Consider the following 71,823-nt stretch of genomic DNA (forward strand, 5'->3'; position numbering starts at 1 on the left):
TTAAACATACACATAATATTCATCTCTTAATTGTGAGAGTGAACTATCTCATTACCCATTTATAACATAGAGCAATTTGGTCGCAAAGGAAAACAGGTTTTGGTTAGTATTATTTGTAGTAATATAACAACAAGGAAGCATTGCAATATGAAAATGTGACATCACCCAAGGACACGCACAAGGGAAAAGAAAGAGAAAGCACAAGGGTGTGAAGCTCTCACTGCCCATAGGCCTTTCACCAAGACTTGGTTGCTGAGCAACCTCAGTCAAAGTGGTGGTTGCAGAACTGATCTGTTGTATGCTGGGAGAAGTACCAAAAAACCGGTAGGGAAAAATCCCCAGGAAAATCTGCTGAACACAAAATCTATTTAGTTTATAGTCAGGTTCAGGTGGGATGTCCAGGTGCCCAGGTGCCTGCCTCTGGGGCAGGGAGCTTCATGTCATTTTGTGGATTACTGGACACTTTGGGTGGTGCCCTTGACACCTTCAGAGAAAACACAGTTGCCCAAGACAACATGTGTGTCTAAGACAGCACAGTAGCCCTGCCAGGGCAGTTGAGCCAATTATGGCCCATTGTGGCCCACCAGCCATATGACCCTTAGGCCAAATATGAATGTCCCTGGTAGTTGGGGAGGTGTAGGTGGGGGTGGTGAGAGAGGAAGGAGGGGAGAGAAAAGTAAGGGGAGAGGCAGGGGGCATGGGGGGGATGGTGGTTTATGCAAGGGAGGACAACTTGGCATGACAAGAGGCCCCATCCCTAACAGCATTATTTCCTATCTCACTCACAGCCTCTCAGTCACTCTCTGTTTTACCACATCAGAGGTTAGCTACTACACAGTCAAAAGATCAACTCTTCCATCTTCAAGCTGGGCTTCAACAAAGCTCCCTGCTTTCCACAAATGGGGAATGTTTTGAGTCATTACCCAACGGCCTCAATTCAGTTCTGTCACCCACAGAGAGGCAGTAGCAACCCTCAGAGCATATCCCTGCTGGGGATGGTCACAAGGACACAAAGGATGACCCAGCCACATCCAAGAGTTGAGCATTGCCCCGGCAAAGGCAGGCCTGGCCCAGCTGTCCCACAGAGCAGCATCCAGCTCAGGCCAGCAGCACCTTGCACCCCAACACTGGCCATACACCATATCTACCACTCCTTGGGCAGAGCCCTCAGTGCCATCCAGCCCCTCGGTGTTAAGGCCCTGCTGCCATGACAGCAGCAGCGCTCCCTGTTCAGGAGGGCACTCAGGACTGTGTGCAGGATGTTTGTTGGCACCTGAGGTCCATGAGAGCAGCAGTGCCTGGCTGCCAGCACTGTGCCAGAGCCTGGAGATGACTGTTCCGAGCACCAGAGGTGCCAGTCGGAGAGAGCACCACCGGGCAGCATGGCATGGATAAATGTTGTTCTTCTGGAGTCCCATACTGTTGTTATCAGATTTCTAAAGTCCATACCTCCTCAGTGTGTTATGGCTGCAGATCTTCATAGCACAGGCTCCTTCTTCTGCATGTTGTTCTCTCTCAGGTCAGGGCTCCTCCAAGGCTCTCCCTGACTGGCTAACCCACCCCCTTTTATCCCAGTTATCTTCATTGGTCACAGCTGCAGCCCAGTTAAGGACATCACAGCTGCAGCCCATCAAGGACAACTGGAACCTCTTGGGGCAGAGCCTCTATACAGATATTCTAGTACAATACATTTCCTCTACTACAGATAAATGCAGGGACAGCATCTCAGTCATCCAGCCATCCCAAGGGCATCCTCCTTGGGATACTCTTGGCCATGATTTATTGAGATCAACATATGATTAACCTCCAGACAATGTTGTTAATTTGGTACTTCATTCTTCTGCTTAGAAATACTTTGTTCAAACAGTGTTGCAGGTGTTTCACACTTCACAAAACCTCACTAAACTATGTGAAAAAAACCCATTAGGTCTGGTTCATATTTTTTCTTCAATAAACCAGGCAATTTAACTTCATTAACTCCAAAAAATAGATTAAAATACAAAAAACTTGCAGGTACCTAAGCTGAGATAAAGTATAGTTTTAAATTTCAGAGACTATTTTTTATTTTCTCTTAGCAAGTGACTAGCTACTGCCAGATATAAGAATTATCTCAGAAAACTATCTATGCAGTTTCTAGTATCTTTTTAAAGCAGAAGTAGACTTAGAAGTCTACAAACCCAATGACTACTCAGAATTCTTTTCCCCAGGATGACCTATCTTCACTTACCAACACTTTCAGCTGACATTTCAACAGTCACTCATGTTCATTGTATTTCTACAACACTTTATAGTTTTGATTAATCTGAATAGCATTCTCTAACAAACTCTATGTCTTTGTTATTAATGACACCTCCAGATAGCTTAAAAATATTGCTAAGAATACTCTAAAAAGCATAGAGCACAGAACTGGGAGGAACTGTACTAGTAACATCTCTTCATAAACTCAGTATTTATTCCTTTGTCGTGTTTCCACTTATTTGGACAACCAGCTCCTAGTAAGGATTATATATGTAGTTTAGCATGCTAACAAAACTGTTCTAACTTTAAATTCTGTATGCAATAAGGACATAAAGCAGTTGACGGGTCAGTTGAACCCAGATCAAAAGTCATTACAGCTGATAATTTAATAGTGGTTTGTATATAAAGTGGATTAAATACTTCACTTATATATGTAAATATTTTAATGGTGAAATTTTAAAAATACAATTATGAATTTAAGTAATACATTTTACATGAACCTTACATGGTAGACAGGTTTCTTGCTGATACATCAAGCTTAAAATTCATACATTTCTGACTGAGGAATCTGAATTTAAAAGGTTCTCATCCCTTGGAAGCCTCAATACAAAAACCAAAACAAACCAATGACAAAAACCAACACTGAAAACCGTACAGGGAAAAATCCCTTGCCTTTCAAGTCAGTAGAAAAATGGTTAAGTCTTGAAAAGAGCAAAAATATTGTTATATTTCATGGTGACTATTTTTGAAGAAATGAAAAGTTTTGTAAGAGCTTCTAGACTACTAAAACAAAACAAAAAAAAAAAAAGTGGAAAGCAAGCATCAAATTCTACACGCAGTTGGCTTGGGCTGGCAAGGAAATGTAAAGAAAATGAGTTGAAGCCCTTCCAGCCTCGCCGGCCCCGATTCCCGGAGGGAAGCTGGCCGCCGCGCGCGCCGCCGTTCGAATCCGCCTCAGGGCCGGGGGCGGTTCGGGGCGAGGGGGCGGGGGCGCGCGGTCACGTGAGCCCGGCGGAGGCGGCCGCTGCAGCCGCCGGCCCGGCCCGGCCCGGCTGCTGCGGGAGGGGCCATGGTGGGAGCGACATGAGCCCCGAGCCGGAGCCGGAGCCGGAGCCGCCGCCAGCCCAGGACCGGGCGGCAAAGGAGGAGGAGGAGGAGGAGCCGCCGCCACCACCACCACCGGCGTCGTCGTCGCCGCAGCCGCCGTCGTGGGAGGGCGGCGACGGCGCCAGGTGGGGCGGCTGCATCATGCTGGGCAAGAGGGTCGGCCTGACGGCGGGCGGCTGCGGCGCGGTGAGTGCACGGTGGGAGCGGGGGCTCCGCCGAGGTGGCGGCGGCTGCGTGCGGTTCCTGCCGGCCTGAGCGCGGCCGTGCGTTACGGGCTGGGCCGGGCGGCCCGTGGGTATCAGCGCCCGCCCGGCCGTGAGGGATAGCTCCCCTTCAGTGCCTGCCGAGGTGTTTCCTGGAGCGTCCTGCCCCTGGATGCCTTACGGAAGTTGAGGTGCGGCGGGTTCTTCTAGTCGGCCCTGCCCTACCTTGCCCTGCCCGACCCTGACAGCCCCGCTGCATTCTTTAGGAGTTTTATCCAGGGCGGAGTAACCTGCGTAACAGCACCTGTGAGCAGGTGGCTGTAAATAAGTTTTCTTTTAAAATGTATGAATCCGAGGTGTCAGGAAGGTAAAACTTAAGTTTTCCTTAAGAGCTCTTGGAAGTGCTCCGTATTGAACCTTACCCACGGGGTTACCGTATGCAGTTTCTGTAAGTGGCTGTGCTGTTTCGTCTCTTCACACTGAGCGCTCAGATCTTGTGCAAAAAGAGGAGCTGGAAGGGAGTTAGTGATCCGTGCCCTCGCTGCAAAGTTGCGTTTGTAAGTGTGGTAGCCGTGCCTAATTGCTTTCTGAAGAAAAAGGCTTAAGCCTTTCTCTAAGTACGTCAGTGTGCTCACAAGGTGCCTTAAAACCAGCTCAGAGGTCACATCCCTTGAGCTTTGGGCAGTAGATGACAGGTGACTTGTTTCAGGCAGGATGGTGCTGGCTGAGGCGATACAACTCATCTTATTTTTTGGGAGTTAACCCAGCGCTCCAGATGGAGTAGAAGAACCCAGGGGAAGGCACAAAGTAAATAAAACAGGTGATTCTGGAATGAACAGTTTTTGAAAGGGTACCGGTGCAAAACAAGGCAATGCCTTACCAGGCTGAATCTTTTTCAGCAAATTGAAATCGCATACATTTTTTTTTTGCATCTGAATTGCAAGCTGTTAATAACTTTTCTTGAGGTATATTTATGTTCATGTGTACCTGAATAATTTAGTATTAGTTTGCTCACAAAGTTGGGTATGCTGAAAGCTCTGCACGTGCCAAAAGTTATAAAACAGTGTTAGGTTTGTGTCAGGGAGTCAGCATCTCCTTTGTGTGTTACCTGTCCTCCCACAGATAAGCATCTGTGCTGTCAGAGAGAAGATAGTGCGGCTGTTTTATGTGAAGGTGAAGAAGTATTTTTAGCTGTTATATTTAGTACATTAATGATGTAGCATTAATGTGATATCGTAGTTAGAGCTGAAGAATATTAAAAAAAATCCTGAAATGTGTATCTGTTTGATACACATACATTCTTTCTGCCTTACTTGTATTTGATGAAGATCTTAAGGTACTTTTAGTAGATGATTAATGCAGAGAATATGTAGAAAAATGTTCTGTGGAATTCATTAGTAAAGTAATTTCTTTTATGTAAGTTAATTCCAAAATGACAGTTTCACACTTCTTATGGTGTATCTCTTCTGTATTTGAGTCTTTCAGTTGTCTTTTAGAAATGGTTATGCCCTTCAAAAAGCAGGTTGGACTCTTCAAGAAGTGCAGCTGGTATCTGCTGTATGGTAGAATTGCTGTTCAGATTTGTGTGCAGTATGTCTCATTAAAGAGTCTAGTGTATATGGAATCTGAAATCAGACTACACAAGTATCTCTGAAAGAGTTTTGAAAAGTTAATGTTTTAGTTAAGAAACAGAAAGTTTCAGTTTTATCAGTTCAGAAGATGTGGTGAAAGAAACAGAGGATTGATCTCCTAACTGTATAGAAGAAAAATAGTTGAATTTTTTGACGTATGAACAGGGGCTAGGAAATGGAAGGTACAGGCTGGGAAATTTAAAAAGAAATTAAAGAACTGATTTCTTTCTCTAATTTTGAAAAGTAAAACTCAAATGGAAATTAAATTTATAACTGACAAAGGCTCTAACCCATTTTTTTATTAATGGATGGATCTGATAAAGTTGGATTAAGTGTTAAAAAATGCTTTTGAGAACTTAATATATGCTCTTCTGTAAGTTTGAAAATTTAGCTTCAAAATGACATAAATTCTTAATTTTGTAAAATGATCTGAGGTTTGTTTTCTGAGTGTATTTTTTGTCCCTTCCCTCTTAGTTGTGCCCTTGGAGGACTTTGTGATCCTCTAAAGCATCTCATATGAGACAGACCGCATGGGGCTCTAGCCTTATCTCAGTAGTGCAGTTTTATCATGTTTGGGTCTGCATCTGTTCCTGACTGAACAGTCTGTTTTGTAATTGCAGTTCCTGCACCACCCTGTGATTCTCACATGATTGTCATATTGCTACAACTCTCTCTGCCTAGACTTTATTGAAGGAGCGTATTCACAGTAAAATATGAGGGACTGGATCATGGCTTTAGATGTAGTTGCAGAGATCTGCTTGATTTCAGTGGGAGTGCATCCCAGGCATTTGGAAGAGGAGTCTTGCTGCTTGGACTGCTGCTGAAGAAATAAATACAGAAACGAATTTTTTGTGAGCTGCTTCTTCTCTGAAGAATGTCTTAATTTTGCATTTTTATTTTTACTCTTTTTTTGTATCACATCAGTAAGACAAAGTGGAAGAGTATGACCAAGTCTGTCAGATTGTGCAAGGTTTTCTCCTTTTATCCCTCCAGCTTGGGTGTAAGAAGCTTCTGGTTTTGGATGTAGCTGTAACTAACCTCACCTTGCTGAACGCCCTGGGTTCACTGAATTGAAGAGCTGAAATACAAATGCTGAACAAATGACTTATGAATTGAGTTATTACCTCAAAATTAATAATAGTTAAACAATAGTATGTTTAACTAAATTCCAATGGAATTAAATAATTTTTCTTGGCTGTATTACCATGACTTCAGTGAGCCTCAGAAATTTAAGTAAATGATGCCATGGGACATTTTGTTAGCTCTTGTGCCATCTTGTTATATATGAATTATGAATGCTGGTAGTATAAAGCTTAGCATGGCATTCAGAATAGTTGCACTGTGCACTTCATTTCTGGGCAACTTATTGTCGGCAAAATGTCACACTAAGGAAACTTTTCAGCAAAATAGCGTCATGCTATCTAAATAAAGTGCTTTTGTGGGAGAAATTCTAAATAGAGTGTGAAATAAAAAGTCACACATCTGTACCTCTTTGAGAATTAATCAGATGTTAGTTTCATGTTCTTGGACACTGCAAAATGTCACAGCTATTATGAAGCCCAAGATCTTTATATATTTTGGAAAGATAATATAAACATTCTGAACTGTACATCTTGGAATTTTGCCAGCCTTTATTATTTAAATTTTATATTGGTTTACACAGCGAAGCACAACTATATGTGCCCAAAGAATTACATATTCTTGCCCTTCGTGTTAGCAGTTTTCTTTTTTATACTCCATAAAAAATACAGCGCAGTAAAACTAAGGCAGCATGATTTAATATTTTGAGACTTTACTGAAACAGGTCTGAACTCAGTAAGCTGGTTTCTTAAATTTCTTGCCTGTAGAATTTAAATTATATTGCTGGTGGTAAAAACATAGTTTTTGGTAGTTCATTTGTCAGTTTGGGTGTCAAGTTCTTTGTGGAGCACTGTTTTCTCCCACACAGGTTATTTTTACTGTTAAATCTGAATAATTAGAGATGAACAATATTACATTCTCAAGATTGCCAATGTAATTCTGAATCATCCCATCCTATTAGATTGACATTAAGCCTGAATTGTTACCAGGAATGTTTAACTGTTCTGTTTAAAAACAAATCATTCTGGTTTATATTTTTGCTGAGAGGGCACTTCTGCTGTTACAGGTCTACTGTTACTGATGCTCTGGGTTCTATCAGTGTGGATGTTGTTGCATTCCAAGAGAAGCACTGTAGGCTAGATCAGTAAAAACTTAAATTATCAAGTCCTAGTTATATAATTAGTCATGAAGATCCTAACCTCGCCTGCTGGACAAGGAGTTTGAGTAACTATCTGCACTGTGGAGAAGCATGTGTATTAACTAAGCAGCCAGGGCTTTTTAGAGGAATTTCTCAGTGTTGTACATATTTCTAAGTTTTACAAGGAAAACTTAAACAGATAAATTGGCTTCCAACTTGCTGTAGTGTGATATGCTGGTTATATGTTACTTCTGTATGAAGTATTTTAATTAAGCAATGAAGTATTGTCTAGAGTGGAGCTTTCAGAATGTGGCAGGATGTATGGCAGTTGTTTTCTTGGGTGGTCTTCTTACCTCAGTGGCTTCAGCAATGAAGACTGAACCAGAAATGATCTTCGTGCTTTATGTGCCTTAAAATATTCTTGCTTCTAAACTTGTCCAGTCTAAACTGAAACAGGAATGTGTTCCCAGCAGGAAATACAGTATGGCATGACATTTTAGACCTTAAGAATAGATTGTGTAAAGTGCCACTTATTTTCTTGTATTTTAGTGTAAGGAGGTGGTGGCAAATTTTTTAACACCCTTCGTGTCATGTCATTCCCAGTTCAATGAATCCCATTTGTACCTTTCTGCAAATATTTTTATTGCAGTTTGGAGGAAACTGCTTCAGTATTCCACCATATCTTTGGTAGTGTTCCTTTTCTTTCTGTGGGCCTCTTGTGCTTCTGTAAAATAGATTATTCAACAATGAATATTGCTTAAAGCTTCTGAACGAAACAGTCATAGGATAAGATGAGGATCTTTATGTAGAGCTATTAAAAATGGTCAGAACATCAGAAGAGGAGGATTAGCTAGGCAGGCACATCACATGTTAATGCAGTAATATAGTGATAATCTTTTTCCTAACAGGGGAAGTTCTTTTGAACATGTGTTAGTAAGCCACTGCTGAATACTAAACTCATTTCTTTCATTGTACTCTTTTTTTTCCAGGATCACATTCTGATGTTGTAATCATCTTATATGTGGAATTAAAATTGTTTCTTCTTGTTTGCATTGCTTAAATTAATATACATTAATTTCCATCTGCCATTTAATTTGTTCTATACATTCCACAAACTTCTGTTGTTCTTTGCCATTGCTCTCATTGCCCTATAACTCTTCTAAAGTGAATTGCTTTTTGTCATCAGTGAACTTCGTCACTTCACTTTCATCCTTTTTTACAGCTCACTTCTGAATGCGTTGAACAACATAGGCACTAGGACAGAGCAGGAGGAGTCATCCGGTAATGTCGCTGTGCTGTATGAACAGATTGCAGTCAGTTATTTCTTTTTTTTTAAATTGTCCTGGGTTTTTTTTGTGCGTGTTTTGGGGTTTTTTGTGGATTGTTTTTTTTTGTTTGTTTGTTTGTTTTCCCTACATGTGTGTGTTTGCTTTTCTCTTTTCTTTTCTTTTTCTTTTCTTTTTCTTTTCTTTTTCTTTTCTTTTTCTTTTCTTTTTCTTTTCTTTTTCTTTTCTTTTTCTTTTCTTTTTCTTTTCTTTTTCTTTTCTTTTTCTTTTCTTTTTCTTTTCTTTTTCTTTTCCTTTCTTTTCTTTTCTTTTCTTTTCTTTTCTTTTCTTTTCTTTTCTTTTCTTTTCTTTTCTTTTCTTTTCTTTTCTTTTCTTTTCTTTTCTTTTCTTTTCTTTTCTTTTCTTTTCTTTTCTTTTCTTTTCTTTTCTTTTCTTTTCTTTTCTTTTCTTTTCTTTTCTTTTCTTTTCGATTCCTGTGGAAAGTTTGCTTGCTTTAAGAGCCTTTAGTGAGTACCTTTGAGTGCGTTTGCTGAATTGTTGGAAAGCTTATTGATGTGATCTGCCTTAGCTATACATGTGCTTTTGAGAACTCCAGGAACTTTTTAAGGCACAGTTTCTCTTTGCAAAATCTTCACTGGCTTTTTCATTTTGAATGAATTGTTTTTCTGATACTCTAGACCTGTGCAATATGATTTAGCCTAGCTTTCTGTTAAGAAAGTCTGTTACGATCTTCCAGTCCAGATAAAGATCTGCTTAAGGTGTTTGTTTTGCAACTGAAATACAAGTTTGGACGGTGTATAATCTTAATTAGTTATGATTTATATTGCAGCTCACAAGACATACCTAAAATGCTATACTGGATTGGAAAGCACTTTCATTTGTATTCTATGTATTTTTGCATTGAATTTTTGCCAGCAAAAATTCCAGCAAGCAGAGCATTTCTGGTGAACAGTTGGAATTAAGGTGGATCCAAAATGCTTCTGTTTGAAAATTAAAGAAAATAGTCACTAGAAAGTTTTATGGGGATACTGCATGTTTGTCTCTATCTGGGTAAGGTGTGGAAGAAAGAGAATTCATCGTGAAGTTAGGTGGATTGGTGGCATAATACTTGTTCAAGAATAAGCTAAAATGATTAAATAGTCTTGTAGTGAGATGTAGCAGGAGAAGTTTGCATTTGAAATGGTTGTATTTTGGGGGAAACTAATGAAATAGTAATGAAGATAAGTGTGTAAAGGGAATGAATTTTATAATTTGTCATGAACTTCAGAATCTGAATGATTGATACATGAAAGCATGTTTCTTGGAGTGTTTTACTGATTCTGTTAATTCAGTTCTTTTCCTCTTGAAAATACCAGAATTGACATAGTGGACTGCAGTGCAGGTGGTAGTGTAAAAAATGACTATTTGAATCAGTTAATTTTTGTAGTGGAAAATGTTTCTGTAGGCGCTTAGAAAAAAAATAATTAAACTCATACTAATTAATTAGAATGTTGTTTTACATATTGCAGGACAGTGAGTGCTCTTTGCAAAGTTATGTCTGTACTGCAAGTAGAACAAGCAACTAGCAGACTCTCCTGAGGGACCCTAGTCTTGGTGGGAAGGAATTTCCCAGGGGATGGTGTAGGGGGACAAAAGCAAGTTCCTGTGGTTGTCAATTCAGAAGTTCAGTTTGAGTTTGGTTGTTATCTGCCTGAAAGAGAATAGGATTATGTTACTGGAAAGGTACTTTAGGGAGATACCTTCCTCTTCAGGACAGGATCAGCAGTGAGGCCTGAGCAGGTTGCCCAGGGCTTTTCCAGGTGTACGATGAAACAAACCTTTCATGTCCAGCTCTGCTGCTTCACCCTTATGGGAAAAAAACCCTATTTATCCAGTTGAAACTTTTGCTTAATTTGCCTAGCAGGACTGTGTGGCCCTCATCAAAACAGAAAAATTTGAAAAGGTGCTCTGGATGACTTCAGGATTTGAACAGTCACAAGTGATTTTATTCTGAAAAAAGCATATTTCTTCAGAAAAATAAACAGGCATTCTTGAAATTGATGTTAAGATGCTTTTGCAGGCATTCAAACAATTTTAATTATTACATTATAGATTTGAATTAACAGATAAGTAGTTATCTAAAAACTGTATGAATAATAAATACCGCCTGTTCTTAGTTCGCTCTGCAGATCTAGGACTGGCTATAAGCTTGCATTTTGCTGCAGAGTATTTTAGGGTGAATTGTATTAGCTGTTCTTCAGAATGTCTTAGGTAAGATCTTGTTACTAATACTAGAATGCATTTCCCTCCTCCTTTTCTATGAGCAATTATTACCAACTGGATTTATCATTTTGACATTCTTTCATGGATTTATGAATGTTCAACAGCTGTTTAGCTTTGCAAAAAGATTGTACTGCCTCCCACTAGTTATCCCAAATTAAGTTTCAGATTTACTCTGAGGCCAAGAAAGGCAGAAGAAAAAAATGATTTTTTAGAATTAGGCAGTGAAAAGAGGCATTGAAGGAGCAAAATGTAAAACTGGAGAAATAACAGATGTTTTGTTAGAACTTTTAAGGCTTCAGATTTTACAATGATGGCCTAAAACTTGTATTGTTAAGCATTTGAGATGAAGTAATGTTTTGCTCATTAATGATTGTGCAAGTATAAAACCTTGACAAACAGCTGCATTTGAAGGCTGTTATAATGTTCATACATAGTTTCGCAGCCCACACACAGTCCTGTCACGTTAAATAGAAAAGTAGTTTCTACTCATGTGAGTAGAAAATAAGCCCTTAACAATTTTAAGGCTTTTCTGAGGACACTTACAACACTTTCAATTTTGAGGGCAGTGAATGAGGCATGCAACTTCTATGTTGACCATATCTGCACTATTTCTCAAATCCTTTTTTATTTCTCAAATCCCTACAGGGTTCAGTAGGTTGTTCCAATACTGTTTATTCAAGAAGCCTAAAGGTCCTGTGCTTCAAGGTTTATAACCATTTTTTACATACTCAAAAGTTCTCTGTGTAAATTTCATGAAGTTTTGTTGCAGGGTATTTTCTCAATGCAGAAATGAACCTCACCCAATAGTTCTGGTACAGCTTTATGAAAAAGGCAAGTGTGAAATGTTTTTAGAAAACTCTTTGATTTTGAACTGAGTAAAGAGTTTTCATTGTTGGTTTTTTTTTTTTTTTTTAATTTGTGGACCAGGCTGTGTACATGATCAATCATAAACTATTTTGGTTTCTTAAAAAATAAGTTGATACTTGATTAAAAATTGGAAGCTTCTGTGATAGAGTTTTTGGGAGCTACAGTAAAGATGAACATTCAGAAGTAACTATCTTCATCAGTCCATTTGATACTGTCAGTAAACTTTCCTGGTTTCATGATCTTAATTTTCCAATGCAGCCCTTAGCACAAGATTTTTAATTAATCTAGGTATTTAGGACGCTGTAAAGAGAATGGAAAGTAAATAATCAACTGTAGTCAAAGTGGATAATATATTGGTAGTTCTAGTATGTTTGACATAGAATGCTTGTCTTATTTTTAACAGGTACATGTTCCTTTCAAGATCCTTTTAGTTTTTCAGGTCATGGCTTGAATCCAAAAGGCTTTGGTGTTTTCTGTTTTTTTAGTAGGTTGGTGCAGCTAACTGTAAGCTGTGTGATGTGGCCAGAAATGACTTGCAGACTGTTTTAATCTCCATGCTTGTCTTTGAGTGTGTATGTACATCATTTTTCTGCTAAACTGTATAAGTCTCAGATCAAATTTCCATGTAATAAAAATACTATTAAAAAACTCCAAACACTCCAAAACTTCATTTTTCATGGCATTAAAAATGTTTGCCAAATGCAGACCAGATATTAATGATGCAGCAGCATACTTAGCAGTATAAAGTTGTGAGGGAAGTAAAGTGGAGGCGGGGGTGTCCCTTACCTACTCTGCTGTAAAATTTGCTTTTTTCAGAGGAAACTGCTGTGGAAGGGGTCTTCAGACTTCAGTGTAATTAGTATTAAGTGCTAGTCTGACTGACAGACATCTTGGCAAAAATAATATTCATAAAATTGTTGTCCTATTACCTTATATAGAAGTACTTACAGACTTCATATATGAGGAGGATATTTTTTTACCCCCATAGCCTTTGGAATCTTTGCTATTTAGAAATTAAAAATTGCATGTTAATAACTCTAGAAAGCTTTCCAGAGATAATCTTTGATCTATGATATTGTTTCCAAGGAGAAAGAGAATTGTTTTCTTCAATTTGTCATGCTTGGAAGCAAGCTGCAATGTAGAAAATACATTGAACCTTACTAGCTAGAATACACTGCTCCTGCAGGTTTTGATAAACTGATGGATCTAAAAATTATTACAGATCTATGCATTTACTGTTTAAACACTTGGAATTTCTTCACAGTTTTTACTCTAGACAGTTAGGTTAAATGAATCTTGTAATGCAAGCATTTTCAACACATGTGATTTCTACCAATTTGATCAAAAGTTTTTGAGCAGGGGAAAAACACGGAAGGTGTCTGTACTCTACCTTCATCATAGGTTGTCTTGACTTTTTTTTTGTGTTCAGTGCGAGATCCTGAGTTTCAGGCTCGCCCTGGTGTCCACTGGCTGAAATGAGTCAGATATTTATCAGATTTTATTTGATATTTATGACTGGGTAGTGTCCCTTTAACTGAATTCTGCATTATTAAATTGTGCTCTTTTGTTGGAGTGAAATGGCCTTGGATTGGCTGGAAACACTGAAAAACAGTCTTCTGCAGGACAGTTGCTAGGAGAAAGGCAAAGATAATTTTGGAACACAAAAACTATGTAAAACAGTTACTATGCCAAGGGGTAGTCAGAAATTAAAACATCATGGAATGTTTTTGATTGGAAGGAACCTTGAAGATCATCTAATTCCTACCCCTCCACCAGTGGAGAAGATTCCATCCACTAGGGAAATTGCTCAGGGCCCCATCCAGCTAGCCTTTAACTCTTCCAAGAACTTGATGCAGTGCCTCACTGTTTGTTGAGTGAAGAATTTCTTCCTCATACCTAATCTAAAGCTGTCCTTTGTTCTTTTTAAACCACTCCCCTTCTCCTATCACATTCTCCCCAATAAAAAGTCATCGTTCTTTTTTAAAAGTCACTCTTTTTTAAAAGACGCCTTCAAGCAGTGAGAGGCCACAGAGGTCTCCCTGGAGCCTTCTCTTCTGTTCTCTTCTTGGAGGCTGAGCAACCCCAGCATTCCCAGCCTGTCTTCACAGGAGAGATGCTCCAGCCTTCTGGTAACTTTGTGGCCTCCTCTGGACCCACTGTAACAGATCCATGTCCTTCCTCTATTGATGGCTCTGGAGCTGGACACAGTGTTACAGGTGGGGTCTCATGACAGCAGAGTAGAAGATCAAAAATCCTCTCCCTTCACTTCCTGGCTACTCACTCAGGTTTTAATGCAGCCCAGGATGTGGTTGGCCTTCTAGGTTGTGAGTGCATATTGCTGGCTTATGTCCAACTTTTCATCCACAATAACCCCCAAGTCCTCCTCAGGGCTACTCTCATTCTTCTCCCAGTCTGTGTTCATGTCTGGGATTGCCCTGACCCAGGTGCAGCACCTGGCACCCAGACCTCTTTTACTTAATGAGATTCTTGTGGGCCCAATTCTGAAGTTCGTCCCTCTCTCTGTGGATGGCAGGCTGTCCTTCCATTGTGTCAGCTGTACTGCACAGCTTTGTGTCATCTGCAGTCTTGCTGGAGCTGTGCTCTATCCCACTGTCTGTGTCAGGAGTGAAGATATTGAAGATGACTTGTCCCACATTAGAGCCCTGAGGGACACCACTTGTCACCAGCCTCCACCTGAACACAGAGCCACAACTCTCTGGTTGCATCCATCCAGCCAGTTCCTTATCCACCAAATGGTTCACACTTCAAATCCATGTGTCTCCTATTTGGAGGTAAGGATGTCACATGGAGCTGTGTTGAAGGCTTTACAGAACTCTCGCTAAATGATGTCTGTCAGTCTCCTCTTGTCGACAATGGCTGTCACTGCAGGGAAGCCCACTCAATTGTTCAGCACCTCTGCTTAAATCTCTTTCAGGAAGAAAGCAAGCAAGCAGCAGTTCTGGTTAAATGCATCTTTCCCAAGGGTTCTGCCCATTTAATCTAAATAAAAAGATTTCATTAATCTCATCTGGGATCAAGTCCTTTGATCTTGAATGGCAGCAGTTTCACAAAATCATGAGTACTTTGATAGTTTGCTAATTCTTTCTGGAATTGCTTGTTGACCAGTAGAATAGTTCCACAGTCTGAAGTCTGTATTTGCAGACACAAGCACAGAATCAGTTGGTCAGCAATCAATAGAAAACAGTTGTCCAGATGACATAAACAACTCCTTATTGTCTCATACTTTGGCATTTTCAAATACAAAAATTGTTGCTCTTCTGATTATGTACATTGTCATGGTTTTGTTGAAGCAGTGCTGTGGTCTTAATGAAGTGGATGTGTCTTGTCACTTGTGGAGGAAGCAGGGAGAGGTATACCATTTGTCACCTTGTCGTGGAAGGGTTGTGAATGTGGGAGGAAGCCTAAAGACATGTTGGAGGTGAGAGCAGTACAGGACAATGTCAGGAATAATGCCAATAATTCTTTTCAGTCAGCAGGTGTTCAAGGGAGCAAACTTGAAGTTCCCTAGAGATCTTTTATTGTTTTGTAATACAAAACAATTTCTCCTCCCTTGTTTGGCTTATTGTTGTTCCCAAGGGCTTGGTTAGTAGGTCATGCTGAAAAGTGGTTATGCTCAAAACATGTTTGTAAGAGATATTTGCACATGTAATGAACTGGATGTGTACAACCACTGCATTTGTTTTTTTTTCTTAGCAACAAGGTATTGGTCGGCCGAGTGTATACCATGCAGTGGTGGTCATATTTCTGGAATTCTTTGCCTGGGGGCTCTTGACAACTCCAATGCTAACCGTAAGTATCGTTCATCAGCTGTTGTCTTGGTATTGACAAATGTTAATTTGCTAATTTCTAGGTGTTTTGGGTTTAATTTGCTTTATATTAATGCATATCTCATTACCTCAATTCCAGAAGTCTAAGCAGCTGAGATCTGGACTGCTGAAAGACTAGAAGAGAAAGAAAAATAAATTAATTCTGCTGTACTGCTCTTTAACTCTTATTTGCCTTTTAGACTGACACCTGTTTAGTCTATTGATTAAAGTATCTCTGGAAATTCTGGCTTTTTCAAGACTTCATAGTTCAGTTAATCTTCCATTGTAACAACTGAATAAACTATGCAACCCTTCATTAACTATGTATATTCACATGGGCTGACTGTTTTGTCATTATGTAACTTAAAGTGCAAAGGCATTCATGTAAGAAATGGATTTCATAAGTATTTATTTTGTTCTGGTTATTTTCTAGATGAACAGATAATTTGAGTGTTTGGTAATAGGATATGAAGCATTTAATTGGAGGGCATGGATCTCGTTCATTTTAGTGGGGCCTGCCTGTGGGCAATTGCAGGAGGTCTACTTCTACTAGTCCAGGTTTTCATTGCCTTATACTTGAGACCACTTTGAAAACATGGCAAGCAAATTTTGTATGATTGAAAGTTATTTTTTTTATTTCTCCAAACTCCAAGTAAGATAATGTACATAACTCTTGGAATGTGTTTGCATGTGTTTGCCTAACTTTTCTAAAGACAGTCACTGCACTTCTTAACATAATTTAGTAATAAAGAAGTTCACATAAACAGTTGACACATTTCCATAAAGCAGTTGTCTCACAAAATGACTGTCCTCTCATCCTGTCTTGCTGGTGTCAAAGTATAGGGAAGCTTACTGGGTGGTCTTTCTTGTATTTTCTTTTTCTTTGCTTTTTTTTCTTAACCGAAGTGCTCAATTTCAACTTGCCCAAGTTTGACACTACTCATTTAAAAGGATAAATATGCAAATTATAATTCTTACAGATCTGTAAACCCACACAAATTTTAAGAAAACTGTGTGTTATAGGTGGGTTGTTCAATAGTTGCCCATTAGTATACTCCAATTGGAATAGGTCCATAGTTGAGGGTAATCATCTTTATTCGTAATCAGCTTTGTAAACACTGAATGGCTGCTGTGGGGTTTATATAATTTCAAGTCTGGTTTGATACTTAGCACCTGTCTTGTGATGTAGTGGTAGCTTACATTGGCCTGCTTATGAGCTAGCAGTACTAGATGTCATGTAGAGAGTGATATCTTATCAGCAACGTTCAGCCTTTGATCTGCCAGCTGCCTACTTCTGCTCAAGCAGGTTTGTCGGGTAGGAAGGGCAGAAATAATAATGTCTGGCCTGTTGATCAAAGCTCATGGTTACTCAATTTTTTGTGGGTTTTTTTCATGATTCTGTAGGTCATTGTTCACTTTCAGTCTAATTAAAATGTTGCATACTATGAAAATAAATTGTTTGATGGCTGAGAATATTTAAAGTTAAATTTTTAAATTGCTTTTACACTTCTTTTGACATCTGTCAGCAAAACTGTACTGTGTGTTACATGACACTATACTTGGAGAAGAAAAGATTTCAAGTGTTCATAAAGCACACAAAGGCTATTCTAGTCAAAGACTGCCCAGATGTTATGGACATTTTTTTTTTTTATTTATGGACTTGTAACCAGTGCTAGTAGCAATATTAATTACTTAATGATATGTTCTCTCTTCAATATATATATATATATTTTGAATATGTATCTATTGGTAGAACTTGACTAAAGCAGTTCCCTCCTCTACCAGTTTGTCAACTTCTCTTGTCTATAAAGTAACAAATTAATATCCAAGACTTGAACTTAGTATCAGCAAGGGTTGCCTCTCAGGAAAAAATACTAGAAAACAGCTCACAGGTAATTAGATTTGACTCTCTGAGTTTCCTATTTTTGTTTGTTTTGTTTTGCTTTTCTTTAACTTAGAAGACATCTACTTCTAGATCTGTAGTTTGAATTCTGGTCTTTTTTTTTCCTCAGTTCATAAGATCAGTGTTCTACCAGGTGAAGAATTGTTTTAAATACCTAATCAAAGAATGATGCCAGGAGGGAAAAGTGATGTGAATAAGGAGAATTATCTGACCAGTAATTAGTAAGAGAACCACCACTTTGATTAAACCTATGATTTGAGAATCTGAGTCCTCCTATAAAAATGATGCTGATATTTTTCAGTGACACTTTCTCAGTATACATATAAGTAATTTTTGTAATTGGTGGCACTTATCTATAAATATCAGGTGCAAATGAACGTGAGTTTTGTTTGAATCTGAATTTTTGCGCATATATGTTTTGAACATCACAATAATTTTTTTTTTTAGTCAATGTGATAGCACCTGTGAAGCCCTTAACTCTCTTGCATATTTATGGTAAATCTGTTTAGCATAGATTAACATTCTTTCCCTTGAATTAGGACTGCTGATAAAGCACCTTACATGAATTTGTAGCTGTATTTAAATACTCAGAAATCTTGCTGGTATTTATAAGCATCTACTTACTAATTGGAAGTGTTTCTAACTGTATGGCTATTTAATAGCAGCTGTGTGTTCAGTTGTGAATATAGCACTATTTTTTCTTAGTCAATGTAATTTAGCAGAATCTCATTTTCACTCTTAAATATTGAGAGTGTTTGAGTCAACCTTTTAAATGAAGTAGCTACATAAAAATTTTGTAATTTGTACTGCCTGGAGATGGTTTTTGCTTACATTGGTCCTCTTTTTGAGCAGTGTCCCAACCAACTATCTCTGCATTACAGTCTTTGCCAGCATAGGAACTTATGCGAATAAATAGATATTAAATCGTGTTTACATTTTCTTGTGATGACAAAAAAGAGGTAGAAGATACTTTGATTCTTGTTGTTCCAGGGTTTTTGTTTTTGTTTGCTTTTTTCTTTTAGTTTTTATTTTGGGATAGGATACTTGTTTTCTAACAAGTTCTCATAGACCTATCCTGTTTTACAAATCAAATTTAAACTTGGAATCAACTCTCTCCTGACTCTCATTATTAAGATGGTGCTTTTTTTTCCCCCCTCCTTCAGGTCTTACATGAAACTTTTCCCAGTCATACATTTTTAATGAATGGTCTTATTCAAGGTGTTAAGGTAAGATGTTTTTTAAACCTCTGACCTAAATATTCTGTCTGTTTTCATATTTTGACTTGTCTCAACTACATTTTCCATAAGAACATAACAAAACACTGAGAATGTAGTTAATTCTTAAATAATTTTTTTACTGTAGTGGTTGTTTCTTGGGCTGAATTCAAGTTTTACTGCGAAAGTGGCAGTATCTCGAGACAAGTGGAATGTTTCTCAGAAATTTAAATTCCTCTCATTTGAATAGGTTCCACTTGTAGCTATTTGCAATTTTGATAAGGATCTGTCTGAAAATAAAGCTAGGTTTTTGTCGTCTGCTTCCTAATGTTAAATGATTTATATCAGAGGAAAATTAATGCAATCATGATGATACCATTGAGGTAGAAAATGAAGCATTTGATCACTGTGATTTTGTCTTAAAATGCGGCATAAGAGCTAATTTTCATCAGGTTTGTTTATTTCCTGGTCCTATTTTTTTAATCTGCTCTTGAACATTCTGTGATATTCAAGATATTCAGGGCCATTTATAGCTTACTTAGACCACTGCATTCCCACAGTGGTTATGCTGAATTGTGGCCACAAAAAAGCTTGCAAGAGTTTTATAGCGTAACTAATGTAAAGTCTTATCTTTCATAACTCTTGTGCTGAGAGGCTGCAAAGCCCTTGCTGAAACTTATGACTAAGATAATTTATAGTGCTCAGAAATTATTTTTCCCTATGTCGCGTAACAAATCTATAGCATTGCTTTTAGCTGAAAGAACATAAAATCCTTAGGATCACCTATCTTTCATGGTGAACTGGCAGAACACAGTGCACTTGGGATGTTTGTCTCAGACTGAAAGAGGAAGTTATCTTCTCATTGTTCTCATAGAAAAACAAAGCTCATGTTCCTCTTCCTGTTATAAGTTTTTCTCTCACACTGCAATATAACTGTATATTAAAAGTAGTAAATAGAGGGTTGCCCATAGATTTTGTGCAGAGCATGCCTGTAGAAAAGTGCAGTAATGTAATGAATATTTGGATTGCTTCAACAGGTCTATTAAACTGGGGATCAAAGACTAGGGAGATCTTGTACTTCTGTGTCTTTTTTCTTTAAAACTTTGTTTGTGAAACATTGGAAATGTTTTTGACAGCAAAACATGTTAGTTCATGTTGCACTGAAATCTGATTCTAAGGAACAGAAACAGTAATTTCAACTGAGTAAGACATGTAACTTTCCAAGGATCTGGTAGTCTGGCTTTACAGCTTTTGCTCTCAGTCTACTTACTGGAAATGTTGAAAATCAGGTTTGTTTGTAAGGATTTGACAGAACAGTTATTTAGTACAGCAAGTCTGTATGCATATGTTAAACTTGTGTGACTACATTTGAATAAGAGAGGTAAGCTAAAGTTAGCCAGAGTAGGCTTCCAGGGTATTAAGGTGCTTACAGAACCGTGCATTTACTAATGTTTGGACTTAGGGCGCAATTGGATTGATAAATGAAGAATGTACTGATTACGAGGAGCTGTTCCCCAGTTAACAAACCTGTGAAATCCTTTCCTATTTTAATTCTCCTGTGTAATAAAATGGATATGAGGCCTAGATTCTAGGACTTCATGAAATTCTGGAAAAATCTAGTATTTGATGCTTAGTTAATTTTTTCTGGTTTTACTGTACATGTGAGTCTGACCTTTGCCACAGGAATCTCATTATGGTGTCCCATTATCTCAAGTTGCCAGGTCTGCTCAAATGATCTTAATAGTTCTTGCTATTTACAGGTGTACTGTACAGGGTGAATATATAGTATAAAGCAGTAAGTGTTTAATTTAATTTAAACTGTTAAATTTGTTGAGAGAGCAGTTATGTTACCCAAAGCCCTCTTCTGGGACAGTCCAAGTTAGAGGGCAACTTAGGTTTGAAATCTAGCACTGAGTCTCTTGATAGAGGCTAAGATAATGTCTTTTGTGGAACTAGACTGTATTTTGGAGGTGTTAAAGATTTTGCAGTTTGTGTTACTTCTATATTGAATCAAATGGCACTTGAAAGAACATAAGCTCTTTTTTTTTATTTTTTAAATTCACTCAAGTTTGATTTGAAACATAAAACATCAGAATCACAGAAAACTAGACTGTAGAACAAATAATGTCAATTTTCAGTTATCTACTTTATTCTTTTCTTATGTTGTAAAGTGAGCCTTGGAAATGTAGCTGCCGACATACTAATTGTTTTTCTTCTGTCACAGGGTTTTTTGTCATTTCTCAGTGCTCCACTAATAGGTGCTCTCTCAGATGCTTGGGGAAGAAAGTATTTTCTTCTTCTTACAGTTTTCTTCACCTGTGTCCCAATTCCATTAATGCGAATAAGCCCATGGTAAGTGGTACAAACTGCAGTAGCAGTCCTGTCAGGAGAGCAGATATTCAGAGAAGATGTTTGGGGAAATGGGAGAGGGACAATAAGACAAGAAGAAAGCAGCTTTCCTTTCAAGACATGATTGCATTATTCTGGAGGTTTTCTGTTCAAGAGGTATTCAAACTGTGTGTCCTAAAAGTAGAAATAATGGAATATGAACTATATTCATACAAGTAAAGCAGTTCTTTTAAGGATTTAGCAATCCCATCTATCTCTATTTTAAGATCAGCTGTTAATTTTTTCCCTTAGTGACTGACAGTAATAAATTTGTTTTTAAAGCTAAATGAACCTTATCATTTGTTTGCCAAAGAAAAGTATAATTGTTGCAAGTGAGATCTTTTACCTCTTTGATTAGTACTTTGAAACCAAGTCAGTACTGCTCAGTTAAGACTTTAGTTGCATTTACATTAATTGTGAAACTTGGAGGAATTACAAAAAATTTTGTTTACAGTCTGAATGCATTCAGAGTTCAGGTTCCACAGCATTATATGTATCATAGTTTATTCCTTAACTGGCTGATGAAATAACTTCTAAGATAGTTAATTTTTCGTAACTTGAACTCGAGAGGGTAAAAATCTATAGATACCATGTCCTCAAAGGACCACTTCTTCTTTTTTTAGGCTGATGTATAGTAAACAGAAGAATATAAAAGAATTTAAATGCTGTTTTTTAGTATTTAAGTGAGATTGTACAGTCATTCGTTCATCTCCAGTAAAGTTCTGTGTTAGTTCTCAAGGAACCCTCCTCTTAGGCTTAAACACAAACTTGCTTATTAGTAAGATAAAAAGCAAGAGATCTTAGTTCAAATTTTCTAATTGTTGCTTTTAAATTATTAGGTGGTACTTCGCTTTGATTTCAGTATGTGGAATATTTTCTGTTACCTTTTCTGTAATATTTGCCTATGTAGCTGATGTAACAGAAGAACATGAAAGAACTACAGCCTACGGACTGGTAAGATATGCTCCATTTGGGGAAAAAGGTCAGATTATGACCTTCATATTGAACTTGTGTTTTGATGAACAGATTGTTTCCTGATTAAAGAGTTTGATAAAGAAGTGTACCATGGCTCAAGACACTGGATTAGTGTTCACACAGTGAACGGAGTGCTGCGTGCTCATGGGAGCAGAATTAATATTTGACAACTTGCATACAGGGCATGTGTAAGAAAGAATGTCTTTAAGTTTTGCAAACAGAACATTAAATGTTAAAGACAATGCAAGTAATATAATTTAGCATAGTTCTCCATCACCTCTAAGTTGCATATCTACTTCATCTGACTTCTTTTTGGTATAAAATGGCCTTTTCTAATGTTAGAATGGTAAGAGTAAGGATGAAAATGCATAAAACAGTATTTTTAATAACTTAGACATGATCCTTCTTCATGATCAAAAGATGAGGAAAATAACTTGCTTGGTTAGTACAAACTAGTCCATTCAGAGGTAATACAATTCCTGCTTAGTTTGCTTTCCTAATATCTATATTACTTTAAGTTTTGGAGGTCTATTGATAGATGTCCTTAGCTTTTAAACTTTTTTTAGGCAGGCATTTAAATGTACTGACAACTTTTTCAGTGAAATCACTTCAAATTCATAATTAGAAAACAAAATAAAGATTTTAGTCTATTTGAATGTAAGAGCCATTTTCCTTTGAGCCAAACCTGATCTTGGAGTGTAAATCCTGTCTAGTATGGTGTGCTGTTGAGAAGGCAGTAGAAACTGTATTTGGGACCCATACTTATTGTTGTAAATAGTATGTGGTTTATTTACTTTTTTGTTTGGTTTGGGTTTTTTACTTGAATTCTTACTGGGGTGTTTTTTAAATGACACTTCTAGGGAGGGGTGGTGAGCAAGTTATGTCCTTTTTCTGTAATGGGAGAATAACCACTTTGATGCGTTTTTAAACTGTTGTGCATAGGTATCTGCCACCTTTGCAGCAAGTTTGGTGACTAGTCCTGCCATTGGAGCATACCTGTCTGCCAGCTACGGGGATAGTCTGGTTGTACTGGTGGCCACGTTGGTGGCTGTCATGGACATCTTTTTCATCCTGCTAGCTGTACCAGAATCTCTGCCGGAAAAAATAAGACCTGCTTCATGGGGATCTTCTATATCATGGGAACAGGCAGATCCTTTTGCAGTAAGATGCACTTCAATAAGTTGTTATTAAATATTCGGTGATTGATAAGTAATAATTATTAGTTGCAGTTTGTAAGCTTGAGAAGTCTTCAGCCTTACTGGTAGCTTGACTGTTGGGTATACCGTAGTCTCCATTCTCTGCTCTTGCCCATAAAGATCTAACTACATTTAAAAAACAAAATCAAACCAAACTTTGTGGATGAAATAATTCCAGATTTGAAAATAATGTTTGGTGTGAAATCCAAAGGTACAATACTTTAACTTTCTAACTTAGGTGCTCTATTTTATTGCAAACAGAAATGCTGAATTCTTATGCCCCAATATTTTAAGGTTTTACATACTCACTTTATGACTGTACTTTTGGCAGTATCTCTCTGCACTCTTGATTTCCACTTTTGGTTATGTATGATTTATTTCTAATAGAGATTGGATCTATAAAGCCTGATCTTTTTATAGGTATATATAGGAAGGGCTAAAACATCCATGCAGTCTTTGTAGTAACTTCACTCACATGTACTCAGTTATTTTATGTTTTCATTACACCTTGGTATCTTAAGAAAGGAAGAAGTGATTTTTCTTCTCAAGATCTGTCCTGCTGGGAGCTGGTTGTGAATATTGAGAGATGACTGGCATGCTTGAAAGACTGCAGTTACATAATTTGTTTTCCACAATTTATTTGTTCCTTAAAGTAATTAATATAATTGGTGAACAAGTGTAAGAAATGTATATTTTTTGCTAGTATCTTTCAAAACAAATAATTACTATGGAGGTCCATTAGAAGACATTAGGTATTACAATTATGTAATGCTGTTTTTGGGGAATAGTTTTGACTTGGTACTGAACAGTAGCTTCAAAAATCTTGATGGAAACTTTACTTAAGAATTGAGATCCCCAAACTGTATATAAAGAGATTATTTGTGACTTAAGGTTCAGCTTAACAGTGTCCATGTGTAATTGTTTTGATGTATATACATGCAAAAAAAGGGAATTACCTTCTTTCTTTATGCTTTCATAGACTTTGTACAATGTTTTAATACCTGCCTTGTTCTTTTGTTTTACAGTCTCTAAAGAAGGTTAGAAAAGACCCTACAGTTCTCCCAATCTGCATTACAGTGTTATTCTCATATCTGCCTGAGGCTGGCCAGTATTCTAGTTTCTTTCTGTACTTGAGACAGGTAAATATTGGTCTCTTCACATCTTACTAAGGATGTTTAAATAAATATTCCTTATGACCTCTTTGTTGTTATAGGCTTTGCTTAGAGGCCTGCTTTCTGACAAAGTAAAACTTTAAAATTAAAGGCAGGGTGATTCTCTAAGCCAAAAACTGAGTAACACTTGACTCCTGATGCATAAACCCTGCAATATTTTAAGCACGTGTTTACCTTAAGCAGGCCTTTGTTCTCATTCAGTACAGCAGTTTCTGAGTCTGTCTTGAAGTGGGATCTTACCTGTCAAAGACCTGTTGTGTTTGAGGGAAGGATAGAGAACTTCAGTTTCCAGATCCATGACTTCTTCTGTCTCCTTTTTTTAAGGAGATTTTTTTTTCCTTTATACTTTGCTTGGCAAAGAGTCAAGTTAGGGATCATTCTTGAAAGTGGACACTTCCTGAATGGATACTGTACAAATCTAGAGTATAAGCAGGGATGAGTGTTTTCATTGAAAAGATATTCACTGCTAGTAATTGTCCTGGATTGTGTTTGGCATTTGTTTCACACAATTTCTGCTTCTCTACAGGTTATAGGCTTTGGATCTGCTAGCATTGCGGCATTTATAGCTGTGGTGGGCATTCTGTCCATAATAGCTCAGGTAAGCTTTGTTTCTTAATGCTTCATTTAAGCTCATCTAAAACTTCTTACATGCTCTAATATGTCAGTGTATCTTGCATTCACTAAATGTTGTATTTGTGATACAGTCCGTGTAAGTTTCTTACTTTGTATAAGCTTTCCTTAGTAATACTGGATCTGAACATCAGAAAGATAAAATTTGCTAAACTTGGATCAGTAAATTCATTGGAACTCTGACTTAAAATCACTAAAACAATACAGGAAATTTGTTACTAAATGCAAAGCATTCTGAAAGGGAAGTGCCTTATTTTAAATAAAAGTCATGCTACTTGCACCTGTTCAGTTGGTTTGTGCTATTAAACTTGCATATAGGCAGTCTTTCCAGGGTTACTTAGGCTCAGCTTGGAGGCTGAGGAGCTGTGATGCCTTGGTATCTTCTTGTCATATTTCTTAATTGGCAACAGTGAGCTGATTTTTCAACAAATCTTTATGTCTTTTGTAAATCCGAGTTTTTATTATGTGATCTTTGGTATCTTTATGGATACAGTTTGTCTTCCTGTTCTGATGACAAGAGGAGGAATGGCATATAGAGTATGTTGTACCCTTGCTGCCATTCTTAGCAGAACGAAGGTGTTTTGATGTAAACAACACATTCATCAATGTTTACCAGTTTTCCTGGTGTCAGTTGTGGCCTTCATTAGCAATTCAAGAAATTATTTTAATCTTTGTGCTGTGGTTTGTTCTGAGGCTATTGTGTGTACTCACATCTGCCAGTTATACTTTATGCAGACCAGTATTTTTCTAAAAATATCTAAGTGGCTTTCCTTCTGGTTTATAATTTTCAGTGTTAAAATGAGGAAAATCTTTTGATTTTTGAGCTTTTTGAAGAGTACACCTTACTGAAGTAATCTAGGCTTATTGACATAATCTTTGCTTCATAAATACTGATTTGTGTTGGCATGTTGGGTAAGAAAGAACTGAACACATGAAGGTAGAATTACTGTATTTTTTCTGTGTAGCATTCAAACTAGAAATGAGAAACAAGAAAGCTAGGGTGAGCAGTTGTCCTTGGCTGGATGACAAATGCCCACCGAGCTGCTCCAGCACTCCCCTTTCCAGACAGACAGGGAAGAAAAATTAAGGTAAAAAACAATTCTTAGGAGATAAGGCAGCTTATTGAAGCAAAAGCAAAAGTTTAGGTGTGTACAAACAGGGGGAAAAAAAAGATTTATTTTCTGCCTCCCATGAGCTAGCAGTGTTGAGCCGCTTGCCGGGAAGCAGGACTTCCACGCACATAGCAGTCGCCCTGAAAGGTAAACATCGTAAATAACAAATGCCCCATTCCTCCTCCTTTCCTTAGCTTTTGTATCTGAGCTGATACCATATGGGATGAGTTATCCCTTTGGTCAGTTTGGGTCAGCTGGCCAAGTTTCGTCCCCTCCCAGGGTCTTACCCATTCCCAGTCTGCTGATGTGGGGGGAATGTTGAGAGACAGCGCTGAGGCTCTGCCAGCACTGCTCAGCAGTAGCCAAAGCACTGGTGTGTTAACAACACCTTTCCAGCTACCCACAGACCAGTGGGAGCTGCTGTGGGAAAATTAACTACATCTCAGACAGACTCAATACAATCAGGAAGAGAAGAGAGGAAGTGTATTCTGCTCTGCAGTCCTGGTTCCTTTTCTCTGTATTTTTACTGAAGCATTGCTGAGCTTCTCCTGTTAAAGAAAAGTGTGGTCCGTTAACTGAATCAAATTGTCCGTGTGGACTTTGCTTTACTAGGAAGTATCTGCTTCTTGCCCTGGGTGTCTTGTGTCTGAATTGGGATCTCCTTTCCCCTCAGCAGTAACACTTCTAAAAAATGGAAATACTAATCTTTGGTTAGGATTAGCTTTCATGTGCAAATAAAAAAGGTCATATCAGTTATGTAAAGAGTCAGTAGAAAATGTAATTAATGGTGCCTAGGAATTGGCCAAATTTCAGTGTATGTGATGAAGGTGACAAAGCAGCAGGATTTACTTGTAAGTTTAAATGTAAATTTGCAAAATAAGTCAGCTGACCTAAGGAGTTTACTTTCTTCCGGGCTAGCAGTCTTTTTTTCTCTAGTATTTGTAGATACTGGTGAATTCAAGTTGTGTCCAGCCTGCACTGTCTTTGCTTGGTAACAGCTTTTATTTTGTGGAGTGCTCTATTCCGTAGTACAATAGGCTTGTAGAGGTGAAAATGAAAGCCTGTTTTTATTTAGACAAATAAAATAGAAATAGACACTGTCATCTAATATACATAGAGAAGGCAGTACATATGCTTCTGGATGTACCAAAGAAGTAACCCTTTAAGTGTTAAGAATATCTGTACATTAAATGTTGAAATGACTTATCTGTATTTCGGGCTTAATACAGGAGGAGAAAAAGGACAAATGGTGTGAATTTTCTCATCATTTAAAAGATCCTCTGAATTACTTTGCATGGGAGAAATTACTTTAGCAAGGCTGACTTTTTAAAACAACTTTTGGTTGAACTAATTTCTCTTGCAGACTTTGTTTCTCAGTATCTTGATGAGATCTATAGGGAACAAAAACACAGTTCTCCTTGGTCTTGGCTTTCAGATCTTTCAGCTGGCTTGGTATGGTTTTGGATCTCAGTCTTGGTAAGCATATGTTTTGCTATGTGGACACTTGTTAAGGAACTGAAAAGCTTTTTTTTTTCCCTAACAAATTTTACTTCTAATTCTGTTGTCATGGGTATTTGAGTGTTCTGTGAATTAAGTATTCCCATTTTCATTACTCTACCAAAATTTGGTCTGTATTTTGCATATGTAGGAATGATAGAATTTTGTGTACTTACAGTCCTTTTGAAAAGGGAGTCTTGGCAACATTTTGTTCCACTGAGTATTAAGTCTATGAATGTGGTTAAAACTTTTTCTTAAACTCACAAGCTAATAAGTAGCATGTTCTCTCGAGTAATTCCACTAGATCTATTTTACCCATTAGGTATTGGACCTATACTTGTTTTTGTAACATATTCTCTTACTCCAACTATCATCAGTCTTAGAAACTATCTACAGTTTCTTCTGTAGGAAACTATCTAGAGTTTCTTCTGTCTTTAAGTAGAGACAATTGGAACCATAAGCTAGAAAATCTTACTCTTTAAGTGTGTCCTACTGACAGGGAGGAGTGCTTGTCATTTATCAAGAGTACTTCCTAGTCAGTTGTAGAAGCTAGAGAATTGTCTCACTGGGACACCCTGGGAAATTGTTCCTTCGTACAATGTTAGGAGAGGAAAGCCCACTTCACTCCCATTCCCGTTTTTTTCTCTGCTAGGATAAAATCAAATCAAATGTGCTTCTCTTCCAGCAAGTTCAGAATAATATATGGGAAGGGAGCAGGAAGATAACCAGATCATTTCCAGTTCTTTAGTTGTTTCAATATGTATATTTTGAAAGGGAATGAAGTGTTAAATAGGGGTGCTCTTGTGGGAGTGTGGGGAGTAATTATAAGGGCAGTCTCATTTTTAATTCAAATTATGTATTTAATGCAGGATGATGTGGGCAGCGGGAGCTGTAGCAGCGATGTCAAGCATTACATTCCCAGCAATTAGTGCTCTGGTTTCACAAAATGCAGAGGCAGATCAACAAGGTGAGTACTTGATAAATTGCTGTTTATGCATCAGGCTGCTTTTTTCTCTAGAAAGCAGAAGAGTTACCTAGGTGTACTTTTCAAGTTATCTTTGTGTGTTTTCACTTGGTAGTACCTGTGGAAGTCTGCTAGTCTATGTAGAGAGGAAGGAAATGCACAAATTTATCATATTTACATTGTAAAAGACATAATTTCTGATTAGCTACTTCTTGTCTTTCTTTCTGTAAAAGTACTATGAAGGCAACAAAAACATTATCTTTTTTTCTCTTCCTTTTATTATATGCAGTATTCTCTAAGTGAACAGTGAGGATTAATGTAACAATGCTACCTTTTTAATTACACATTTTACCAGATTGAAATAAATGTAGGAAAGAAGCTTTATTTTTTTGTAGAAAAGTTGGCCCTATTTGATACAATACCTCAGATTTTCAAGGAATAGAAAAGGATGCCAACGTAACCAGTTAATCTGAGAAAACACAAAATTTACTGGTTTTGATGTGAAAAGCAATGTACAGTCAGAAATTACTCCTCCTTTAAAGTGAAATGAGAAGTCATCACAAATTAAAACACTGGTAAAAAGACTTTGTATTGTTCTCGAATTGAACTTGAATTTAGTATTCTCTTTAAAAAAATGCTTACATATAAATTTTGAGTATCAGTTATACTTTAGCTTTGTACAGCATGAGGTAGGTAAATGCAGGTAATCTGAGAAGTACCAAGGAGATACTGTTCCAGGAGGTGGATTTCTGTTGAAAGATGCAAAAGATGGTATTTTACATGGGTTTTTTTAATTATTCCCCTCTCTCCCATTTTTTTGAGACATTTTAAAGATTTTTAAAGACTTGTTTTCTGTTTACATCAGGAAATTACTAGTTTAGTTAAGCTGACAGAAGCCATTGAACTTTGATTTTACATAGAGGAAACTGGTGTTAATAGCAAAGGCTTTCAAGACTGAGGTTTTGCCACCTAGTGGCATGAAGATTTTAAACTTTCATATCATAAACCTATGAAGTAAAAACTTTTTTTGCATGTTTTCTTTTCCTCCCAATTTACAAGTTGCTGCCTTAAGAATGAAGCAGATTATTAATATTGTAAAGTAGCATCTTTAGACTCTTATGTGAAGTTAATATCATTAAAACACTTTTTGTATAGTTGTCATAATTACTTAATGAAGTCGAAACAGAAGTGTACCTATAGCAGTTTGATTAATCAAGCTTTAAAAAGAATCCATTATTAAATTGCAGTCAGTCAAGTATTGTGAATTTACTGCTGTATACTTAATTTACTGCCCTGAATAGGTTACTTGGTATTTAAATAAATAGTGGTCAGAATTTGTGCATATTTTCCCAATCACAATTCTTACCACTTAGGTGCATTACTCTAAATTTCACTTGAAAATAAATTGAATGGGAACCACATTTAAATGCTATCTTTGCAGTGTTCATTGCAGGCTTTGCGTGAGAGTGGAAGAACTCTAATATTAAAAGTTAAACCTGCACATAAATTTCTTTATCATAATAATGAAGTATTATCCAATAATAAAAATAATAATTCTTCCAGTAATCTTCAAGTATAGTGACAGAACTATGGTGTGCAGAGGATTATTTTAATCCAACAGATTTGTCTTCAATAAACTTCTTACATCCTAGAATGTAGAAATAATTATGATATGCTCTATTTTGGAACAATTATTAGAATACACTCAGAGCTCTTGGCTCTGAGCATTTCTTCCTTGCTTAAAAGAAGAAAATCTTACCTTTTTTTCCTCATTAGGTGTTGTCCAAGGAATAATAACTGGAGTAAGAGGACTGTGCAATGGCCTGGGACCAGCACTGTATGGCTTTATTTTCTTTGTCTTCCATGTGGAACTTAATGGATTGCTACCTGATAACACTTCTGAAATTGAAACAAAGCAGAATCCCAGTGCTAAGGTTAGTTCAAAATTTGGTGTGGAGTTTCCTGTGTAGAATTCATTGTGCCAGAAATCTCTTTTTGGTTGATTTAAAATCTGAATTATTTAATAAAACTGAAAAGTGAGAATTAAGTCGTTTAAGAACAAGATGTTCTTGTTCTTAAATGACTTAATTCTCACTTTTCAGTTTTATTAAATAATTCAGATTAAGATAATTTAAATGTGATAGTAAATACTTAGATTTACAGTAGTAGCAGCATTGGTTTTGGTATTGTAACTGTACCAGATAACTTATTTTGATGTAAATTTACTGGAACTAAAGTTTGAGTGAGGTTGCATTATTATGATTATCCACAGGAAACCCTTACAGCAAACAGAGGAGTTGTAGGCTGTGTTGGAGAGTAATAATAACACTTGGCAATGCAATGACAAAGGGCAGCTTTTGAAAGATTTTTGCTCCTCTCAGTGAAACCACAATTATGTGGTTAATACTCAAAAGCTGCTCAGATGAATTAGCTGTTATACTGCAAATGAGGGTGTATTAATTTGTGGAAGTTCATTTCTTCTTTGAGTATTTGTGTGTGTAGCCCCTCTTGAAGATTTAATATCATCAAAATATATTTTGATATGTTTATATTCTTTATATGTACAGACCATCAGCTGAAAATTTAGGCCTCTGATTGTAACAAGAATTGAGGCAAGGGAAATGCCTGGTTACTGTATACTTATGTTCAGATATTTTCCCACTTTATTTGAGAAGAACTTCCCACATTTCATTTGGTAGAATAAAAGTACAAAGGATTGACAAGCTTCACCTTTGGTTTTATCTAGTTTTAGTTTACACAGATACAGAAAAGTTGTTAAAGATTAAAAAAAAGCTGGATTGCTTACATTTTTCTTTTGTAGAGGTTTGCCAGAAAAACCTGGCTGATTAAAATTTATGTTAAAACCTTTCTGGTGTTTGTTTTTAGTTGGGGCTATGAAATGTGGGTAAGTTTTGTTTTTGAACTTTAAAATAAACTGCTTAGAAGCAAGAGACAATAACTCCAAATACTGAGTTATCATACATGAGTAGCATGTGTCTGCAGTGAGAATGGTCTCACTGTTATTTTGCTCACCCATATATTGATTTTTTTGGGATGCTTGTTTATTTGGCTAACTTGATTCTAGATATCTCAGCCATGGAAAAGTGAAGCTAAGGTTATTGAGTACTTGCACTTCTGGATGTTGAAATCTTATTCTATTAATGTTCAGATGACTCTTGTTGATTTTACAAGCATGTTGCCTAAAGCAAAAAAAAATTACAAAAAAGCATCAAGTCAACATCTGTTTCATTAGCTAGGCAATCATACTTTCAATTGAAAATTTTATGTGTTTTTCATTTTTCGATCAGTGTGGAGATCGGGTGAGGAATTCGTGGGGATTTTAGATGTAGAAAATTCGCTTTACAGTGCACATATGAACCTGTTTTCAAAAATTTTATAGTCCCCATAAATGTGTCTCTCATGATCTCCTGCCTTGGTGGTGTAGTTCATAATGCAGAAGTCAATGTCTGAAAAAATGAATTCTTTATTATGCTTGTTTTCCTGTAGAGAGCGATCATTCCTGGTCCCGCCTTCCTGATCGGAGCATGCATTGTTCTCCTGGCTTTCCTAGTTGCCTTATTTATTCCTGAGAACAAAGCCAGCAGTACCAAAAAACACAGCAACAGCATCAGCAGTAGTCAGAGTAACAACCTAGACCAAAGTAACGAAGAGGACATTGAACCATTGCTGCAGGATAGCACTGTATGAAGGCTAAATTCTGAGGGGGCGATGGAACAAATTCATGCACTGAATTGTGGCTCTGGAAGCTTGGTGGGAGGTACAGAGTATCCTGCCTTTGAGGAGAAGGCAGCTGTGACAGGGGGTCACTTGCTGTATGCTACTTGAGGTTGATGCCATGCATGCAGGAGTGGTTTTTTAGAACAGCAGGTCACAAGCTGGTGTGATTCTACCCAGTATTGGACTGCAAATGCTGTGTCAAATTCTGATATTGGGTAGAAGAAGATGATATTAAATCTTCAAACCTGAATACAGAGACAGATTTTTTTAAAAGTTTGAATGTTTAGTTCCCAAAATTGCAAGTTAATGCAAAATAAACAGGTTTGAGTCAGAACAATTTCAGCCATCACTATAATAGGTTGTTTTACATTTCTTATGCCTTTTTGTCTGCATCTATGCCACATGTAGTCTTCATAGCATGGGAGGCACTGATCTCTATATAGTTTTGGTACCTGAAATAGTGGTTATCAATGAAATTCTCAAGTATTATTTACTAGCAAGAACTTCAGTAGTTACCAGAAAGCAGTGATGAAAATGAGATGGCAGAATTGTGAATGTGTGTGATCACACAGGATAGTACTTAGCCATAAATGAAGGTCATACAGAAACCTTAAAGCCACATTCTGGAATCATCAGTTGTGTGCAGTTAAATCTAGATGGCACTGAAGAGCCAGGTCCCATTAATATTTTGCTTATAAAAAAATATATTTTAATATTAAAATGAGCAGTGTCAGAAATAGACAATTCTGAGTGGGTGCCAGAGTACTTTACATCAAAATATATATGTATGTACTGCATTTCGCCACTTTATCTGCCATATAAACTAATTTTTCCTATTAATTCCTTTCACCGCTGCCTTAACTGCTTCTTAGTGTTCGGTTATTAGTCATATTCAGCCTTCATATCACTGTCTTACCTGCTGAATATCATGGATATATTCATATCTTTTTTTTCTAAAAGATGCTTCAAAGGAGTGATGAATTATAACAAATGTGCTAATTTTTAGAGACATTTTATGAAGAAAACAGAGATTTATATGTATTTTGCTGCAGTGTAAATGGACTATTAAACCCAACTTTGATGAAGTACTCCTATGAATGTTTTATATGTATACAATATATGTAGATATTTGTAAGGAGTTTTAATTTTTCCAGATGGGGTGCTGTGTAAATCATGTATTTATAAATGTAATGAGGGTACAGACAGTTATACAGTTTTTTAAAAGGCTTGCGTATTGACTGAACAAATTTTAAAAATATATATTTTGAAACTTGTTCCATGTTGAGCACGGATAAGAAACCTTTTGTACTATGCAGGTTGGTTTTTAAGTTAATAAGCTTCCTAATGCATAATAAATATAAATACCAAGCTTTCTAGGTATCATGAGTAAGTGTCTGTTTTTCCAAGTTCACTGTTGTGCCTTGGCTGCTTCAGAGCAGAAGTGGGTTTATCCTAGTGTTGGATGACAGTACCTGAATTCCTGTTGTGTTGTGTTTGTGTTATCAAGAGTGGTGAAAAGCATGCTTTGCTTAGAAATTCCATGGGTTCCTGACATGTTATCCACTGGGGTGGAGAAGTGGAGAGTGTAAGTACAAAAAACCCTGAGAATAATGCTCTAGTAGAACACTACTACAGAATTAATAGCTTTTTCTGAGGAGGCTGACGTAGAAAATTCAATTTTTCTTTGAATTTCTTGTAATTCAAGCCTGGGCTTTTATGCTGGATAATCTTTTTTCGCTGCAGGCCAGACTGCAGTTGGGTAAGTTTTGCGTGATCCCAGCTTAGAATGTCTTAAACTTGATATATGGAATAAAATACAGATATATTAGTGTTAAAAGTAGCAGTTGTCAAATTTATTACTGCTTATAGTATCCCTGCAATGGATCAGATTTTTGAAGTAGAATCTCAAAATCACAGAATGGTCGGAAGGGACCTTTAAAGGTCATGGGACAGGGGCATCTTTCATTAGAGCAGGTTGCTCAGAGCCACCCTATCCAACCTGACCTTGAACATATCCAGGACTTCTAGGAATGGATTATCCACAGCTTCTCTGGGCAACCTGTGACAGTGCCTCACCACCCTTTATTGTAGAGATTTTCTTCCCTTTGTTCAAGCTAAACTTTACTCTTCTCATTTTAAAACTCTTACTCTTTGTCCTGTTGCTACATACCTTGGTGAAAAGCCGCCTCCTATCCTAAAAGTCTTTTTTGTACATTGAAGGGCTCACCCCAGAGCCTTCTTTTCTGCTGCCCGAACAACCCCAAACAACCCCAACTCTCAGCATGTCTTCACAGGAGAGGTGCTCCAGTCCTTCAGTCATCTTTGTGGCCTCTTCACTCCAACAGCTCTATGGTTTCCTGTGCTGGGGAATCCAGAGCTGGATGCAAAAGAAATATTTTGTGCACACACCCTTACTCTTTATAAATTATTATATGTACTACTCTGCTAATTAAGTACACAATAAAAATGTAAAAAGGTAAGCTATAGATGAGATAAACAATTTTCAAATATTTTTATGAGTAGTGTAAAGTATTTTTCTGTTCCCAGTAGAAAATTAGTTAATGATGCTCAGAAATACCTGATGTGTCATTATTTTTAGGAATTTTTGTTCAACACAGTGGGGTACAGAGATTTTAAGATTTGGTTCTAAGTTAATTTATCTTGATTTTAAACTTCAATATGTATTTAATATCTGTTTCTAGTATCTGTCATTACTGAAATAGATACATCACAAAGATATTTATCCAAATGGAAAGTGTGTTGAAGGCTGCGCTTACTAAATCATGATCCTTGTTTTTCAGTCCTGCCCACTACTTATGCAGTGCTGTATTAATATTCAGGTTAATACTCAACTAGGAAGTTTCCATTTTCCCTGATGTCAGCCAGTTGGATTTGCAAACTAATTGAAAGGTCTTGAGTTTTTGTGTTAACAAATTGATTAAAAAACTTCCCTCTGGAAGATTTTTTTAAATGGGTTAGAAAGTTACTTCCCTGTAGAAGTGTACAGATAGTAGATGTTTTTATGGCTGAGACTTCTGCACTTCTTTTTGCAACAAAATTGCATGATGATGGAAACATTTTCAAACTTCTATTTTCAAAATGCTCCCTCCATAAAATACCTTTATTTTAAAAGGAAATTTTTCTTGCTTATTGTTAGAACAATATCTTTATCTTGAAGAGACACATTGAATGTTTTTATTTTTCAAACATACTGGCATAGTACTAGCAGACCCTTTTTGTCACAGAAAAGGTCAGGAGATGTGGAGCAACTGCTTTTCTTTTCATGAACGAAAAATGTAAGTTTCACATGGGATAACCAGTGAACCCCTGTAGCATAAAAGACTTGCATGGTAACTCCCCATCTATTTCCAAAGTACTGTAAAGATTCTAATATTGAAAAGTCTTGTTTTTATACAATTACCTCATCGATGACAATGTAGGACTTTATGTGCTTTTGTTTCCAGTTTATTTGCTGCACCAGCTTGCCCATGAGTGATCCAGTGAATAAATTTCACTCTTGCTGTAATCTTATCCTTAGATCCCTTTTTTCTAAGGGATTCTATTCAAAGCAGCCACTTCATCAGTGGTTACACTTGTACAGTTTTTTCACAAAACAGAACTTTAAATAAAGGAACAGTTTACTGTTGAGCAGCTGCCATTTCTATTACACCTTTTTATCAGGGACTAAAAAGTGGTTCATTATGTACTTAATGGAGAAAAAATCTAGCAAATATCTTAAACTGAGACAGGATAGGAGCACTTCTAGTTTCAAATCTCCCACAACCCATAACTTGTTCTAATATTTGTTTCTTCAAGCCTTCAGCATTCTTCTTCAAACTTCAGAGTGTTTTCTGTGAAATCTGTGAAATAATGGATTGAATATCACAGGACTTCAAACAATGCTGAAAAAACTTACAAAGGTTGTTCTTCATGTCCTGGATGGCTGATTTGTAAATGCCCTGTTAATCCTTGTGGCTCCATACAATTGTTAGCTAATGCCTAACGGTACAATATACACTTAAAAAGAGGGTCATTGTTAGAAATAGCACTAGTAGATTTGTATTTCAAGTACTTACTTTGACTGTTTTCAATTTTTTTGACTAACTTTTTCTCAAATCAACTACATTGTCTGTGATATTACTATGCAAAGTGGTTGATGAAGGACTTGCACTAGAAGCAGAAGTATCACCTCTGGAACTTGTCTGTTTGTGCTTGTATCATTTGTGTTACCTTTGATCTGCATTGGTTTTTTTTCCAGACCGTTTTTGAGAGACCGGGTCATTTTGTGAGAGTTAGTTTAGTTGCAAATAGGTAATACAGTCTACAGATGTGCTTTACTGGGCACATGTAAATGTCAATACACTGAAAATTAAAGAAGGAGTGAGGGCATCGCTGTCAACTCCCTTCTGCATTGTGAAGCACCCAGTCTTCCTCAAGGGTACCTTGTGTTCTGTCTACCTTGAGTGTGACTGTCCGGCATATACACAGATGACAGTGCATATCAAGATATGTTATATATTAGTAAAGTTGTAATTCTTAATACTTTTAGGTGGTAAATGAAATACTTTTAACCAAAGCTTTCCTCCTTGTACCCCTGAGGTGTGCTTAACCTCTATGTAGGAGACCATTGCTCCAGAGCATGTTTTATTGCAATGTAACAACATGTAATAAGAGTTCTTCACTTCCTCGGTGTGGTAATGGCCATGCTTCTTTGGGGCAGCTGCTGATGTGTGTGTGTGTGTGTGTAGAGCTGTGCTTCTGATCCAGAGAAACAAGGTTCTAGTTGTTCTGATGAAATGTACCTTTCTTTGTTTTTTCTTTTTTCTTTTTTTAAATTTTATTTTTTTTCAGAAGAAATCAAATACAGTCCCCCCCCGCAAAAAAAAACCAAAACAAAAAAACAAAAAACAAAAAAACCCCAAAAACAGAACAAAACAACAACAACAAAAAACCAAACAAAAAAACCCCCAAAATCCAAAAAAAAAACCAAACCAAAAAAGCAGGGAAAGACATTATGAATTAACAGTACAAAGATCTGGCAAACTATACTTAGGGAACTTCTTACCTTTTCCTCTGTCCTCAGAGATTTTTCTCTGTTGTGTACATGCATTTATTGAAATATGAAAATATTTCAATAAATATGATGCTACTGTATTTTGATTATAATATACTAAAAGATCATAATAAAACCTATGATAAATAAACTTATTACTTAGATTGTTTTAACAGGCATGTTAAGCAATCTGTTATATATATACTAGCATCATTAAGTCTCCTAACAAGAAGAGAATTTGATCCTAAAAGTTGTTTAAAATTTTTGGTCATACTTTTCTGTTCTGGTCCAAAAGCTTTCACTCACAGGATGGCTAACCTGAGACCCTTCCTAGTCAACCTGAAAAAGTTGGTGAAGCAAGACGAGTAGATCCACAGAATAGCCTATTTTTTATGTGACTGAGGAAACTGAGCATGACTTCTAGTCCTCTGTTTAGTGGCATGCTGTCTTATGGGTTCCTTTTCAGGAGGTTAGTGGTAAGATTGATCTAAGAGTAAAATCTTGAATCCAGCATGTGTAAAGAACTAAATTAAATCAGTTTTTTATTTCCTAGACAATTTTTCTTGAACAAGTCATACAGAAAAGAAGGTGCTATTTGTCTTCTCCCATTTGTCTAAAAAGAGTAGTCTTGCTCTGTTTTCTGAAAGAACACTGCAGTAAGAGAATGGAAGATAGGCATGGCTCAGGGTACAGACCCAGGCCTAGCATTGCTGCTCTGCTGCCCTTGCAGTCTATTTTCTGTTGCTGTAAAACTGCCTTTATATATTGCATTTTCAGCACTAGCACCTTAAAGCAAATGTGTTAAAATCCTTTCTTAATTTGAAAGCAAATGCTGCATCACCAGCTGAATCTCTGGGAAGTACAGAGCTGCATGATTTAAGTGCAATTGACTGCATTACGTGCTAGCAGTTAGGAAGTCAATATTTTTTATAGTCCTTTTTTCTGTTGACATGAAAAAATGGCCACTTCTGATTGCATACCCCAGTGAGAGCTTAGGCTTATGGATTTCAGAAAATTGCTTGTATCTGAAGTGTCCCTTGACTGATGCTTGATGTACGCCTAAATGCTTATGTGTCAATATAATTGTGTTAAGAAACAGCCTGTAAAGAAAACTGTGCTGCTAGCTCTGCTCATCTGAATGTAGGCAAAAATCTGCTCATCAGGACCTTATTTGATGATGATGCAAGAAAAACTGTTAGTAAATAACAGGCAGGCAACATTATTCATGACAAAGTACTTTTCTACACATGTGGAAAGTGTTGATCTTGAAAACTTTGCAGTGGTTGTATTGTTTTGTCCAGAAAATCTGTTTCAAAGGAAGTTTTAAAGGCAATTGTTTTTTTTTTCCCTTCTCCTCCTCCTAGTTTTGATGAAGAGTATTTTTAAGCATATTTTACACTTTGAAGCAAGTCAAAATGTAGTCTTTTACTGCAGTCTTTTCTGGAAGTCCTGATGAGTTCTCTTTAAGTAAGAGAAACTTAATCATATATGGGGGTGTCTGCTTTATCACATGCAGGTGCCATTTTTGGTAACTTAATGCTGTTTCTCAGGGTACTGGTTCAAACATCTTCTGAAAAGCAGTGGAGGGAAAAAAGCAAAACATGACAAAATTGTTTTAGTAACAAACTGAAGTGTTAAGCACTAAAAAAAAAGTTACACATGCAGGTAGGTCTAAGCATCCTTCCATGTTGCTTAAAGCCCAAAAGTAGCTCTTTGTTGCTGTCTTACTTCTTTATGCCTACATAATAAACAAAATGTATTTTTTCATCATTGGCATCATCTGTAATTGGCTTATAAATAGCTGAAACATCAAACTTGCCCAGCTACCTACTCCTATTATACTTTGTGCTCATGCTTAAATGCATTGTGTTAATTCAGTGCATCTAGTGATCCCAGAAAGTTCAAAACATGTATTTAAGAAGAATAGTAGCATATTTTAGGTAGAATATTTAAAGATGCATTCAAAAGATATACTTTATATATTTTTTTAACACTGAAAGAAAAATAAAACTGGAAGGGAAGACTGAGAAATATAATATTTACTAGATTATGCCACCTAAAGTGAACTGCATTCTGCATATCCTTGTCAGGCACACATTTTGACCTCAGAGAGATATTGCAGGCCTCTGTGCAGTCCTTAGAGGAAAGCTGTTTGCAGAGCTGATAATTTGTGACTTTAACTGTGTGGTTAAGGATTTAATCTTCTTGGACAATAGATTTCCATTTTTCCTCAAGAAGTAAGCTCTCCCTACCAATGAGTTAGCTTTCATTTTTCAGACATGAAGGCATGTTTGGAAAGCACCTTGGGAAATACAGAGCACTAGAAACTCTTAATGATCCTGGAACCAAGTAATCAAAAAAAATTCAGATTTTTTTCCTTTTTTTTAGTATAAATCGCAAAAACCAGAAGATGTTGCAAGATCAAGAGAAGTACTTAATTTTTAGAGTTTTAGAATAATTCTGAAATTATTTGTCTTTGTATGAAATACATCAACAGCACCACAGCTGCCCTTCCTGAAGGTGACAGGAAAGAAAAATGTGATAAAGGTCAGACTGTCAGGCAGCCTATTATGAGCAAAACACTTTCCTAGGATAGAGCCTCGCCAAGGGTGGGCTGGTTCCACCTTGACATTACAGCGTCTGTCAAAAGGAAAAACAACTCATGACTCCAGGTAATAACTGAAGGTAGTAAAAACAACTCATTTGCCCTATTTCTTCCATCTCTAGGGGGAAAAATACATCAAGCTACCATGTAGCAATCATATTAAAAAGTTCTGCACAGTTGCCTCAAGCAGTTGGTTGAGATCTTTTACTTTATTACTAAATACAGAAAAGTAAAAGCTTATCTCTAGGTTTATGGAAGGAGCCCATGGTAAATATATTTTAATTTATTTGGCTTTATTCACTGTTAAACATAGTCATATTTGGAGAAAGAGCAATAAAAATGGAACAGCGAAGATGTGTACCTTTAGAGGTAAATTTTTAAAATTCTATTTAAAATTTTTTCCCTAATTGCAAAGGCTCCAGACTCAACCTAAGAGTTTTGGCTTATTTTATTGTATTTCTTGCATGATTATGAGAAATGCCAAGCTACCTAGAGCAGAGTGCAGACAGGATAATTAAGTATTAAAAGTGCATTTGACAAAGCATGGTATTACTGAAGAAAGAGAAGGAAAGAAGACAGCATGACTTTCTAACCAACCGAATTTTCAAACCTGATAAAAAACCTCATGTTTATCTGTATAAAGTAACACGAAAGATCAACATTGGTTGCAGAAAGTTTTGTAAATATCATTTTGATAAAAGGTGTTTTCCTTGCAGACCTAGCTTTGAATGGAAATATTTTTGACATGACACTGATCAATGATTTTGGCAAAGGTTATATCTGAAATATACCTAGATTTTTAAATTTAAACCTATGAATCAAAAGCTAATAAGAAAATCTGCACAGCAAACTTGATCTCTGAAAACTGAGAAATGGCCTTCAAAGAAGAGAATTCATCCCCATCTGACATAGCCATTTTCCTCTGATACCATGTGCCACAAACTTACAGGAAACAGAGGAAAACTTACACCTTTACATAACTTGTTCTTTAAGATGGAAGGCTGCTTTAAGATGGAAGATGCCACAAGTCTCAGGTGTCCATTTTGCGACTAATTCCAGTAGGATACAATTTCTTAACTACAGTACTTAAAAAATGTCTTTTATTTATTTGTTCATGATGCAATATTGTTTTCACCCTTAGATGACAATTCTTTCCTGTCCATGCAAATGTTGAGGTTTGTAGCTTTTGGTACATGACAGGTTTAGCAGCAAATACCCATGCTTTAATTGGAGTGTTCACATGCTTGTTATCAAAGGAATGTTAGTTTGATGCTGTCTTGTGTAGCTTTTGTCCTGCATAAAAAAAGACCTAAAAGTCTAAGGGAAGGCTGACACAGCAGTCCTATTTAGAGCATTGAATGCGCTGATCACTTAAGACTTGACTGCATTGTTTCTTTACTGCCTAAGGTTGTGGTGATAATGCCATTGCCAGGAGGCACTGAAAGTGTCTGTCACTGCTAGTTGCAGATGTCTAGAAAGCCTACTGTTAGCAGCAAAAAATACCAGAAAATCTTGGCTTTTGTTTTCACAGTGTCTGCTTTCACGTCATGGTCTCAAGAGTACTGTAAGGTGCAGGTGTCATTGTAAAAAGATAGTACCACTTTATTCCTAAGAGAAATTAGTCATAGAAGAAAATCTTAGCTGAGGAAGTAGTACATCCATCCACAATCCCCAGAGTGGTATTTGAGTTAGAAAGTGCCTTAAGGCACTGAGCTTCAAATACTTGGGTAAAACATCATACATGCTTCCTCGATGTTAGTCTGAGACCTTGTCAGCTCTTTTAGATGATAGAACAGCAGTGTTATATCAAAAAGATACTGAACTATCTGACAAAATTATATCTGGCATCACCATTAAACTTGAAGGACCACAAAAACCTTTACCAACTGGAAGCAAACTGTGGTGCCAATGCTAAATAAGACAACTCCCAGGGCAGACATACTGAGGAAGTGAAAAGTCTTTGTTGTCTCTTTGAAAATACCTTGTTGTCTCTTTAAAAGATTGTGAAATCTGAGATCAGTTTCATTAATGCCTCCTGTGGATAGACTAAAAATCCTCACCTATTAATGAACAATCTTGTATAGTCTTTGTTATTCAAGTCTTGCAAAAATTTTAGTAAGCTTGAACAGTTGTCTTCCGTGCGTGTACAGATTAACCTGCGTTTCATTAACTTGAAAAAAAAATTATTCAAATAATATCCAAAAATACTCACCCTCTGTGCAGTAGAAATGTGTTTGCTGAAACAGGTGATGGCAAGTAGAATAGACTTCTGTTTTATAATTAAATGCTGTCAATATCAGAATACCTTTGGCAAGAGTCAGCTGTTGTGTTAAATAAACTTGCAACTGAAAGTAGTCAGGCACAGGAGGAGTCATGCCTCTGTGGGGTTAGATGGCTAGATAGTTAGCACATGCCCCATTATTGAAAAACAAATGGATACAAAGATAATTAACTTAGAGAATGTATAGATGTTTATACCAAAAATATTAAGACTGGTGTAACTGAAGCATTAACAGAAGAATATATTAAAGTCTTAAAGACAGCCAAGCCAGGGGTATGGTATGTGTTAATTGCTACAGAATGCTGTATATAGTTTTTCATTCATATTCCTTGATAGTGTCATGCATTGACATTGGCTGGATGTCAGGCACCCACAAAAGTTGCTTGCTCACTCCCGTCTGCCGCTGGACAGGGGAGAGAAATGTAACAAAGGGTTCGTGAATTGAAATAAGGATCAGGAGAAGTCTCTCATCAAATATCATCAGGGCAAAACAGTCTCAAATTAGAGACATAAAGTGAATTTATTACTAACACATTCAGAGCCGGATAATGAGAAGTAAAAAAAGCTCTTGAAAACACCTTCACCTCACTGCTTCCTCCTTCTCAAGCTCTACGTCCTTACCCCAGTGGTACAAGAGGACAGGGAATGGGGATTATGGTAAATTCATCAGCCATGGTTTATCCTGCTGCTCAGGGGGAGGAGTCATTCCTCAGCTGCACTGTGGGGTCCCTCCCACTGGAGACAGTTCTCCATGAACTTCTCTGATGTGAGTCCCTCTCAAGAGCAACAGCTCTCTGTGACCCGCTGCCATGCGAGTCCCTCCCATGGACACACAGTCCTCCCAAAACTGCTGCAGCGTGGGGCACTCTTCCAGGGGGTTCTTCAAGGAGTTCTTCCAGCAGTTCTTCAAGGAGACTCCACAGATCTCTCACAGAGCCTTTCAGGCATTCCCCTCCTCCAGTGTGGAGCTCCTCCATGGGCTGCAGGTGGATCTCAGCATCCTCATGGACCTCCATGGGCTGCAGGGGCGCAGCTGCTTCACCATGGGCTACACTACAGGTGGCAGGGGAATCTGAGCTCTGGTGCCTGGAGCACCTCCTGCCCCTTCTTCACTGACCTTGGTGTCTGTAGATTTGTTCCTTTCACATGTTCTCACTCTGCTCTTCTTTGGCTGGAATTAAAAGTGTGCCACCACTCTTGTTTTGATTTCTTCTTAAATATGTTATCACAGAGGCCTTACTGCCATTTATAACTGGCTCAGCCTTGGCCAACAGCACACCCAACTTTGGAGTCACCAGGGATTGGCTCTGTTGGACATTCCAGCAGCTCCTCAAAGAAGACACCTCTGTGGCCCCCCCCTCTGCCACCCAAAAAACAGGCTGTACAAAGCCAACAGAGATAGCAAGAAGGGAAAACTTACAATGTTATTGCTGGTAAATTGAGAGATCTGGAGCCACAAAATGTTCCTAGAGGAAATTAAAAGAACCACAAGTCTTGGGCATTTGCTCCAGTACCGTCCACATTGAAGGATTATGTTTAGCATATTCCCCAGTCAGTGTGCAGGAGTCAATCCAAAAGAAATCAAGATGTACGAAAGTTCTGTAGAGAGCAGTGTTGGTCCTCCATGGTGTCACGATCCGTCCTTATGAACAGGTTTTGTGATGGTTCGTGGATTTGATCTCAGGGTGCAAAAAACCAACACGGCACAGGCGTATGCAGTAATAATCAAAACAAATGCACCTTTATTGAAATGACCACAGCAAAATGCAATAGCAGGATTAAGGGAGAGAAAAAGATAGAGAAAGAGAGACAAAGAGAGAAAGGGAGGGATATAGCTACCAAACATAGAGACAAAGTCCTTTGGTCCAGTCCAGACGAAGATCTGTCTGTTACGTTGGGGGGATCTCAGAGGTGTAGTCCATCTGGACTCTAATTATACTCTTTTTTGATGAGGGAAGGGGGGAATGGTATTTGGAAAGGGTACACACAGTCTATGTTCACAGTGGTGGGTGACAGCCATTGTCTTCATGGTCTAATGCTCACACCTGCAACATCCATCTTGCTCTGGTCAGCTTGCCTCCCCCCGCACACCTCCCCTGGGTTGGGGGTTTCAGTCCCAGTCCTTGGAGGGAGGAGAGAGGCCTTTTCACATGGGGGTTTCATGTCTCAGTCCTTGATGGAGAGACTTCTTGCATCTCAGTCTGTCTGTTACGGTGGTTGTAAAACAGGTGAGGGTCTTCTGTGGGAGACCACCTGAACTCAGGAGAAGTCTGGCCAGGCCGAGAGGTGGGACAGCTTCCAAAAGCTATTGTTGCAAACGGGGCACGGTGTCCCCTTCTTAGCCTACAGCAAACAACACCTGTGAAAACAATAACTTAGCAATGCTCTCAGGTCTCAGGGCCTTGTTGGCATGTGACTTTTTCCTTCAGAGCCAGAGATTTTAGACAGTGGGGTCTTCTCTTTAGTGGTCCCCCAATGACGATCATGAGGCTGAGGCAGATGAGGGAAAAGTCGGACAAACTTTCACACATGGTGAGCCCAAGGGATTCTCACCAGACTGCTTAGGTGTCACAGAACCGTAGAACCATGGAATGGCTTGAGTGGGACATTAAAGATCATCTAATTCCAACCTGCTTACCATGGGCAGGGATATTTTCACTGAGTCAGATTGCTCAGAGCTTCATCCAAACTGGCCTTGAACACTTCCAAGGATGGGGCATCCACATCTTTTGTGGACAACCTGTTCCAGTGCTCACCATTCTCCTAGAATTTCTTCCTAGTGTCTAAACTAAACCTGCTGTCTTTCAGTTTGAAACCATTCCCCCTTGTCCTGTCACTGCATGCCCTTGTAAATAGTCCCTTTCCATCTTTCTTTAAGGCTCCCTTAAGGTACTGAAAGGCTGCAAGTCGGTTACTCTGAAGCCTTCTCTCCAGATTGAACAATCCAAATTTTCTCAGCCTTTCCTCACAGGAGAGGTGCTCCATCCCTCTGATCAACTTGATGGCCTCCTCTGGACTTACTCTGACAGATCCCTATCCTTCCTGTGAGACCTGTCCTGTCCTCTGGGACCCCAGAGCTGGATGCAGGGTTCCAGGTGGGCTCTCACCAGAGCAGAGCAGAGGGGCAGCATCCCCTCCCTCCCCTGCTGCCCACGCTGCTTTGGATGTAGCCCAGGACACGTTTGGCTCTCTGGGCTGGGAGTGCCCATGGCTGGGTCATGTCCAGCCTCTCACCCACCAGCACCCCCAAGTCTTTCTGGGCTGCTCTGTATCTGTTCATCCCCCAGCCTGTAAAAGAATAAGAGAAACCATACCTTGGTACTTCAGAGAATGCAGCTCCATGCACAGTGTATTTGAGATAGTTTTCTTTAATGAAATCACCTCCCTCTTCTATAACATCTTGCATTGAGTTTTGCTTCACTAACTTCTCATAAATATAGGAGTGAGTTAAAAGCCTTGCCATGACTATTGGCATTTTAGCAGAGTGGATGATGACTGCGTAGCACTTTGCTTTGTGTTGTGAAAGGCAAGTGGTGCTACCAAGAAGGAAGTCTGTCAGAGGATCATTTCTTGCATTGCTGGCAATGCTAGTTCTGAAACATTTTGGTTTTAGTGTCTTTCCTTTATCTCAGGCAGATGGTCTAGCTGTGCAACTGCATTAGAGAAGATTTAGGAATGCTGCTTTCTGTACAAAAGGGAAGTATACAGCAACAAATGTTTTAAGTATATTAAAAAATAATAAAGCATATGTACGTGTATTGATGGTAGTAATTGCTAGAAGGAGGAGACTTTGTTGACCCAATACCTATTTTTGTATCTTCATTAGGAGATCATATGGTACCTCAGGAAGGGACTAGTATTTGGAAGCTTGTTCTGGACTTCTGATTTTGTTTACATATATTTTTCAAGCGATTTACTCTAAGTTATGTCTAGCTTGGTCCCCTATGCTAAAAGTCTCCACCACACAGGTAGTTTGGAGATATCTAAAGATGAAATGTTTAAAGGCTGACTAGACTTTGCTGTGAAAGAGGAACTAATTGCAATGCCCAAGGCATTTGTCTAGTGTACAGGAAAACCATCCTGTGTAAGCAAACTGTTCAGTAGAGCGAGCTAAGGGAAGGGTGAGGCGGCGACAGCTAGAGATGTCCCAGCAAGCAGGCCAGCACCGCTTGCAGCCAAGGGGGCACTATCCCGACCTTAATGTCAGGCACAGCGCCTAAGGCCAGCACCCTGCGTTATAGTAGCGGTGCTGCCTTGAGGGAGGACGTGGCCGCATTAAAGCTTCAGCCCGCAGGAAAGAAGAGAGCGCTCTTCAGTTGTGGCTAGTCTGGACTTACTGTAAATCCACGGAAGGCCAGGAACTGAAGGGGGGGGGTTACATCAGGTTATAAAGGGTGTGGGAGGCAGGGGTGGAAATCGTTCAGGAACGAATGGGAATCCAGGGGGGAGTGGGGTACAAGGGACTGAAATAGAAGAAACACCAACAGTGACAAACTAAGGGAGGGGCTCCGGCCCCTGAACCAATCACTCAACGCCCTAGCTAGAATGTTCCAGAGAAGAAGGTGGGGGTGCAGAGTGACTGGCAGTCAACTGGGGTGGGATTTGGAAGAAGATACATTGGTCTCCAGGGAGACTGGGGAGGAGTCAGGGAAACTGGCAGAAGGAGATACATTGGTTTCTAAGGAAACCAGGGAGGGGTTCAGGAGAGGATACATTTGTTGTCAGGGCAACTGGGGAGGAGCTAGGAAGACTGACAGAAACAGGGAGGGCAGGAGAACCAGGGCAGAACCATTTCAACATAGAGGGGGAATAGAACAAACCAACACAATACAACATCTCCCTCTTTTTTGTTTAAAAAGAAAAATAATGAATGGTCTAAAAGGAAGTGAACTGAACTTGGTTGTTGTGCTCATAGTCCGGACATAAGTCTCCAAACCAGGGGTGGCTTAGAGGGGCAGGAGCCCACTGATCTTCCTCCGGGGCTTTCGCTTCCTCTGACTGTCCATCCTCAGAGGCCACCACCTGGTTAATGACTGGAGTAGGAACAATCCTAGTCAGTAACCTCTTGATCAACCTCCAAATGATTGAGCACGCAACCAAAACTATAACTAAGATGAGAAGAATTTAAAGTATGGTCTTTAAAATTGACCCCATCCAACCCGAAAGGCCCCATTCCGAAAAGATGTCCCCCAGCCAGTCTGACGTCTCCTTCTTAATGTCATGGACCAAGTCTTGCATTTTGTTGATGGCTGTCCTGGTGTCCTCAGCCTTTGACATAGATTGAGGCAGCAGAAATCTTCAAACTCCTCGCACTGGTGGTTGTGGAGCAGAAGAAGAAAGTCTATGGCTGCTCTATTTTGGAGCGTTGCCTTCCTTGTTATTTCCTCGTCTGATACAAGGTCCGATAGCGTGGCTGATGTAAGGTTGGCTTGTTTAGCTACCCAACACTCTAGGTGGGCCAATTCACCTAGAGCCTTGGCTGCAGATACCCAGGGCAAAAACACGATAATCGCAACCCCCTTTGGCTTTGACCAATGAATAATTTCGGAGTCACACTCGGGGTCGAGATCTTTAAGATCTCTTTTAGAGCGGGCCGAATTCAGTGTGACGTTTTTTGCCTTCCAATTATTAATTTGGGTTATGTTGGGCATAAACAGCGTCAGCTGTCCCAAAGTACAAGGGCCTCCGATAAGGCGAGAGGGGATGCCTGCCCATGCTCGGTCTCTGCAAATTAAGAAAATACCACGGGGTAGGGACAACGGCTTGCCACCAAACGTGGATGGAGTATGTATTTGGGGAATGATTCTGCACCATTGGCTAGCCATGTATTCTTTCTTAAATTGCCATACTGATTCAAATCTTTTGTCTCCAGGGACTGGGGAGAACACAAATTGAAAACAAAGAGAGGCATTGGCAGAGCCGAGCAAATCAAATTCAAGGGGTTCGGAATCTAAAGGAGCCAGCCCTTTGATCCCGTTCCTCCAGGCACTTTTAGGGTCGACGGGAGAGGCAATCTTTTTGGGCATCAGGGTAGTGAGGAAGGTATTAAGGAGGAAAGGTAAATCATTAGGAGAGAGAGGGATCCCCACAAGGCAGGATGACATTGGGTCCTCTGCTGATGCGGTATTAAGGCATATATGTTCTTGGCCGAAGACTTTGGCAAGAGTCCACCAGATGTTGGCTTTTGGCTGGGGGACGATCCAGGAGCCCGAAGATGGAACAAGGGACCCCAACGCTGTCACCAGCAAAAGGATGTTGGTTGGAAAACAGGCCGTCTGGGTGAGGGTCACTAAAACCATAAAGAAATAAGAATGAGGAGATAAACTCAAAACTTTGGTTCTGCCCTATGGGGATGCTTAGAGGAGGTCTAAGTCTAGGGTAAAGGGTTTTTGCCTCCTCCTCCAGCAATCCTGCTCAACCTGTGCCACAATTCTGACCTTTGATACCTTCTTCGGGAGGAAGGGCCTGACCCACTTAGATGGAACCCATTTCCGCCCCGAGGTATTGGACATGCAAGCGTATCCCCTCCCCCAGGTGACTAGGTCAAATGGCCCTTCCATCTTCCAGGTCTCCGGGTCCTTAACTAGGACTGGAGGCCTGGCCTTCGGCTGCAGCTGTTCATGTTGCCCGAAATGTCGCACTATAGGAGAGTTCAGGTTCTTGAAGGAACAATTTAAAAAATTGATCGTAAAGATTGCCTTTGTGAGATGGACATGGGGGGCACAGCTGTGCATTGTTGCTCTAGAACCCTTTTTAGGCTCTGGTGGGTCCTCTCCACCACGGCTTGGCCTGTTGGGGAATAGGGGATGCCGGTCTGGTGCTCTATTCCCCATTGCTGCAGGAAGCTACGCAGCTCCCTGGACTTGTACGCTGGGACGTTATCGGTTTTGATGACGTTGGGGATGCCCAGGACAGCGAAAGCCTGAACAAGATGCCTTTCTGTGTCTACTGTCCTTTCACCTGTGTGGGCAGAAGCATAGACGGCACCGGAGAAAGTGTCCACAGAAACATGTATGTAGCTCAACCGGCCAAAAGACAGAACGTGCATTATGTCCATTTGCCACACCTCACAACTGGAAAGGCCTCTGGGGTTAGCTCTGGAGCTGAGTGATGGGAGCTGGTGGGACTGGCACTGGGGACATGTAGCCACGATTGCCTTGGCCTGTTCTCGAGTAAGTTGGAACTGCCGAACAAGGCCAAGGGCATTCTGATGGAATTGCTGGTGGCTGATCTTCGCCTGACCGAACAGATCCAGGAGCGGGGCCATTTGGACAGGAGCAGCAAGGGCTTTGGCTCTCCAATTACTCTCTGCAATGAACACCGGCAGGTCGGTGTGTGACCTGATATGCATCACAAAAAATGGTTGCTCTCAGTGGGAGACCAGAGTGACCAACTTTGAGAGCAAATTAAACAGAGGGATGTTAGATATCTCTTGTAGAACTGCGTTTTCTGCTCTGGACACTACACCTGCAACATATGCTGAATCTGTAACCAAATTGAATGGTTCCGAGAACCTCTCGAAAGCCCTGACGACTGCGTTGAACTCAGCTACCTGAGGTGATCCTTCCACCTTGGCAACATCAGCCTTCCAAGTAATAACAGAATTGTGGGGCGTTCCAGACCTGTCAATAAACACAGTCAGTGCTTCCAAAAGGGTCCGACTCTGAATTCTTTTTAATGACAAGGAGAATTGAACATCTTGACTAAACAATTATGGGCCGGCCGATTGACAGCAATTTAGCCAGTATAACTGTCCAGAGCAAATTGTAACATCTCATTAGTTTCAAGCAGTTCATCGAAAGTTCTCTTTTTGAATTGGCCCGATTCCAATTTGACAGGGATGTGAATGCTGTCGAAGTCACAATCAGCCAGCTCCCTGATCTGTGATCTTGCCTTTCGGATCAGTTCTGCCAACAGCTCTGATGGCTGTATCATTCTTATGGACCTATGATGGCTCAGGAAGACCCACTCTATGATCAAGAGAGTGTCCCCCTAGCCTTGGTCCTTGCCCTTGATAGAATCGTCCCATTGAAAAATCACCCCATGGAGGTGTGGCAACTTTCCTAGAATCACAAACCTGAATGGCAGGCCCGGTTGGTATCTGTGGGCCTGCCTGGCCAAAATGGACCCTTGGATTTTCTCCAGTGTGCCTGTGCCTCTGGGGTAAGTGACCTAGGAAAACTAAGCTCCTCTCCCCCTTTCAATAAATTGAAAAGGGGGGGGGGCTAGGTCATCAGTTGCTATTCCTAGCCAAGGCCTTACCCATTTCAAAGAGCCACACAGCTGGCACACATTCGCTAAGGTCTTAATGTTAGTTCTGATGGCCAATTTTTGTGGAACAATGGTTTGCCTAGTTATCTCCAGATCCAAGTACTTCCAAGGTGGCATCCGTTGAATTTTGTCCTGTTGAAGCTCGAACCCTGGAGCAACCAATACATTGAGTGTCAGGTCAAGCACGTGGGTAAGTATGTCGTCTGTCTGAGCACAAACAAGGATGTCATCCTTGTAATGGTAAATGATGGCATCCTAGACAGCTGTACATATCGGGGACAGCAAGGAAGTGACGTACCATTGGCAAATGACAGGGCTGTTCTTCATCCCTTGTGGAAGAACATGCCAATGGTAGCGCTTACTTGGGGCTCCCTTGTTGATGGCAGGAACCGTGAAGGCAAAACATGGGGCATCATCTGGGTGAAGAAGAATTTGGAAAAAACGATCTTTTATGTCCATAACAGTCAAATTCCAATCTCGGGGGAGCATCGTTGGGGACGGCATCCCTGGTTGGAGAGGACCCATATCTACAATGATGTTAATTTGGCAGAGGTCGTGAAGGAGCTGCCACTTAACTTTATTTGGTTTCTTGATGACAAACACTGGGGAGTTCCACTCTGACATAGTCTCCACCAGGTTGCCTTTAAGTAGCTGCTCCTTGATGACCTCGTTGAGCGCCTTCAATTTTTGTTTGTTGAGCAGCCCTTGTGCTACCTGTACTGGTTTATCTGATTTCCAATTCAGTTTCCAGTTAGTGAGTGCCTCAGTGACCACTGCCCGAAAAACCTGGGGACCCGCTGGAAGGTCAGTTCGGGATACCCACTGGGCAAGGAGGTCTCTCCCCGACAGGGGTTCCGTGTAGTCCAAAACGAATGGGTGTACTGAGGCCAATTGCCCATCCAGCCCCTTAATTTGCTTGGTGCTCTTTGATTGTTTTGCCAATTGCAAACCCTCGGATGTGACCCAACACGTCCTGCAACTCCTGTGCAGAGAAGAAGGGATTTTCCTGCTTTAGCCATGTGGCTCCCTCCATCTTGGACTCCATGGGAGCCATCTTGTGAAGGGAGACAGAAACAAACTGAAGGTTTCCTAACTGGGGGCTTGTGAACTGGGAAAGAGGGGGAAGGAAAGGGATCCCTAAGAGTCTGGCCAGGACTCCTAGGGCGGGGGGATTGGGAGCTTTGAGGGGAGCCAGGGGAATGATGGACTCCCTGTGCCTGGCTGGAGCGAGCTGCTCCTCTCAAAATCCCAACTTTAGGGTACACAGGAGAGGGAAAAGGGCTAGGAGCAGGGGTAGAGGTAGAACTGGGGCACAAACTGGACAACGAAGGCTGTCTTCCCAATTTTGAACTTGATTTTAATATAGATCTTATTTGAGAAACCCAATAAATTATTTCTGTTAACGAGGAGTCCCCTGACTGAACCGAATTTTGTAATTTAAAATTTACACCATGCCAAAAACCAATGTCATATATTTGTTTGGGGGAAACTTCAAGAAATTGAGAAGACAGCCATTTAATCAACTTGTGTAACTCCCTTTTTTGAACTTTAAAACCCACCCCTGCAAGGATTCCCACAACCTGGGTAGAAGCTCTCTTTTGGGTTGCAGAAAGTCTAGAACCCATGATGAAAGATCTTAAATGGTGCAACCCAAACTGCCCCCCATTCTGGAAAAATTGCAAAGAAAATAAGGAAGAGCCCCACACCGGCCCCTGTTAGAAGTATAAAGCTGCGCAGTGAAGAGAGAGAGAAGAAACCTTTGACACCACCCACACTGCAAAGGGACAAAAAGGGTTAAAAGGACAAGGCAGAAAAGAGGAAGCACTTACAAATCTGATGGGGGCCAAAAGAAATACGGAGCGAAGGGTCCTGCGGTGGGAATGACTCCTTGGGCACGAGGAGCTGCCGTTCCTGGAACCCCAGGAGCGCCACCCACTAAAACAGGGTCTGCTCCCACTGGGGGTAGTTCGGCGGCCAGTGAGACTTTCGTGAGTCCTGTCTGTGGGGTCTGTAGACGCCCTCAGGCGATGCGATCAGGCAAGGCGATGCCAGGAGCTGCTCTCAGGCCCCACATTGGGCACCAGAACTGAAGTGGAGACAGCTAGAGATGTCCCAGCAAGCAGGCCAGCACCGCTTGCAGCCAAGGGGGCACTATCCCGACCTTAATGTCAGGCACAGCGCCTAAGGTCAGCACCCTGCGTTATAGTAGCGGTGCTGCCTTGAGGGAGGACGTGGCCGCATTAAAGCTTCAGCCCGCAGGAAAGAAGAGAGCGCTCTTCAGTTGTGGCTAGTCTGGACTTACTGTAAATCCACGGAAGGCCAGGAACTGAAGAGGGAGAGGGAGGGGTTACATCAGGTTATAAAGGGTGTGGGAGGCAGGGGTGGAAATCGTTCAGGAACGAATGGGAATCCAGGGGGGAGTGGGGTACAAGGGACTGAAATAGAAGAAACACCAACAGTGACAAACTAAGGGAGGGGCTCCGGCCCCTGAACCAATCACTCAACGCCCTAGCTAGAATGTTCCAGAGAAGAAGGTGGGGGTGCAGAGTGACTGGCAGTCAACTGGGGTGGGATTTGGAAGAAGATACATTGGTCTCCAGGGAGACCGGGGAGGAGTCAGGGAAACTGGCAGAAGGAGATACATTGGTTTCTAAGGAAACCAGGGAGGGGTTCAGGAGAGGATACATTTGTTGTCAGGGCAACTGGGGAGGAGCTAGGAAGACTGACAGAAACAGGGAGGGCAGGAGAACCAGGGCAGAACCATTTCAACATAGAGGGGGAACGGAACAAACCAACACAATAGAACAGAAGGGCTTCAAAACTGCTCTGAAATAGCTGGTGTGGATTTAGCCTAAAAGGAACAAATTTTCTTTTGCCTTTTTTAACCCCTCTTTCAGATTAAAAGGTGAAATTCACCTTCTTTTTTCTTTTTAAAAACATCTTCTAAATTAGGTCTTCCATTGTAGTGGATAATTTTAAAGGATTCTGAGTAAGGCCTCTTTGGTAGCTCTCTGCCTTTGTTGACAGCTCTGTTCCTCTAGGGATAGTCCTCACATAAATTTTCATGGCAGTGCAATTTTTCAAACTACTGAGGACTTGGCCCTCAAATTCAGTATCTCAGGTCACACCTCAGAATTATCCCAACTCTTAAGAGTCATTTGCAAAGCTGCCTGCCATGCTTGTAGTGCTGAAGTCTGCCAGGGCTAGTTTTGCTGAAGTCAGAATAAAATTAAATGGGCACGTAAATCTTTGCAGAATTATATCCTGAGACTAGAAGGACCTTAAATAGATTGATTTTAGGTTATGTTTGCCCAGTTCTTTACAGGCAAAACCAGGTTGGTCCCGCTGTTGCATACTACCAGTATGAGCATGGTGTGTTCCCACTTGGAGCTGTGTGGGTCCCATAACCACAGCCAGCTCTGAAATGAAATCCACACAATAGATCTGTCTGCAGGGCCGGATGTATTATCACAGATTTCTTGCAAGGGAATCATTGCTCCCAATTCTGATCTAAGTGGGAAAAGTGCAATTTTAAAACTGGCTTCAAATGATGACATAGATAAAACCTTTAACATATTAAGACCAACAATGGCTTAATAAGAACTCTTTGGTGATAACTGTTTACACCATCATAGGCTTGCCTTTAATTTCTTTTATAATTCTCTAAAATTTCCATTTTTTCTTATGCTAATCTGAAGGAAATGTTATCTTCCAGAATGTATATTCTGCTCTATGACCTTTACATACTGACACACAAATGCCAACTGACTTAATTTTTGCAAATGTACTGTAGCTAGTGAAGCTATCTATAGAAACATTTAAGTGTATATGTTTTTGCAGGACATAACATTCATGTTAGGATCTGTTCTTTCTCTCCTCTTTTTCTCTCTTACTGTGTATTATTCATTACTTGGTGTTCATGTACCTTTATATGTTCATAAAAACAGCTTGTTTGAATCTAAACCTTAGATTACAGAGAGAATTCAGAAAAATGCATCATTAATATTTTAAGTATAATTATTATAAATGCACACCTTGTTATAAATGCAGGTTCCTGAATTTTCTTAGTCTCTTTTGTATCCATTGCATGTTTGTTTTGCTGATGTCTGTGCCTTTGTAAGGGTTCACTTCTAATGAATAAACAGTCTTTAACAGCAACAATTGTAAAAAAACCCAAAACCATATTATTATCCAGTTGTTAGAAGATACAGCTCAGAGATGACATAGTAAAGTTAAACAACATTAATGAAAATATCATATAGTTTCCTGCACCATTGGAATCAGTGCTGGTATGAACTTAAAATTTTCATGTAATTTTCTACTAGAAAACTAAACATAAATGAAGAACTAGCATATTCATGAACTAAATGTTACCTTCATGCAGAATTTTATGTTCTGATAGCTAAGGTACTGAAATATGTTTGCAATTTATTTGTCATTTCCTTAAGCTACAACTATAAAAGGTTTTATTACATTTCAAAAATATTTAAACAGTGCTAGAATTGAGTTATTGTGCTCTGAAGTCAAGTGACCACTAGCTGGCAATGTTATACAGCTCTTCCTGTTACAGATTCATTGCATAATACATCATGGTTTGACTCAAGACCTTTAATTTTAAAAATAGAAAAAGAAATTGGATTTCAGTGGGGCTGGGCACTTCTGAATATTTCACCGCTCAGGCTCCAGTGCAGATTAGCAAGAAAATAGGAAGGGCAGTGGACAGAAATAGTTTCTAAAGTAATAACCTTTGCTTATAGGATTTCTTTTGTTTCTCTGATTCAGTGTTTTTAGTTTTAATTTTAATTTTAAATGTCTTTCACTTACCTCAGACCATCCAGGGGGTTGAAAATGAAGCTTATGTAATGATCTACAAATAGCCTGGACAGTGCTGTCAGCTCTTTGAAACTCCAGTGTAGGTGTCCTTCATTGCACTTATTTCAAGTGCCTTTCCTCCACATTCAAATATCTTAAAACTGTATTATTTCCTGCCTATATACTATCCTTTGCTTCCTAAGGCATAATTTCATGTCTCCTTTGGCTATTAATCAAGGGAGACAAACAATCAAAATAGTGTACTGAGGATGGCTACCAATGGCAGGACAAGCTGGCTACATTTCTATGCTCATGCACCAGATACATCCACTGCCATTATTCACTCTACTCTTTTATTGCTGCCAGATCTCTTTCTTGTAAGTAGGTGGAGTCTCACACATATATGAAATGCAGTGGTCAGAATCTATTATTTCCTAATATGAAAAGAAAATGTAAATGAATGAAGCACTGTGGTGGTTTGACAGGAAATGTGTTTTTTGGGATGCTGTGTTTTTGGCCAATGGATATTCAGACTTTAATATTGGCATTTAACCTGGCCATTGGGATATGGACACGCCTCTGAGAACACGGGGTTAAAAGCAGAGCTCTCCCCTGGGAGGGTCCTCTTGGGTTTCCGGCGGGAAAGAGTTCGGGTCTCTCCCCCGGCCCAGCTGCTGGCTGGGCAGGGGGAGGGGAAAAGCCATGTGGCCGGGAGAGGTAGGCCTGAGCCCCGGGGTGGAAGGGTGGAAGAGAGAAAGAGAGAGAGAGACACCAGGAGCCATCGGGCAGCCCCCCCGAGAGAGAGAGAGAAAGAGCCGCTGCCTGGGACTGTAACCTTGAGACTGGATAAACATGGGCCTGTGCCGGCAGCACGGCTGGGACGGAGAAGAGGGGGGGGTTCAGCCGGCCTCTTGTAGGAGCTTTTAACCCCTTTTTGGAAAATGAGAACTTTACAGAACATTGACCTTTCCTAGAAGATAGAGTGGAAGATGAGGAAGGAAATGGGCCAGTGTGAGAGAGGTCTGGGCGAGTGAGAGATAGTAGAAGAATAGAGAAGAATCCTAGTGGGAAGAGATGATGGAGTGGCTTTTGCTGGACTCTTTTTGTATAGCCATGGACAGAACCATGTTCCTTGTGATACGGAGACTGCATTCTAGGGGGAGGCAATGGCCTCAGAACCAGGAGGGTTCAGTGTTGGTGCCCCTCGGCCCCAGGGGGTGAAAAAATATGGGGGGAACAGGTGTCCCAAAGGAGAGATTGGGGACAGGTGTCCCAAAGGAGAGACTGTGCCTTTTTTGGATCGGGACAGAGCATCCTTAAAAGACAACCCTAGAAGCAGCTCTGGTCCGTGTTCAGTGGTGAGAGCACTGGACATGGAAAGGAAGAAGTCACCACGGCAGATGTTCTCCGGGCGGTGCCATGAGTGACACGGAAACACACGAGGCTTCGACTGTGTTTCCAGGGGAAGCCCATGGTACAAGAAGGACTCCTCTCCTCTTGATGAACTGAGGATTGATTGTCTAAAAGGTGGTGCTGGACCGAGAGTTGGTGATTTGAGGAATAAATGTATTGTGTTGGAAATTTGGTGGGGGGAGGAGGAAATGCATTTGTGAGGTTTTCATTTTCCCTGTGTGTGTGTTCCTTTTTATCTGTAGTTGTAGAGTAGTTAATAAAGTTCTGGTTCTTTTTTTTTTCCTTAAGTAGGAGCCTGCTTTGCTTATTCCTGGTCACGTCTCACAGCAGAAACCAGGGAGAAGGTATTTTCATGGGGGCACTGGCATTGTGCCAGTGTTAAACCATGACAAGCACTTAGGCAAATGAATTTTAAAACAAACAAACAAACAAACAAACAAACAACAGTTTCAGTATTTTGCATTGTAAAGTCATATATTTTGTCCTGGAAAAGGCCAGACTGGGGAACAGAAAGGTGTCATAAATGCCTGCTTTCAATTCTGAGAGGATTATGGAAGAGAAATCATGCTTGTGTCAGAAATTATTTAATGTACATTTATTGCATGAAGAGTTTTGAGATTTTTATATCTGTAAGATTTTGGAACATATTGTTTGTTCAGTTAGAAAAAGTCTTGTGCAGGCCTTGTATTTCCTTTTCTTACTCTAGTCACTGCTGCCATTTGGTAACTTCAGAAATAAGTAAAGAACAAAGCCCTGGTGAAGAAAAAATTGTTAAAAGGAAAAAATAGAGTCATTTAAACAGAGGCATTTAGAAAGCAGAGGTGCAGAAGGAGGACATCCTGAAGTTCAGCTTCAGCATGGAACAAATTCAGCATAAAGAGCCAATAATTTCGTAGAGTGCAATTCTTTGCTAGTCCAAAGTGGTGGCCCAGCACCCTCTTAATACAGGGGGAAATTTGGGCCACAGTGACTGAAATCATCTACTAAAGGACTCCTCTACACATGAATATTCCCCCTCTTTTGAGAAAATTGCTACCTTTACAGGGAATAGATATGTGAAAAGTACAGCTGTATATTAGACATAGCAAGCTTTTATCTGAAAATAAAAAGTGACTTCCAGCCAGCGATTTGCCTAGTGGAGTTTGGCTACAATTGGAATGCTAGCAAGAAGACTGAGGCTTTGGTATTTAATTACTTCTATATTTCTTGGGTTTTCATGCTGATTTTGATACCTGCCAACCAGTCTTTAATATGAAAACTCTTTCTTCGATCATTGACACCCTCTGTCCTTTTATCTTTTATCTGAAACATGCCTTCTCTCTTAGGAGAAACCGTTCCCTTTAGAAAGGTTAATGAAATGTTTTGGAATTAGGAAATTAGGAGACTGTTAAGTCAGTACATATCTTTTTGTGCTGGATAAATTTTCAGTAATCCTCACTGAGAAACAAAGGAACAAGCTTGAGCTCAAATTGTGAAAAGTATGCTTTTATTCCTGCATAAGCATTCATTAAGGAGGGAAGCTTTTTAGTGAAGTGATAGAAAAGCCTTCTTACTAATATAATATAACTCTATTTTCTAATATTTAAAATGGGCTTAACTTATAGTAATTACAAAGATTTTTCTGACACCAGGACTCCTGAGGTAAAAATCTTCTCAATTTCTAGATGCTGGGATTTGTTCATATTTTTTTCCTGAGTGTGTCCAAAAAATCTGTGCTAATGATCTCAAACTGTAGTAGCACTTAAAACTGAGACACATACTCCAGGTTTTTTGAAGTTAAAACAGTCTGCTCCCATGGAACAGACCACAGAAGAGAACAAGTCTAAACAACATGTTGCTAAATTACATTCTTAAAGTAGTGTGCTGGGCAAAAATTGCTATTACAGGCTAGAGGAGTTTTATATCATCATAAAATGGCAAATCTAGTCATCCTTTGATACCCAGTGCCTTCTAGCTTACTTCTCCTGAGATCACTGCAGCTTCAAAAAAGATTACTAATGCTAAATTAGTATTTTGAATTTCTGTTTTCTCTCCTCTGCCAGGTCCCTAAGGCAGCACCTTCTCTGAAATGGTAGCATGACAGCTAATCAGAGAGTTCATGAAAAGATTTTGTTTTGAGAGGTTGCTGAAAGAATGAGGAGTTTGCCAGAAGTATCTTAGCAAAAATGACGTGCTCAATTTTGGCAAAGAGCTGGGCCAATAGGCACAACAAAGTGGGTGGAATTATGGTGATTAAATGTTGAATGCTGTTGCACTTATTAATAACAAGTGTCTGTTACTGTTTTGACACCAATTGTAGTTCTCCATTATTTTGTGGGTGTTCATCTGGATTTCTTGAAAAAAAAAAAAGAAGAATGGAAGTGTGGCAATAAAGGATCTTTTAATTTAAAAAGTTGTCAAAATTGTAGAAAGAGCGTGTTGTCTATACATGCTGCTCTCAGAGAAGTCCACATTACAGTATAGTTCTATTTCTATAATATCTCTGGAGTTAGTCAGGGTTTTTTAACTGTAAGGATGATTATGATGATGATTAATGATGATGTTTATTGTAGACATTGTCTTGGAAAGGCCAGCAAATGGAATAAAAACAAGAAAGGCTGTTCATTTCTGAACCATTTCCCCTTTTTATCTTGTTTACTGCAACAAGAATTTAGACAGATGCAAAAATGATGTTGAATGATAGCTATCTGGATTTTAGTGTGTTGTGCAGCTATTTAACTTGATGGAGGACTCTATTCTAACAGGAACCATGCCATTTGCACATTTGCTTTATTGAAATACAGACCTCAACAGTAGGCATAAGTAATGTAAGATGTAAGCAAACTGGTTCCAATGCACAAAATTATGTTAGTGGTTGTCATTTCTGTGAAATGTAATTGGTTCAGATGGTCTTATCATTTCCACACTCTGCTTCACTGCACCTGATCAGTTTCTGAGTAGACTTTAGCAATATCAAATCTTATTTAAAAAGTTTCCTTTGCAATTAAACTGTTTGCTGTACCTGCTAAAGAAATAAGATTTTTCTTCTTGTTCTTTCTGTTTTGAACATGAAAATATGAGAATTAGAAAATGTAATTTTCTTGGCTTGATCCAGAAAACTTACCAGCTAAAAAAAATTGGAAATTTTTAATGATGTCTTCAGATATGACTATCCGGTTTCCATTTTATTTATTTTATAATCTGTTCAAATCTAAGATTACTTAATACTTTCTCTGTGCTTTTGCATTTTTAAGGATTATTTTATTTCTCACTTGCAGCTGAGCACACATGCAGGCAATACAGCAGGTTTTTCTTCATTACTATTACAGTGCATCAGACTATCTTAAAAAGGTTGTGAGTGATAGCATATTAAAAATAGAGAAATTTTGAGAGTAGCTGATTCATTCTTTCCTTAGTAAGAGTAATTCCACAAAACCCCAAAAAACTTCAAACATACCCACTCCCTCAAAAAACCAAACCAGGAGTCCAAAGTACTGGGATTATTTTAGATTATTTTCTTGGCCCATTATCTTTTCACCAATATCTGTGATACTTGAAAATTAACAAGTTATTGGCTAGAGTGTAAATCATCATTTTAATAATCCCCATGAAGTAAACTTTATCCTGATTCTGTCTCTTATTAATACTGACAACTTTGATTGTCTATCCCTAATTATTTGAACTAAACTGCAGTGTATATCAGAGATATGTAAAAAGAAAACCAGAAGATAGGTTGCTTTTGTATTTAGCTCTAGAGCAACTTTTTTCAGAATGTTGGATCTTTTATAAGTGTGCAAAATTCAAAATAGGAGTTGCTAAGTCTGAGAAAATTCAGTGAAGAGTCAAGAAAAGAACAAGTTTGCTGTAAATTGAGAGATTCCAGGAAATATTTGGCTGGTAAAAGAGAAAGAGAAGGAATTGTAATTTATGGATATCTGAGAAGGGACAGATGTCTTCTAAGAAATATATGAGAAGAAGAGATTGAAGTTATAAAAGAAGACCCAAGTTTTGGGAATTGAAATTAGATTTATTCAGATTTAAAATGAAGGCTGTCACCAATGGCAATAAAGTTGTGGAACAAGATAGTAGGTGGAACAAGATAGTAGTTGTTTGCACCAGTATGTTTTCTGTTAAATTTGTTAGAGATTTAGGTTTTTTTTGATGTTGTTTAATTAAAGAGAGCCCTTAGGTTCATGGCCTGTACCTTGGTATAGGATCTAGGAACACAGCAGTAACTTTCAGTATTTCCTTCTGCCCTTCTACTCTAAAATTTCTCATGAATAATACCACTACTCTACAGTTCTGAGGTAAGATTTAATGTGTCATTATCTTCTGATTTTTTTTTTTTTTTTGCTATAACACTCCCTATTAGAGCTAAATTTTAAAGGACTGGTATTGATTGCACTTTCAAACATACATTTCCACATAGTGTAACATGTGGGATAAAGAAGAGAGCCTGTCATCTGGGCAGTGTGTGGACAGAATGTATTTTACTGAGCTGCCAATCTTTATAGCACAGCTTAATTATAAAGTCTGTGTCAGCAGACTGAGAGTGTGGACTGCACAGCCCAGGTGAACCAACTTTATTATTAAATGTAAGGGCCAGGATTTTCAGTACCTTTGCTGTTGTCACATCTGAGTAATGATGAAGGCATGAGCACAAGCCTGTAGTGTGCAGGAACAGCTTCTCTTGAAGCTGTGTCCACCTAGTGTGTGGAGAACAGGGGAAACACCAGGCAACAATTGCTCTCTTAGAATTTGTAACATTTTGGCTTGACTAATGGGTCCTATGTGAGAGATGATACCAGCTTCTAAGAGGACTTTTTCTTCTGTGGCCTCTCTCAAGGGTAGAAAATTGCTGAATTCATAAGATCCTTTGCATTGATTCAGGTGTGGTTCCTGGGCTGGATTCTGTGGCAAAGGCATCCTATTTTAGGGGCTGATAGCCTTGCATAACACAACCCCAAAGTTAATAAAACATTAGTCTATTCATAGCTTTTCTGTTGTGACAAGCCATCTGGGGACCTGGCCTTGCTGGCTGTCCTGAGGTGAAATTCTGAAAAAAACAAATGGTGGGACGAGGGCTCAACATTTTTTCACATAGGTAGGGTAAAGATGCAATTATACATTGATAAGGATGGAAACCCTCCTTTATCTCCTCTAGAAATGTGGACTTTGTCAGCAAAATTTTTTGAAGGCCTGGAAGGGCTTCACTTATTTCATATTTATTAGTTGTTTGCACCTGTATTACTGCTTAAAATTTGTTTGCTGAATGTATTGAAATGATCAAAAGTAAATTAATTTATGACTGAAAATGGTTTCCTGTTTTTATGTGTTTTTTATGTTGTTGTTTTTGGTGGTGGTATTGTTAATTTTATTTTTTTTTCTTGCACTATTGCTCTGGCAAGGATTTTCTGTAATTAGTTAAGGGTTATTGTGGAAATCAGGTTTTCAGAAGCACTTGTTTTAAATTAATATTTGTGTTTTGGAAGTCAGTGGTGCCGATGGGACTGATTTATCTGGGAGCAAGTGAGGAAATATTCTGTACTTTTCATAATTCCAATTAAGTTTATAATTGTGAAAAGATATGAAATTAGTAGTCACAAAATACTTGGTACACTTCATGGCTTGTTTTTGAGTGTTGGCTCTCTACCCACCTGGAAAAATTCAGGCATGCATTCACATTTGAAATTGAATACCAGAGGTCACACCTATTTGCCTAATTATTTATTGAAGTATAAATTTCATGCAAACAATATTTTATCGAACTCTTAAACTCTCAAAGTCATTAACTTGAATGAATGTGTGAATATATATTAAGGGATCCTGCCCGTCAGTGTACATCTTTATCCAGATTGAATATTGCAGTTCCAGATGAATGTTTTATATTGTTCCTTCTAATGCATGAGATGTAGAAAAATGAGAGCAATGTAGAATTCACCTTGAAATAAAAATTTTCATAGATTTGTAAGTATTGATGTATTTTGGATTTTATTATAGCTATGAATAACTCTCTGTTGTTGCAATGCGAAAGTAGTAATTGTTTTGCTTTGGATCTTGTCTTAAGTATTTTTTTTAGAGGGAAGATTAATTTTTTTAATATTTCCATTGGAAGATAGTTTTTATAACTGTCACATTTGCCACATTCATCCCTCTTGAGAGCTTAGTGAAATCAGGAATGAATTTGATCACAGTGATGTGAATTTTAAGACAATATAAAGAATAACCTGTCCCTTTTTCCCTTGCAGTTTTCTCATTTAGATAGGAAAAATATTCTCTTCTTTCCTCCAGTGAAAAAGATTTTTGTGTTGAATTTAGAAACTGTCTTCAATAATATACAAGGTAGTTTTTCTGGTAGTATTTACAAGACATATGAGATATTTTTGTTAATCTCTAGGATGACAGAAGTCGCAAAATTTTTGTCTACATTAAGGTCTGCTTTGTTCATCCTGAGTATCATCAAAGATTAGGAGACTTAATTATTCTTTGTGCTTTTCTACTCAATCTGGGATCTTTAAAATAATGTGAGACAAGTTAACTGAAAAGATAATAAAAATGAATGGAAATTTTCTCACGCTGCTAATAGCAGTGCTAAGATAAGACCTACATTTATTGTAGTTTTTATTTTAGAGGAGATTGTTATCATAAAATCATGAAACAGTCAGCCACTGATATAAACTATTAATACAAAGCATATAAATATTTTTCCATCTGTTTTCCGAGGCAGACTTTTTCTACAAGGTGCTCTTTGTATGGCATTAACTTAACTACAGAATTAAAGAAAGCAGAGAAAATAACTCTTGGCTGGCTGCATAGAAAGAGTGGTAATTTGACTGACTGTAAGAATGACAGTGGGATGTTTGAGATTTTTCTAGGCCCAAACATACTGTCTTCCAAAGAGACCAGTGCATTACACATAGTAATTTGCAAGCTTTTCAAACTATACTTCTTTACTGCCTGTTTTATTCTTGAACAAGGAATAATGCACCTGTGAATAAATGCCCCACCAAACCATCAACCTACAGTATTTTCCAGACTGCAGCAGTTTTTTGTATTGATTATTTTGTGTCTGATTTCTAGAGGAATAAGCTTTTACTGAAGCTGTGAGAAACAACAAAACTGGTGTTTTCCTTTCTGCTTTGAGTAAACTCAATGTTGTTTTTCTGAGAACACATACAAATCCAGAGGGAGATTTTTTAAAAAAATATTTTCCAGAATATGAGAATCCTGTCTTTCTAACAATTTAAGCCAAAAGTGAATATGGATTAGTGTGCTCTTTCTGGAGGCCCATGAGTTTGGAAAGCACTTGCAGCTGGTTTGGGAAGTGATCAAGAAAAATCTTGCATTTTGGGTTTGATCTAGCTTCTCCCTGTGGAGCAATTGACATCTGCAAGATCAAGGGTTTTCCTCACGGATTGTATTGTAACTGGCCAGCTTCTCCAGCAACATCTATCCCACTGTTGCCTTCTATGACCACAGTGGCAGCCAGATATATGTTAGGGATAGATCATGATCACTTGGGTCTCTGGAGACACCTACTCCAAGCAGCTGTTGGCAGAGCCTGCTTTCTTATCCATAATGTGTGTGTGAATTCCAGTTCTGGCAACCAAGTAAGACCTTAAGAGCAGCAGTCAGCTTTTATCTCTCATCAGAAGGAAAAAACAGGAGATCAGCCTTAATTCTTAATATCTCTATTAGTGATAATAATTTACTCCCTCCCTTCCTTCCTATTAGTAAGAAAATTGGAGTGATTTCTAATTAGTGTTTTAACTTTAATTATTAGGACATACACATCTTTTTTTGGCACATACACAACTTTTTTTTTTTTCCCCCACTGTGAATTTCCTTAGGCACATTGTTGTTGAACTTCCCTTCATTTGGAAATACCATTGGTTCTCATGGTTTGGTCACACATCACATTTGTGGAAGACTTTCAACCTGGTATCCTGGAACTGGGTTTTGTTGAGATTACAGCAATCACGGAATGAGTCATGTTGAAAGGGAGCACAGTTGGCCATCCGGTCCAATCTCCATGCTCAAGCAGGGCCATCCTAGAGCACATGGAACAGGGCTGTGTCCAGATAGTTCTTGAGTATCTCCAGTGAGGGATACTCCACACCCTCTCTGTAACTTGGTAACGTGCTCAGTAACGCTCTTCCTTGTTTCCAGGCGGAACTTCTGTGGACCAGTTTGTGCCCATTGCCTCTCATCCTATTGCTCAGCACCACAGAGCAGAACCCAGCTCCATCCTTTTCATACCCTCCCTTCAGATACTCACAGACATTGATCAGGTCCCCCCTCAGTCATCTCTTCTCAAGGCTGAACAGGCCCATCTCCCTCAGTCTTTCCTCATAAGAGAGATGCTCCCTAGTCCAATAATTTATCCTCCTGGCCCTGCACTGGACCCCCTCCAGGACCTCCTTGTCTCTCTTGTACTGAGGAGCCCAGAACTGGGCACAGCACTCCAGATGTGCCTCACCAGGGCACAGCAGAGGGGCAGGATCACCTCTCTTGACCTCCTGGCAATGCTCTCCCTAATGCACTCCATGATGCCATTGGCCTTCTTGGCCCCCAGGGCGCACCGCTGGCTCATGGACAGCTTGCTGTCCACCAGGACCCCCAGGTCCTTCTCCACAGAGCTACTTCCCAGCAGGTCACCCCCAGCCTGTGCTGGTGCCTGGGGTTGTTCCTCCCCAGTGCAGGACCCTGCATTTATCTTTGTTGAGTTTCAAATAATTCTTCTCTGCCTGGCTCTCCAGTCTGTCAAGGTCCCTCTGAAGAGCTGCACATCCCTCTGGATTATCAGCCACTGCTCCCAGCTCTGTGTTATCAGGGAACTTGCTGAGATGTTACTGCATCACTTCATCCAAGTCACTAATGAATAAGTAAACAATGCTGGGCCCACTGTAGCACCTTGTGGGACACCACTCATAACAGACCCCTAACTAGATCCTGTACCACTAGTTACAGCTCTCTGTGATCTTCCATCCACCTCACTGTCCACTCATCCAGCCCACACTTCCTGAGTGTACCTCTGAGGATGTTGTGGGAGACAGTGTTGAAAGTCTTGCTGAAGTCAAGGTAGAGAATATCCACAGCTCTCCACTCAGGTACTTGTTTCATTTAGAAGCAATCAGGCTGGTCAAGCATGATTTACCTTTGGTGAATCCATGCTGGTTGCTCCTGATCACCTTGTCATCCATGTGCTAGAGATGGCCTCCAGAATGAGATGCTCTACCTCCTTTCCAGGGACTGAAGTGAGGCTGACTGGCTGGTAGTTCCTGTGGCTCCTTCTTGCCATTTTTGAAGACTGGGGTGCCATTTGCTTTCTTCCAGTCCCCAGGCACCTCTTGTGGTTGCCATGACCTTTCAAAGGTGATAGTGCATGGCCTTGCTACCGTGTTCAACAGCCCTCTCAACTTGGGCATGCATCCCTTTAGAGCCCATGGACTTGTGGATATCAAGTTCACCAGGGGGGTGGGTTCCTCCCTCCCACCCTCCCCTGCCGTCTCCCCTCAGAGATTCCTGATCTCTGGTCGTGTCAGTGAAGACTGATGCAAAGAAGGCATTCAATATCTTTGCCTTCCCTGTGTCCTCTGTTACCAGGGTTCCCCCTCCATTTAGTACTGAGCCCACATTATCTTTTGTTTTCCTTTTGTTGCTGATGTGTTTGAAGAAGCTTTTCTTGTTGTCTTTGACATCCTTGGCTGCATTAAATTCCACATTCCTCATCTACTTTCCATTTTGCAAATTCTCTATATTCATTCCAAGTGGCCTGAGTGCCTCCATCCCCTGTGTATTTCCTGCTTAATGCTTGAGTAGTGACTGGAGTTCCTTGTTCATGCACACAGAGCTCTTGTCCCATTTGCCCCATTTTCTTACTTGTGCAGTCAAGAATGAAATGTCTTTCTTACTTCAGTCTCTTTTCTTTTTACAGTCAGTCATCCATAGGGTATGGAAATGGGTGTCTTTCAGCCAAAATAGTCTTTCTAGAATCACCCTTGAAATAGCCTAAAAGAACTGGAAAAATAAAATTTAAGTGCAGGAATGTGAATCCTGAGGAAGAAAAAATAGGAGAATATTTCCCATACACTAATTTTTCTGTGTATGTTTTCTGACAAAAATATTGGCCAACTGGACTTCAGAGTTTTATTGGAAAAAACAAAATTACAGTAATCTCTAAAGAATTAAGAACTTTCACTGGCCTTTTATGGCACCTTTCATAGTCCCTTGAGATTTTTTTTTGTTTTGGGAATATTTTGGTGTAAATTCCAGTATAATCACACATTTGTTCTTCATGTTGGTTTTCAGCTGTTCAACATCTGCTAATGTTCCCTCTCTTGGCTCTCAAATTTTCTTTTTAGAATTTCTTTCCAGTTTTATTTAAAGGTGGCATTATAGTTGCAAAAGATTCTAAATTTAGAGCTTGAAGAAGACTTGAGGGAATGAGCATGGACTATTTCTAAGGAAATAATCTGCACTTCAGCAGTGTGTGCAAGAGATTTAGATAATTAATTTGTTTCTAAGGTTTTGACCCTAATCAGGAAAAGACATGTAGGAATCCCTTTTTACTTCTTTTCTAGGGCAATGGATCTCTAATACCACATGGATTGTTATTTCTTAGCATGACTTTTCAAAATCACCATGAAGTACCTTATATAAGTTTCTCTCTAAGTGAAAAGTTTCAAATAGTTATCTTTCATAAGGGAATAGAGAGACTCATTCTCAGAGGACTCTTCCATATTTCTTTAGCTCCTGAAGAAGAAGCAATCAGCAATACCTAAGTATGTCTGCAAGGCACTGAAGGGAAAAAAGTCTCCACATTTTTGACCCCGTCTTTTAAGTGGAAAATAGAAATGATGGAATTGCTTTAAAGGAATCAGAGAACACCTTGCTGAATATCCCAGAGTCTTTTTTTCCTCTGGTGTTGTCTCTCCATGTCTGCCTCCCATCATGCATCTTAGACACCTTTGTGAGGCACCCCTTAATGAAAGTGTGAGTTGGTTATGAGTATTTTTGACAAAATGCATTCTAATGGGGCTTTAGCAGGTGTGACTGAACTTTCAGAAAGTCCATTGGAGGTAGTCTTGTATTAAAATTACAAAAAAAGAGGTAACAGTACTTACTTCTTATACAGCACTCAAGTTCAAATCTCATCTCAATTAAATAACTATCTGTAGCAAGTGAAGTGCTTCTAACAAGAAAATATTAAATGAAACTCACTCCAGGATAGAGAGTGTGTGTGAGAATTTGAAGTTGCCATGGTTTAACCCCAGCCAGCAACCCCAACCCAGGCCCATGCTGCCACTCACTCACTCCCCCACCAACAAGGCTGGGGAGAGAACCAGAGGGGTAAAGGGCAGAAAACTCATGGGTTGAGATAAAGACACTTAAATAGGGGAAACAAAAGCTATGCACACAACCAAAGCAAAATATGGAATTAACTCCCTTTTTCCCATGGGCTGGGAGCTATTCAGCCATCTCCAGCAGAGCAGGGCCCCATCACACGTAATGGCTACCTGGGAAAACAGACACTATCACAACAAATGTCCCTCCCTTCCTCCTTCTTCCCCCACTTCACATCCTGAGCATGATGCCACATGGTCTGGAATATCCCCTTGGTAAGTTTGGGTCACCTGTCCCGGCTGTGTCTCCCCTCAACCTCCCATGTACCCCCAATATCCTTGCCTGCATGGCTCTGTGAAAAGCAGAAAAGGCCTTGGCTCTGAGTAAGTGCTGCTCAGCAATAGCAAAATCATCTCTGTGTTATCAAGCCTGTGTTCAACACAAATCCAAAACAGCCCCATGCTGGCCACTGCAGAAAATTAACTTTACTCTAGCTGAAACCAACAAAGATGACCAAACTTAAATGGGAATATCTTAAAGGCCACATGATTGCTCTAGATGCTGGGATGTGGGATGTTTAAAAAGAAAAAAAAGTTAGAAAGGGCTGTTCATTTCACTGCAGGACAGAGCAGAAAAACTTTTGAATTCAAATCTCACAGTTCAGAATTAGCAGATGAATTGTTATCAGGGAAATGTTTTCCTGGAAATTTGTTTGGTATGGAATTTGTAAAAATGGTCTATTCCCTGTGTAAGAAATGAACCCTTTATCACACTATACAGCACAAATACCAGTATTCTTGGGGGAACTGAAATATTTGAACAATTTTCTTCACTGAGATTGAGATAGACCTGTTGATATCTTCAGGACAGCTGCAGATATAGCCTGCCATTCTTCCATGATTTGTGAATGAATCTGTGATCTTCAGGCACACTGAGTTTCAAAACAGTTCTCAGTTTCCATTATTCAGTGCTTGAACATTAGTTTGGAAATGTTCTACTCATATTTCATTTTGGGATTTGACTGCTTCTGGCCACTGGACTACCAAGATAACTGATTATTCAGCCAGGTATTTGGTATGTACTGAGTCCACCTGTTTTGTTCAGATAGAGTTTTATTCCTTCATATCACTGTACATGGAACAATCTCATTAAGCAGCTGACAGTTGCATCTCTTACATCTCACTGTGTTCACCCTGCATGTTATCTTACTTGGGTTTTATTTCTTGTGCTGTGCTGAACCTTAGCAGTAATGTATACTGCAGAATATATTGGCACTGTCTAGGCTAAACCCATTTTTTCTTGAGCCCAAAACCCACAAACAGAGGTCCTCAGACTTTTACCTGTGGAGTGGAGTTTGTGGCTGCAGCTCAAATCACTTAATACTGACAGGTGGCATCAAAACTCCTCCTGGGGTGTTTCCTCTGCTTCCACATCTGGAGAGGCAGAAGTGCAGAAAAAACTAATATGGAGTTAATACAGCCTTAAAAGCTCAGAAATTAAATTTTTCTGTAACCTGTGTATTCAGAGCTGCATGCGATCCCCGGGGTTTGTACTCTGAGCCAAAGTTATGCACATACAAATAATGTATTTACTTTCTGCATATAAAAGCATGTGTATGGAACAAGTTTAGAAAATCTGGAGTGGTTGAAACTGAGTGGAATTGTTTTGAATAATTAAAATTATTTTATTTCCAGTGAGTTCTCAACTGTCTTTCCTTGGGACACTTGCCACCTTGAAAGGAACTACAAATTGGCCTCTAAACTCCAATCTCGAGATGAAGCATTGAAAAGACTGACTCATCAGTATGAAAGCAATTCAGACCAATAAATCTGGGAGTTCTCTAGCCAGTATAAAACAATAAACTGATCCTACAAAACATTCCAAACCATTTTTTTGCCCTAAGACTGAAATACTTTCATACTACCCCAGGGAAAATATACAATCTTCTACAAAACCCAGACAGTAGGGATTTTTTTTTTACTCCATGAAATCTTGAAATTTGGGATTATGGAAAATTTACACTGAAATAAATCCTTGCACTTCCAAGATTTCTTTTTCTGCAGAAAAATGGAAGAAAAGATGTCTGAAAGAGAAGACTAATGTAGCGCATGAGAAACCCAGGTGTTACCCTGCTCTTCTCATCCAAGGCCAGGAATTCATACCCTGTCTTGCCAAGTCCAGGTAGATGCTTTGACCAGCTGCCTTTTCTGGACCAATGAACCACTGCTTTGATTACTTAATCCATCTTGCATCTAAGAGGTATTTTGGTCTGCAACATCCATTTGTATTTCCTCAAGAAAAAACAGCAAGACCATTCCCAAACAGCTCCACATTTGACCATGTTTATGTTTTGGCAAAGAACTTACCATGTGTACAAAATTTACACCTCAGCAAACCTGGAGTTCTACAGTCCATGAGGAATGATGTGCTGTCATATGTAATACAGGTACTGCAGAATGTATTGCAGATATTTCAGAAACAATATAGTTTAGATTATATACTAAGCAATTTGGAATCTAGTAGCATCTGGGTTGGTAATGCTCTGACAGCTCATTCTGTGAAAAATATGATAATTACTCTTTGGGTTTGGAGACTTCAGCTACCTAAGTTTCATTCTGTGATTTGTTAGCTGACACAGAAAGGGAGCAAAGACCAGTTTGTCATTATGACAGCAACTGGGTTTAGTACTGTCATGGAGGAAATGGCTGCCAGAGGGTGGGCAGGAGAGTGCAGAGCTGCCAAGTTAATGGCCTGCTATCATCATCTGGAGACTGGGTGGGTGTTGGATGCCTGACAAGGTCTTGTTGCTCCTGACCACACTGCTGCTAGCAATATTGTCTTTTTATATTTAGAAGTCTGGGTGTTTAAAAGAAGACAAAATATAAGATTGACTCTGTCCCTTGTTTCAGTCCCTGACAATAAAATCATAGAATATTTTGGGTTGGAAGGGGCCTTAAAGACCATCTAGTTCAATCCTCCTGCCATGAGCAGGAGACACCTTCCCTGGACAACCTGTGCTAGTGCTTCACCACCCTCACAGTAAAGACTTTCTTCCTAATGACCAATCTAAATTTAATCTCTTTCACTTTGAAGCCATTACGCTTTGTTGTATTGCTCCATGCCCTTGTAAAACATCCCTTTCTTATAGGTACCTTTTAGGCACTGAAAGGCTGCTGTGAGGTATCCCTGGAGACTTCTTTCCTCCATGCTGAACAACCCCATCTCTCTCCCAGCAGGCCTTCATAGGAGAGGTGCTCCCCTTTGGTGGCCTCCTCTGGACTCACTCCCACAGTTCCATGTCCTCCCTGTGCTGGGACCCCAGAGCTGGATGCAGGGTTCCAGGTGGGCTCTCACCAGAGCAGAGCAGAGGGGCAGAATCCCCTCCCTCCCCTGCTGCCCACGCTGCTCTGGATGCAGCCCAGGACACGTTTGGCTCTCTGGGCTGGGAGTGCCCATGGCTGGGTCATGTCCAGCCTCTCAGCCACCAGCACCCCCAAGTCCCCCAAGTCCTTCTCACAGGGCTGCTCTCAATCCCTTCCTCCATCCAGCCTGTGTTTGTGTTGGGAATTGCCCCAACCCAGGTGTAGGATCCTACACTTGGCCTTGCTCAACTTGTTAAGGTTTACATGCATGGA

The 71,823-nt window shown here is 39.4% G+C and overlaps 2 protein-coding genes across 3 annotated transcripts; one reads left to right on the forward strand and one right to left on the reverse strand.

Moving 5' to 3' along the window:
- Positions 1–3,240: 3,240 nt before the first annotated feature.
- MFSD14B (major facilitator superfamily domain containing 14B) lies at positions 3,241–33,808 on the forward strand. 2 transcript variants are annotated; one of them, XM_071424784.1, is made up of 13 exons: positions 3,403–3,531; positions 8,620–8,678; positions 15,527–15,622; positions 18,706–18,768; positions 20,981–21,108; positions 21,984–22,098; positions 23,062–23,280; positions 24,341–24,454; positions 25,014–25,085; positions 27,593–27,705; positions 28,596–28,693; positions 30,467–30,624; positions 32,198–33,808. In XM_071424784.1, exons 3-13 carry the CDS (start codon positions 15,614–15,616, stop codon positions 32,396–32,398), a joined length of 1,290 nt encoding a protein of 429 aa, XP_071280885.1. In that variant the 5' UTR covers positions 3,403–3,531; positions 8,620–8,678; positions 15,527–15,613; the 3' UTR covers positions 32,399–33,808. The 2 variants fall into 2 exon arrangements, with proteins under 2 accessions (XP_071280884.1, XP_071280885.1); XM_071424783.1 differs by lacking the exon at positions 8,620–8,678 and having other exon boundaries at positions 3,241–3,531.
- Positions 33,809–44,081: 10,273 nt separating this feature from the next.
- LOC139588938 (uncharacterized) lies at positions 44,082–52,564 on the reverse strand. The gene is made up of 2 exons (XM_071424785.1): positions 52,468–52,564; positions 44,082–48,656 (listed from the first exon to the last, which is right to left on the reverse strand). The coding sequence occupies exon 2, from the start codon at positions 48,469–48,471 to the stop codon at positions 47,506–47,508; it is 966 nt and encodes a 321-aa protein (XP_071280886.1). The 5' UTR covers positions 48,472–48,656; positions 52,468–52,564; the 3' UTR covers positions 44,082–47,505.
- Positions 52,565–71,823: the final 19,259 nt, after the last annotated feature.

Source organism: Agelaius tricolor, unplaced genomic scaffold (genome assembly GCF_023055355.1).
Source record: "Agelaius tricolor isolate 1412-34295 unplaced genomic scaffold, bAgeTri1.0.p SCAF_4, whole genome shotgun sequence".
Classification (NCBI taxonomy): Eukaryota; Metazoa; Chordata; class Aves; order Passeriformes; family Icteridae; genus Agelaius; species Agelaius tricolor.

Excerpts from the sequence above, each read along its gene's own strand:
- MFSD14B (XM_071424783.1), top strand. The coding sequence starts at position 3,322 with ATGAGCCCCGAGCCGGAGCCGGAGCCGGAGCCGCCGCCAGCCCAGGAC. Across the intron at positions 15,623-18,705 it reads TGACAACTCCAATGCTAACC|GTCTTACATGAAACTTTTCC; the intron begins GTAAGTATCGTT and ends CCCCTCCTTCAG. Across the intron at positions 23,281-24,340 it reads AACAGGCAGATCCTTTTGCA|TCTCTAAAGAAGGTTAGAAA; the intron begins GTAAGATGCACT and ends TTTGTTTTACAG.
- LOC139588938 (XM_071424785.1), bottom strand. The coding sequence starts at position 48,471 with ATGTCATCCTGCCTTGTGGGGATCCCTCTCTCTCCTAATGATTTACCT.